This window comes from Humulus lupulus, chromosome 1, assembly GCF_963169125.1.
Source record: "Humulus lupulus chromosome 1, drHumLupu1.1, whole genome shotgun sequence".
In the NCBI taxonomy this organism is placed as follows: Eukaryota; Viridiplantae; Streptophyta; class Magnoliopsida; order Rosales; family Cannabaceae; genus Humulus; species Humulus lupulus.
Genome location: NC_084793.1, coordinates 89,876,684 through 89,948,772, shown reverse-complemented (window position 1 = coordinate 89,948,772; position 72,089 = coordinate 89,876,684). Strand labels below are relative to the sequence as shown.

Genomic DNA, 72,089 nt, shown 5'->3' with positions numbered 1-72,089 from the left:
AAAGAAGGCTCCTAGATAACGAAAGGAAGAAGGCCTTGAAAGAGGAGGTCGAAAGACTAAAAGAAAATTGGTTTATCCGAGATGCTTTCTATTCGAATTGGATAGCCAATCTAGATCTAGTCCCGAAGCCCAATGGCAAGTGGCGAACTTGCATTGACTATTCGGACCTCAACGAGGCGTGTCCAAAGGACTGCTTCCCCTACCTCGAATCGATCAACTCGTGGATGCTACCTCGGGTCACAGCATCATGTCGTTCATGGACGCATATTCTGGATATAACTAGATAGCCATGCATGCACTCGATTAGGAACATACGAGTTTCATGACTCATAAAGGTCTATACTATTATAATGTGATGCCCTTCGGACTCAAGAACGCCGAGGCCACATACCAGAGACTGGTAAATGAAATGTTTGCCGAGAAAATAGGGAACATCATGGAAGTGTATGTGGACGACATTTTGGTTAAGTACAAACACAATTGTAACCATGTTGACGACCTCCCAGAGTGTTTTGCCATACTTCGAAAGTACAACATGAGATTCAACCCGCAAAAATGCTTGTTTGGAGTATCTTCGGGAAAATTTCTCAGATTTATAGTAAATGCTTGGGGCATAGAGGAAAACCCGAATAAGATATATGCTTTGATTGGCATGCTTTTACCTCGAAAGCATAAAGATGTCCAGAGTTTAACTGGACGAATGGCGGCTTTAAGTAGGTTTGTATCGAAATCTATAGATAGATGCCTACCATTCTTTATCCTTTCGAGAGGGGGCAAAAAGTTCAAATGGTCAGACGAATGAGAGCTCGCTTTTCAAGCCCTTAAAAAACATCTCGCTGAACCACCTATCTTATCCAAATTAGTCATAGGGGAAATATTGTACTTGTACCTCGCTACGACTGAACATGAAATTAGTGCGGTACTTGTTTGGGAAGATAAGAAAGGAAAAAAACCTATTTGTTATGTCATTAAAAGGTTACTGGGAGTAGAGTCGAGGTGTTCATTGATGGAAAGCTAGCCCTGTGCTTAATACATGCATCCCGAAAACTCTGACCCTACTTCTAGGCATATCCCGTACATGTGCTGATTGATCAACCATTGGGGCAGTTATTGTCGAAACCCGAAGTGTCCGGGAGACTATTGAAATGGGTAGTCAAACTTGGGCAGTTCGAGATCACGTATCACCTGAGAACGACGATAAAAGGACAAGCCTTGGCCGATTTCATAGTCGAATGCACTTGAATCTCAAACGAGGAAATCGTAACCCCAGCTCGCGAGTTGTGGAGACTTTACATTGATTGTTCTTCGAACGAGAATGGGCCAGGGGCATGAATTATCCTCATTACCCCATTAGGAAGCAGGTTTCACTCAGCCATACGGTTTGGCTTTGAGGCATCAAACAACGAAGCTGAATACGAGGCACTATTAGCAGGACTTCGAATAGCTTCCGAACTAAAAGAAAAAGCCATTCACTGCTATAGTGACTCCCAATTGGTTGTCAATCAGGTCCTAGGAGAATACCAGGCTCGGGGGGTTAAAGTGGCAGCATACTTGGAGAAGGTCAATGCGGCAGTTGGACAATTTTAATTTTACGCGATTGAGCAAGTTCTGCGGGAATAGAATTCGAATTCAGATGCTTTAGCTCAACTTGCCGAAACCAAGGAAGCCAACACACTCAATGTGCTACCAGTCGAATTTCTACCATTGTCAGGCATAGCCGAGCTCGACAAAGACGTCAACATGATAGACTCACAGCCTACTTAGATGACTCCCATAATAGACCACCTTGAGACCGGGAGGCTCCCAGCAGACCGGAACGAGGCCAGAAAGCTAATGTACAAGATACCAAGATATAATATCTTGGAGGGGAGATTGTACAGAAGAGGATATTCTATGCCGTTATTAAGGTGTGTAACTCCACTCGAAGCTAGAAAGATCCTAGAAGAAATCCATGAAGGATTTTGTGTAGATCACACCAGGGGGCATAGTTTGTCAAAGAAGGTAATTAGGCAATGATATTTCTGGCCTACGGTGAAACCAAAATTGTTCAAATATGTCAAACGCTGTGATAAATGTCAATGATTCACATCAATCCCGCAATCTCCACCAACCGAGCTCCCCATGGCCATTTGCGGTATGGGGAATCGACCTCGTAGGATCACTCCCAATAGGAAAAGGGGGAGTTAAGTATGCCATAGTTTCTATTGATTGCTTCACTAAATGGACAGAGGCCAAACCTCTAGCCACAATCACCTCAAAGAAGGTCTTATGCTTCGTGGGAAAAAAAATATAATTTGTAGGTATGGGGTACCAAGGAAAATAGTGTCAGACAATAAAACCCAGTTCGATAGCGAGCTGTTTACACAATTTTGTGAATAGAATAGAATAATCAAGAGTTTTTCCTCAGTAGCCCATCCACAAGAAAATGCCCAGGTCAAAGCCGTAAACAAGACTCTGAAGAGCTCCATTAAGAAGAGGCTCGAAGAAGCTAAAGCAAAATGGCCAGAAGAATTACCACAAGTCCTATGGGTTTACAGAACAATAGCTCAAACCTCAACAGGACATACCCCCTTCTCCCTGGCTTATGATTGCGAAGATATGTTGCCCATTGAGGTCATAATTCCAACGATTAGACGCGAAGCATAAAACCAGACCCAGCTCAAGGATACCCTAGACCTTATTGAAGAAAAACAAGAAGAAGCCTAGCTTAAAAATCTTGTATACCAGCAAAGGGCCACAAGGTACTTCAATAAGAGGGTTCGAGACAAACACTTTGGATTGGGAGATCTGATGCTTAAGTGTGTATTTTTGGCCACAAAATACCCATATGAAGGTGTGCTCGGGCCTAATTGGCAGGGACCTTACCAAATTGAATCCATTATTCGACCCAGTGTTTATAAACTAGAGAGATTGAATGGAGGATTGGTTCCACGAGCTTGGAAAGGTGAACATCTACGACCTTATTACCAATAATACAAGAATGATGTTTATTTATTTTTAACCAAGCTTGTATTTAATTTTTGCTTTCTATTAATAAAGCATTTTTCCTTATTCCGATTGTATTTTTATTGTTATATCTTTTGCAAGCTCCCGAAATTCAATAACCTAAGATTTTACAATCATAGGAGATTACAATCATAGCATAGGCTTGAAAATATAGCATCAATAAAAATAATATTATAGTGGCTGGATTATCAACCAAACACGATTTAAACAAGTATGGAAGAAACCAAAAAACACTAATCGACAATATTAAAAGTTGGAATTCTAGATAAACCAACGAAATTCATAAGTCAAGACAGGGCTGAAATTTTTTGCAAAAAGTTTCGACCTCGTAACCTCGAGACCATACTTGAGGAAGAGGAAAAGTTATTATACTTCAGCAAGAAACAACTAGACTAACAAGACTACACGCCAACAATCATCTTTAAACGCAAAAATACATGGTAAAAGTAGTGTTCGAACTTGATTATAACGAGGTCAAAATTATGCAATCGAATGAACTATGTATGAATATGTAGAAGTTCAAACTTAAGCACATCCGTATTTGTATAAATAAAAAAAAAATACAAGAACAAGTCCTCAATAATATGCTCGAAATACCTAGAGTATGATGCATAAGGATAAGACGCAAGCTATATGTAGATAATATGCATAAAGATTTCGAGAAAGAGATTTAAGCATAAAACTACTAGTAAAATATATGAACCAAATCAGATAATAAAATAGCTCGAGCTTGAGCTATGGTATAAATTTTCTCAACCCAAAGAGCCTTAATTAAAACTATATTACAAAAAAAAGATAAGGAACACAACCCTTGTGAAGCAGATAAATTATTTCTGGCCGGCAGGAGCAGACTCAGCCTCTTCTCATTTCTCCTGCTCGCCACCCGCCTCCAAGGTGATGCCCGTGGTCACCTTTTCCTTAACCAACCGAGCCTTCCATTTGGTAAGAAAATCCTCTTCCTTGTCCATTAGGAATTAGGTGTCAATCTCGGGATTAAGCGACCACATTCTGTACATAGCTCGGTCAGTAGCCCACTCCTTCTTGGATATGAACTCCTCGAGCATACATTTATTCTCGTCCTTGAGGATTTCATAGGCGGTGCTCTTTTCCTCTTTAAGGTGCTCAATCTTAGCCTTGGGAGCGTCAAAATCAGTCGTCTTGGTGTCAAGCTCTACCTTCGAGTGACTGGTTTCAGCCTCAAAGGAGGTGAGCTTATCCTAGGTTGCTTTGAAGGTATCCTCGACCTTGGCCTGGGCCTCCTTCGCATCTTTAAGTGAATTCTCAGCCTTGGACTGGGCTCCCTTGGCCTCTTTTAGGTTGTTCAAGCTTGATGGGCATCGTTGACCCGTTTCTCATCGGTCGCGACCTTCGAGGACAGGAGGGAGTACTGGAGCATAAATTCGAGGAGGGCCTAAAGGGAAAACAATAACAGATAGAGAATATAAAAATATCTGTGAAATTAAAGAGTTGAATAAGTAAGGTAGACTTACAGAAACCCTGAGCTCTAGAGACTTATCAAAGAGAGTCGTGGTGTTGTTTCCCATCAAGAACTTCCACACGTTGTTGTCAAGGTTGCTGAATGATTGGCCAGTTTGCGACAGCAAGTCGGAGCACATGTCGGCTGCTATGGCTCCAACCTCATTCACCAAAGGATACTCTGGCATATGTGACATCGCGCAGGAACAACAGTTGGGGTCGGGGCACCTGCTGGCTTCGATGCCTTCTGCTCCACAATTTTTTTTACCTTTATCCCCAGTGAGGAATTTACCAGGGGGGGGGGGGGAGGAGTCTTGGTCTTTGTCTTGCTGGGGGCAGCCTTTGAGGTCGCCAAAAGAGGATCCTCAGTAACCCTTGCAGCCTTAAAAGGAGCAGCATCCTTCTTCGAAGTTACGCGACCTCGCTTCCTACCTCGGGCCTTGGGGGGAATCCCAAGGATGTTATCGAGATCTGAGTCCATATTGTCTAAAATAGAAAAAAGATTGATTATGCTTGAAAAAAATAAAACTTTATAAGTCCAACATTGAAACTTTTATGTAAAAGGAACCTAACTAGAGGACTCCTTAGAGCTCGAGCTCGAGGACCAGGAAATCCCCCTATCTTCTGACGAGGCTAAGGGGGTCCCTTCCCTAAAAGTAGGGGACATCCTTGAGAGGTCCCTATAATCATTAGTCCTATATTGGACTACTATCTCATCCCAAACTTCATTTAAACTGTACATTGTTTGGTATCTCCCCAACAAACTATCAAACCTATGCACTTTAAAGATCTACCCCTGACCAGACCATGAAATTGCTCCAGGGATCTTTAAACAGGATTACAACATTGGGTTCTTGTCTAAGAAGGGTGGGAGACAACTTGGTAGGTCTAGCATGACTTTACCTCCATCATACGAGCTTATCGAGGTCTTGTGCTTCAGTTCCTGAGCACGAAGGTTTGACTGAGCAGGGAATAGGGCCGCGTGAGTGTTTCCCCCTAGAGGGAAGCTTGGCCGTTGGAAATGGGACGTCTTCTGTAGCGTCCCAAATTTGCTAATAAGGCTCAGGGCCTTGATTAGCATGCTTGGAGGGCAATAATTGAGTTATTTTGTTAATATGTGAATTTGATAAATATGTGATTAGAAATGCATGTTTAGGTGAATTAAATATGCATGTGGGCCCCATTTGGTTGCTAGGGGCATATTTGTAATTTTAGCCTGTTGAGGGCATAAATGTAGTATTTGTATATATTGTGATTGACACCACATGTGAGTGGTGATATATTTGTGGTGCATGATCCAAGACGGTCCTAGGGAGCTGCTTAGCTAGAAAGTCACAACGGGGTCAAATACTCGGCTCGGGAGTAGCTTAGGGGTATTTTGGGAATACTATAATGTATTCGGGAATTATTGAGTGGCGGTTAGTAATTTAGTAATGGTTTAGACATGTCGGGAATAAACGGGGATTTATAGGAATAATTGGGGACTTAACGAGATATGGCAAATGACTAAATTGCCCTTGGAGGCGCTTAAGGATTTAAATAAGCTCAAGGGTATTCTAGACCTTTTGTATAGGAGGGGATTTTGATCAAATAATGTAGCTGATTATAGGGTCATGTAGAAGGAATTAGAAGGAAACAAACAGAATGAAACTCTCAGCTCTCTCTCTTTCTTTCTCTCCCAATCGGTTCTCTCTCCCTCTCTAAGGTGTTGATTTTTTGGAGGATCATAAGGCAAAAACTCAGGAGCTCAAGGGCTTAGCTAGGATAAAGGGTAAGTTTTAACTCAAATCTTGATGAATTTACACTGGAAGTGTTGAATTAGTGAGCTGAATTGTGTTTTATTTTGTGGGTCATTGAAATGAAGACTTGGCAAGGTTCAACTTGGAATTAGTGGATTTAAGTTTTGAATTTGATTGGGAAAGCAACTCAGGGTCAAATTTCTAATTGAGGTAAGAGTTCCATGCATCTCTAAAATGTAATTGCTGGTGTGGTTTAAGTTTTCTGAAGGGTGGTTTAAACTTTGTGAAGTGCGGTTTAAGTTTTGTGAATTTTGAACCACTAGGTGATTCTTGGGTTTGATAGTGTGTTTGGAGTTTGTTGTTGTTGTTTCTGAGTTGCCATACTGTTATTTGGGGTTTTAGGTCAAATTTGGACTTGGGTGTACCTTGATATTGATTTGGAAGAGTTTTGGCTCGAGAAAAATGTTGGGAAAACCCAGTTTTCTGGGTTCGGGTATGAGCGCCGCGACCCTATTCTTCTGTGCCGCGGCGCTAGGTTGAATCAGGATTGGGGAACCATTCTGGGCACCGCAGCCCCTATAGGGCTATGCTGCGGCGCTAGGCCAATTTTAGGAGACAAGATTTTGTGTTTTTAGGGTTTTGGCTTAGGGGGGCTCGGGGGACGCTTTTGCTACCTTGTGTGGGGAAACGGGAGGTCTCGAGAGCACGAGATTGGTTCCGGGGGATGATTATGATTTGGTTAGTAATGAGAATGCTATGTATGTGTTGTGACTAGGTTTTCAGCGAGGCTCGGGTTAGAGGGCTGTGCTCAGGATTTCAGTGCTGAAGAAGCTCGGGACACAGGTAAGAAAACTGCTGTACCCGTAGAGCAAGGCACGACCCTATATGATTGTGTACAGGGAGTAGCCCCATTGATTATGTTAATACACGTTTAAGTATTTGTTTAACTATGCTATGTGTGCATATATGTGAATGAATGGTAAGAGCCAGGAATGGTGAAGGCTGAGAACAACAAAGGCTGGGAACGGCGAAGGCCGAGAACTACGAGGGGCCGGGAGCAGCATTTAGCACGCGGAGTGCGAGTTGCCAGGGTGAGACCCTAAAGGATACCTGGGATATCCTCATGGTGCAGATCGTGCACCCAGGGCCTGGTAAAGCACTTGGGATGACATGGCCGTATGTGTTGAGCCTGTTGGCGGATTTGTTATATCATGAATGTTTGATATGCGTATGTTATTTATTTGTATGGAGTTTTCTTGCTGGGCTTCGACTCACGGGTGCTCTGTGGTGCAGGTAAGGGCAAGGGGGAAGTTGACCAACCACGAGTACGGAGAGCGTGAAGCGATGCGTACATGTTTGGCCTGTCTGGCTGCCACGACCAGGGGTATTTTTTTGGGAGATGTTTTGTACTAAATCTTATTTTATCGTGTAGTCGACTTTAATCATATTTTGAATTGTAAATATTTATAAACAGTATTTTGGGATCCCGAATGTTAAACGCTTTATAATTTTCAATGAATGACTACATTTTCAAATTATGTGATTTTAATACAGTTTAGTTACACTTTTGACCTAAATTCTTGATTAGAAAGTTAAATATACATTTTAAACTCACTTAATAACGACTCCAAGGTAGTAGGGCGTTACAACTTGGTATCAGAGCGAGCCAAGGTTTATGGTTCCTAGAGATTGACCGAACATGTACACACACTGTCAGTGACAAGCTCGACTCAGGGTTGGTTGGTAATGACTGAATTATATGTCTGATTTTGTGCTTAAATGCCCTGTTTGCCTACTTATCTTATATAGAGCATGGTGACCGAGTTAACATATGCATGATGCCAGGGCATGGCCCGTTGAGTGTTATATGCTATTTGTGTTATGTGGATTGTTGTTATGGTTGGTTGATGTGAATTGAGAGGTGGTTTTGGATGTTGTTATCATGCCTGATGAGCGACGTCATTGATTGCAGGCATATTGTTGAGATGCCTCGACAATCATCTAGACTCCGCAGCAGTAGGGCTGAGGATGACAACCAGGGTCAGGACCCTCCACCTACACCACAGAATTGGCAACAGATGTTAGTTGAAATGGAAGCGAGACTGCAACAAACAGAGGAAGAACTTCGACAGTTGAGGCAGCAGGCCCCTCCTCAGGCCACTGGGTTGCCAGTTCAGCAGGCTATGGCGCCAGTGCCGGTTCAGCCTATTATGGAGAACTGGTGGGAACCTTTGTATGAGAGGTTCAGGAAGCAGCATCCTCCCACCTTCGAGGGTGGACCAGACCCACTGCGGGCAGAGCAGTGGATGAATATGATTTCCTCCAGCCTGGATTTTATGAGGGTGGAAGGAAACGAGAGGGTAGCTTGTGCCAGCTACATGTTCAGAGAGGATGCCCGCATCTGGTGGGATGTAGTGACTCAGAGGAGGAATGTGGCAGTTATGACTTGGGAAGAGTTCAGAAATATCTTCAATGAGAAATATTATAGTGTTGCAGTCCGAGCTGCGAAAGTTGACGAGTTCATCAACCTAACCCAGAATCGGTTGACCGTTACTGAGTATGCTTTGAGATTTGACCGGTTGGCAAAGTTCGCACTAGATTTGGTGCCGACTGATGCGGCAAGAAGGGATAGGTTTGTGCGGGGATTGAATGTTATGATCGCCCATGATGTTAAGATTACCTTGGACCCAGAGACTACTACTTATGCTCAGGTAGTGGACAAGGCCCTTACTGCTGAGGGGGCCAAGGATCAGATTTGGAGAGAGGGCGCTGCTAGGGGCGATGCCAGGAGGACAGTGCCTCCTTTTACTAGATCTAGTCGGGGTAGTGGGCCCAGTGAGCAGAAGAGAAAGGCCCCAGATTCCTTCATTCCTCCTAGCTCAGGTAGGAGGGCCTGGGGTGCATTTAGTGGCTGTCAGGGCGGGGGTGACAACTGGAGAAGTTTTCCAGTGTGTCCTCGGTGCAGACGACAACATCAGGGGGAGTGCAGGATCAGGGCCTGCTTTACTTGTGGGAGTGTCAGCCATCTGAAGAAGGATTGTCCACAAGCTAGAAAAAAGGAGTCGAAGCAGGGAGATAGCCTTACTCTTGCCAGAGTATTCACCTTGACTTAGACTGAGGCGGAGACTAGCCCCTCGGTCATGACATGTTAGATTTCTAGTGCTGGTTCTTCTTTTAGTGCGTTGATTGATTCGGGAGCCACTCGTTCATTTGTGTCTGCTAGAGTGATAGATCAGCTGTGTAGACCTAGTGATTTGTATGCTAAGGGTTTTCAGACTTTGTTGACAACTAGGGAATTGGTAGTCTTTAGGAGATGGATTAGAGCATTGCCAGTAGAGATAGATGGTAGGGAATTTTCGGTGGATCTGATTGAGTTAGTGATGGATGACTTCAATATGATTCTAGGGATGGATTGGTTATCGAAGTATGGGGCGACGATTGAATGCAAGCACAGAATGGTGACTTTTGAACCAGAAGGGGAGGTACCCTTTGTATTTGTGGGGACAGTCAGTGGACCGCGGGTACCTATGATTTCAGCAGTGAAGGCTAGAGACCTAATGCAAGAAGGTTGCATAGGATTCCTAGCGAACATTATGGATACCTCTAAGGTTGTGTTGGTTGGACCGGGTGAGACCAGATTGGTATGTGAGTTTCCAAATTTATTTCCAGTAGACCTGCCAAGGTTGCCGCCGCAGTGGGAGATTGAGTTTGTTATAGAATTGGCTCTAGGGGCAGAGCTAGTATCTAGGACACCTTACAAAATGGCTCCAGCGAAGTTGAAGATTCAGTTGCAGGAGTTACTGGATTTGGGGTTCATCAGACCGAGTTTTTCGCCATGGGGTGCTCCAGTGTGGTTTGTCAAGAAGAAGGATGGATCTCTTAGGATGTGTATTGACTACAGGGAGCTGAACAAGTTGACCATTAAGAACAAGTACCCATTACCTAGGATAGACGACTTGTTTGACCAGTTAAAGGGGAAGACAGTGTTCTCTAAGATCGATCTCCGGTTAGGTTACCATCAGTTAAGGATTAAAGAGGAGGACATACCAAAGACCGCTTTGTGCATGAGGTATGGACATTATGAATTCCTGGTTATGTCCTTTGGATTAACCAATGCCCTAGCAGCTTTTATGGACATGGTGAATAGGGTTTTCAAGGACTACTTGGACAAGTTCGTGATTGTGTTTGTTGACGACATTCTGGTTTACTCTCATTCAGAGACAGAGCATGAGCAACATCTACGTTTGGTATTGCAGCGATTGAGAGAGCATAAGCTATATGCTAAGTTCAGCAAGTGCGAGTTTTGGCTACCGCAAGTCACGTTTTTAGGCCATATTGTCAGTAAGGAGGGGATTCTAGTTGACCCAAGTAAGATTGAGGCAGTGAGAGATTGGCCTAGGCTGAGCAGTGTTCCAGAAGTGAGGAGTTTTCTGGGATTGGCAGGGTATTATCGACGATTTGTTGAGGGGTTCTCCAGGATAGCTATACCGTTGACTGAATTGACGAGGAAGAAGACTAAGTATGTTTGGACAGAAAAATGTGTGAACAGTTTTACGGAATTGAAGCAGCGACTGATCACCGAGCCAGTGTTGAGTCTGCCGACAGACAATGAAAAGTTTGTGGTTTATTGTGATGCTTCCAGACAGGGTTTAGGGTGTGTGTTGATGCCAGCTAGAAAGGTGACAGCCTATGCATCGAGAAAGTTAAAGGAGTATGAGCAGAGATATCCCACGCATGATCTGGAGTTGGTAGTGGTGGTATTTGCACTTAAGGTTTATAGACATTATCTGTATGGTGAGAAGTGCGAAATATACACCGACCATAAGAGTTTAAAGTACTTTTTTACTCAGAAGGATTTGAATATGCACCAGAGATGGTGGCTAGAGTTGGTAAAGGATTATGATTGTGATATCCTATACCATCCTGGGAAGGCTAATGTAGTGGCTGATGCATTGAGTTGGAAGGGCCCAAGACAGTTGTTCAGTTCGCGGCAGATATCTGATAAATTAGCTGAGGAGATGACTAAAGCAGGTATAGAGTTGATGGCTGGTCAGTTAGCCAACATCACTCTTCAGTCTTCACTCTTTGAGAGGATCAAGGAGGCGCAACGGAATGATTCCCAGTTGAGAGGGCACAGAGAGAGTGTTTTAGTCAGAGCGGCTAAGGACTTCTCTATCTCGAAGATGGGGTTACTGAAGTACAAGGGTCAGATCTATGTTTCGATGGATTCTGATATCCGGCAGGAGATCTTGGATGAATCGCATACCAGTCCCTACTCTTTGCATCCGGGTTCGACGGAGATGTACCAAGATTTGAGAACCTTGTATTGGTGGTCGGGAATGAAGAGGGACATGGTGGATTATGTGGCTAAGTGCTTAACTTGTCAGCAAGTAAAGGTTGGACATCAGAGGCTAGCAGGGTTATTGCAACCTCTAGGGATTCCAGAGTGGAAGTGGGAAGATATCACCATGGACTTCGTGGTTGGTTTGCCGAAGACTGTGGGACAGCATGATTCAGTGTGGGTGATCGTGGATAGGTATACCAATTCCGCCCACTTTTTACCTGTTAGGACGACTTATAATGTGGAGCAATATGCCGAGTTATATGTGAAGGAAATCGTTCAAATTTATGGGGCTTCGAGGTTGATAGTATCCGACAGAGACCCCACCTTCACCTCCAAGTTTTAGGAGAGTCTGCAGAAGGCTATGGGCACGCGGTTGCAGTTTAGTACCGCTTATCATCCTCAGACATATGGACAGTCTGAGAGGACGATTCAGATACTAGAAGATATGCTACGAGCTTGTGTGCTAGATTTTGGGGGATCTTGGAGTAAGTATCTCCCTTTGATTGAGTTCTCGTACAATAAAAATTATCAGGCGACTATCGGGGTTGCTCCGTACAAGATGCTATATGGAAGAAAGTGTAGATCACCTATCCATTGGGATGAGACGAGTGAGAGAAGGTACTTAGGTCCTAAGATGGTCCAGAGGACCAATGAGGCGATTGAAAAGATTAGAGCTCGAATGCTCGCCTCCCAGAGTCGCCAGAAGAGTTACTCGAACTTGAAATGCAGGAGCGTAGAATTTCAGGTCGGTGACCATGTGTTCCTTAGGGTTTCACCTTTGAGAGGAGTGAAATGGTTTGGTGTTCGGGGCAAGCTGAGCACTAGGTTTGTTGGTCCCTTTGAGATTCTGGAATGGGTTGGAGAGGTAGCTTACAGGTTGGCAATGCCTCCAGCTTTATTGGGGGTTCATGATGTGTTTCATGTGTCCATGCTCCGGAAGTATGTATCAGATTCTACACTCGTGTTGAGTTATGAGAACTTGGAGATAGATCAGGATTTGTAATATGAGGAGAAGCCGATTCAGATTCTTGACCGAAAGGATAAAATCTTGCGGAGCAAGATCATCGCCTTGGTGAAAGTGCTGTGGAGGAACAACAAGGTAGAGGAAGCGACGTGGGAACTTGAATCAGATATGCGGTAGCGGTATCCCGAGTTGTTCAGGTAATTTTGAGGATGAAGTTTCTATAAGGAGGCGATAGTTGTAGCGTCCCAAATTTGCTAATAAGGCTTAGGGCCTTGATTAGCATGCCTGAAGGACAATAATTGAGTTATTTTGTTAATATGTGAATTTGATAAATATGTGATTAGAAATGCATGTTTAGGTGAATTAAATATGCATGTGGGCTCCATTTGGTTGCTAGAGGCGTATTTGTAATTTTAGCCCGTTGAGGGCATAAATGTAATATTTGTATATATTGTGATTGAAACCACATGTGAGTGGTGATATATTTGTGGGGCATGATTCAAGATGGTCCTAGGGAGCTGTTTAGCTAGAAAGTCACAACGGGGTCAAATACTCAGCTCGGGAGGAGCTTAGGGGTATTTTGGGAATATTATAATGTATTCGGGAATTATTGAGTAGCGGGTAGTAATGGTTTAGACATGTCGGGATTAAACGGGGATTTATAGGAATAATTGGGGACTTAACGGGATATGGCAAATGACTAAATTGCCCTTGGAGGCACTTAAGGATTTAAATAAGCTTAAGGGTATTTTGGACCTTTTGTATAGGAAAGGATTTTGATCAAATAATGCAGCTGATTATAGGGTCATGTAGAAGGAATTAGAAGGAAATAAACAGAATGAAACTCTCAGCTCTTTCTTTCTCTCCCAACCGGTTCTCTCTCCCTCTCTAAGGTGTTGATTTTTTGGAGGATCATAAGGCAGAAACTCAGGAGCTCAAGGGCTTAGCTAGGATCAAGGGTAAGTTTTAACTCAAATCTTGATGAATTTCTGCTGGAAGTGTTGAATTAGTGAGCTGAATTGTGTTTTATTTTGTGGGTCATTGGAATGAAGACTTGGCAAGGTTCAGCTTTGGATTAGTGGATTTAAGTTTGGAATTTGATTGGGAAAGCAGCTCAGGGTCGAATTTCTACTTGAGGTAAGAGTTCCATGAATCTCTAAAATTTAATTGTTGGTGTGGTTTAAGTTTTCTGAAGGGTGGTTTAATGTAGAGTCCCAGAACTTTACTTAGCTAGTTAGATAGTAGTAGTAGTAGTAGCTAGTAGTAGTTATAGTATGATAGTTACTGTGGTTTTTGGTTCAAGCCAGAACTTAGTTGAACACTCGTATCAACACTTATAGATTTTATAAGTTTAACTTATAGTTTAAGAATATTAATTATAACATAAGATTTGATTGATATAGCTGATTATAAAGATGCCATTTATTATACTATAAGGTTTAGATATAATTAATAAGATCATGACACTTGTCGTGTGCATGTTTATTCAAGGATTTAATTATAGTTTAAATAAAAGAAAGTTCTAGAAACTCTAGAGTCTTCCAAGACCATTAAGAGCATGACATTTGTCACAATCTTGTTTATTTGAGAATTTTAGCATTTTAATAGAAGTTTCTAGAACCTCTAGACCCTTCCAGAACTTGCTGGAATCACGTATTACTCAGTCAAACCTGATTAATCAATTCAAATTATGGTGAAAAAGTGAAATTATGTGTTTAATATATTTACGTATGCTGATATATCACAGCCTAAGGGCTGATATATCGCCAACAGAAGATACGAAAAATACGTTGACTTTGCACGAACGAACCAGCCTTGGGAATACTGGGTGAGGCGATATATCGCCTATAGGGGGCGATATATCAGCCCAACCTATGTATTTTTGAAAGTTCGGTTTTTCAATTTTAAAAAAATAGCCTTAACCTCTTGACTAGCCTCTGAACGTTTTTGACTGAGTCTTAAGCACCTGTTGAACGAATATTCAAATATTTTTCAATTAATATTCATTATTTTATTCAAGCTAAAAGAAGATATTTCCACACCTTGAACTCTATAAATAGGACCTAGTACCCATCCATTTTCTCATTCTTCAAGCTGTGTTTAGAGCCTTCAAGCTGCTAGGGTTACTATAGAGTGATAAACACTTGGGTTGGGATAAAAGCTTTATCATCTTAAGCTTTATAAACACTTGGGAAGTGAGATATAGAGTGTGTTTTCAATATCAAGGTGTAGATCGGTTTTAGTACATCCAAAGGTATTCCTATGGCTCTTTAGTTTTCCTTAGTTTTCTTTACTCAAATCCTAACTCGTTGTTTTTGATTCTTGGTTAGGTATTTAAGTTCTTTGAACTTATGGTTTCTTTTCGATAAGTTTCTTCCTGGTGGTTTAGTTCTCTTCTTTTCATCTCTTTTCTTTAGAAATACTCACCATTCTTATTGTTGGTTTTAGGAGTGTTCCAAATCCCGTCCTTATTCTCAAAGATCCCAGTATTGGTAAGGAAAATAGGATAGATTTTGTATTCTTTTATGTGTTTATGCTATGATATATGTATGATATGTTTTTAGTTTTTTAAGCATATAATTTGTTTAGATAACAAACATATAAATTGTTTAGATAACAAGTCCCAATAATATATTCCTTGGGCATATGATTGTTTAGATAACGAGCCCCATAAATTTATATGACTTGATTAGATAACTAAGCCCCATAAATTTATGGGCATATGATTGTCTAGCTAGAAAGCCCCAATAATTATGGGCATATTACTTGCTTGGCTAGCAAGCCCCACAAATCTATATGGGCATATGACTTGCTTAGTTAATAAGCCCCAAGTAGTATGATGGCCATTGTAGTCTTATATGATATATGTTTTTATAGTATATATTTATGATATAGTCTTATGTATATGATTTATGTTATATGTTGTTAGTAGATTTTCCTTGCTGGGCATTAGGCTCACTCCTTTATTTTTTTAGTGTGATGCAGGAAACTAGATACAGAGGTGGAAGGATTCTTGGTGGCTTGACTTGTGTATTGAGGATGAATGGAAGGAATGGATTGTGAGTCGATCGAGGATGAAATTTATTTTAGTTTTTATGTATTTTCTGCAATTAGCTTTGTAAACAACTTCATTTAATTTAAAGTTATGTTTTATTTTAAAACAATGGGATCCCATATCGCTCATTGATGTATTTCAACATTTACGTTGGATTTTTTAATAAAGTTATGAATATTCCTTATGTATGTTTTCTAAAAAATAATGGCTATGTCTAGTAGTTTTAATGGTCCAAGGTCTTAGAAATAGTTGGGTCATTACAGTTGGTATCAGAGCAACGGTTCATTCGCATGAAATTCTCCTTGATACACACGCTCAAGCTCCAAATCTAACCGCCAATGTAAGTGTTTATGTTTTAGTTATTATGTTTATGTGTTTAGTTAATTTTTTAAGCCTTATGTTTTCAGTTAAGAATGGATGGAGCCTTAACCTATGACGATATCCGAGCCATTAAGGCCTTAAAAAGGATTAGAGAGCCAAGGAATACAGTAGGAGTATTAGAAAGAATCACTCAGAGATTACTTTTATTCCACAACGAGATAGGTCACCTCCATGCAACTAAACAAATCATGATGAGAGCAACAGATCAATATGTTTTAGTGATTAGACTTTTTAAAGATTTTCCTATTGTAATTGTAACTTAAGAAGAAATATGGGAGACAATAGATGATGAAGATGAATTACCAGTAGCTATGAGATATTATTTTCTCATACTTAGGTTTACCTCTAAGATCGAATTCCAATTCACAAAAGAACAAAAAAAATTGAATTTTTACAAATCTTCCTAGAGGAAATTTTGAGGCTCACGAAAATGATGATTATGAAGAGATAGATGATGATATGTTAGATGAAGGATCAGATGTAGAAGATCCCGATTTTTAGAATAGATTAGTTTATTTATTTATTATTTTTGCTTTTATGATTGTACTTAATGAAAACTGTTTTTCCAAATAAATATCATTGTTATTTTGATGACATGTATGATTTTGATTTTTTTTACAATCATAATAAATAATGACCAAGTTCGGTGAGGGTGGATACAAATCAATGGACCGGGTTCTATATTGAGATTTAGGGGGCCACAGTAGTGGGAATGATTTTACTGATCCTAGCCCTCCCTCAATATGGTTAACTTTGGAACAACGAAGAGTTTCGAGCCTGAGAATTAAGTCATATAGGATAATTAGAAACACACTTAGAAAATAATAAAGATGGCTTATTTTTCTAAGTTTAGAAACACACCCTAATTATAAAGAAGGATTACATAATTTTTTAATAAGAAGTCATAATTAATAGGTCTGAGTTATGTTTGCTTAGATTAAGTTTTTGCCTTAGAGCCTATTAGGGTAAGTTCTAACATGTTTGTCTCGACTGTTAGAACTCTGCTGAAGATGTCGCTCAGAAGGTTTGCTCGCACCAATGCCAATGCCTCCAATGTCACTCCTGAGAGTAATGAAGCCCCTGCAGTTCGCAGAAGAGGAGCGCGTGCTACCACTACTGCTACTAACCGAAGTGCACCGCCGCCGCCGGTTGACAACACTGCAGAAATTGCCAGGCTAAGACAGCAAATGGAGGAATTACTGCAGCAACAACGACTACATGCTCAGACTCAGCCTCTGCCGCAACCGCAGCCTCAGTAAATGGCTCCAACACCCCTATCAAGTTGGTCCTTATGAAGGATGGCCAATGACGAACTATGCGCCATACCCATCTCAACATATGGATCCAATCTACGAATGGTTTCATAAGCAACACACTCTGAACTTTGAAGGGACATCAGACCCCTTCGAGGCAGAAGAATGGCTCAGAAATGTAGAGCCAATCTTAGCGCACATGAATCTCGGCAACGCGGACCGCATATCCTGCATTTCGTCTATGCTCAAGAAGGATGCTAGAATATGGTGGGACTTAGTTCAGCAGACTCACGATGTCACCACCATGACTTGGACCAGGTTTGTGGAGCTGTTCCCCAAAAAGTACTACAACTCAGCTGTCATCGCTACAAAAGTCGAGGAGTTTGCTGGTATGAAGCAAGGGAACTTATCAGTAGCAGAGTATTCTCGACAGTTCGACCGACTAGCCAAATTTGCACCAGAGATGGTTCCAACTGACTTTCTGAGGGTTACCAAGTTTTTTAGATGACTTAGACCAAAAATTGAGTTAGGGGTTAAGCTAGCAAACTCGGGAAATACTACTTATCCCGATGTTCTAGAAATGGCTATAGAAGTAGAAAAGCTTCAGGTGAATGTTAGTAAAGAGGAGGCCTGTAAGCCTGAGCCTAAACAACAAGGTCAACCTCAGAATGGTCGAAACAACAACCACAACAACCATCAGTACAGCAACAATAGTAATGGTCAGAAAAGAAGGCATCCTGACAACAAGCAGTCCGACAGTGATAAAATGGCACAGACGAACAATGGAGGTAATAGGCCGGGTTATATAAAATACCCGCAATGTGCTAAGTGCCAAAAGAAACATCCTGGTGAGTGTCGTGCAAATACCAAGGGATGCTACAATTGTGGTCAAGAAGGACACCGGAAGAGAGAATGTCCCCAGCTCAAGACAGAGGAGAAAATGGACAACAAGATGGTTCCTGCCAGGGTCTTTGCCTTAATGATGGACCCAAAACGGATATGTTTTAAATATTTATAACTTGCAAGCGCACAAATCATATATGAAGTATATTGTTCGTGTAAGCACGAGATCGAACCCAAAGAAGTTGTCTAAAATCAAAAAGGAAACTATTTTAAATCAAAATTAATAAATTCTAACCTAGCTCCAAATATTAATAAGATTTAATATCATGAACATAAAATAAAAGATTTAAAATAAAGCTATTTAAGAGAATAAAAATAAATCAAGAATGATTTGAAAATAAATGTTAAAAGGAAAGATTATTAAGATACTAGAATCCACAAAATATAAGTTCAATAATATTTATAAGTACATTGATTCCCAAGTTTTAATGATAGTTAAAATAAATCAAACTATCATTTTCCAAATAGATTTATAATTTTAAGTACAAATTACTTCTAAAAAGATAGGATTTTTCTTCACTTTTCAAAAAGTATAATTTCAAAGTATTTAATGTGAATCAACTAATGAAACAACAAAAAATCAAATAACATTATTTATAAGGCAAAACATAATATTTTTGTTCTAAGCATTGGATGTGTACAATTTAATGACACATCTTACACAAAGAATATTATGTTTTTGCACTAATGAAGAACAAAGTGCAAATATGTGTGCTAACAATGAAAAATACATGATATTTAAGATGAAAGAAGATATTTGAAAAAGAAAAATCCATAAGCTTTGTTGCACAAATGGGAAATCAACATACAACATAAATATTATCTAGTTACAAGTTGCTTCATCATGATCTTAATAATCATATGAAAAAGATTATAAACACATAACTAGAATAGAAATTACAAACCAAAAAATTACAAACATAAATATGAAAATTTGGAGGAAAAACCCCCAAATTTTTCCGCTAAAAACTCATAGAAAAAATGACCAAAAAGAAGAAAAAGATGAAGAGAATATAAAGGTTTTGAAAGTGTAGAACTTGTGTAGTGTAACCTCCCCCAAATAAGCACACCTAAATGGTCTTGAAAATTCCTTATTTGTAGCCAAAATGAGAGTATTAAAATAATCAATTTAAATTAATTAAATTAATAATAATATGGCAAATAGGGGTAAATTATATAGTGTAATGATGATTTTGGGGTAAAATTTGTGGAAAAGTTTGGGTAAAAAATTGGTATTTTAGGGACAAAGGGACAAGGGGAAAAAATGCATTTGTTGGGCTCAAGAGGGGGCTGTGGTAGGTGTGGCATGGGCTAGACGCAGGGGCAAGGCGAGCTGGGCCGAGAGGAGGGCAGGCAGCCCATGCGTGGGAAGCAGCAATGGCGTGGTGGGCTTGTTTGAGCAGGAAATGGCTGGGTCCACTTGGGCTGAAATAGAGTAGTTGGATGCTGGAGAGGTCTTCGGGTGGTGCAGGGAGCTAGGCGTGAAGGAGCTTTGCTGAGGAGGAATTCGGGCCTGGGGGAAATGGGCTGGGGGCTTGGAGGCAGCATTGGGCCTGGAGGAAACGCCTGGGCCGAGTAGGCTGTTGGATGGCTTCGGCTGGGCAGCTGATAGGCCTAGGGAAGCACAGGGAAGAGGCGGGCCCATGAGGATGGCAGCTGGAGCACGGGCTGGGCATTGGGCCCGAAGCTTGCTGGGCCTGGTGGAGGTGGCTGACGCAAGATCACCATTTTGTCTTTCTTTTTTTTTTTTCAAAACTACCACTTTTCTTTGCAAAGTGCATCCCACAAAATAAGTAAACATTAAATTAGAATCAAATGTTTTCAATTATAAAATAACTCATATTAAGTCCATGAAAATATTAATTAAAATTTAATTTACTTTTGCAATTAAGTTCAATAAAATCATATTTTTAACTTTTAATCTAACAACACAAATTTCAAATAATTAAACTACAGCATATTATAATAAAAAATCTATAAAAACACACCAAAAATATATATAAAATCATGATAAGACTAATAAATTCAAAATTACTTAAAAACTTAATAAATTAATTAAAAACTCAAGAACTATGCAACAATTAGCATATAAATGTGGTAAAGTAACTCTATGTTGTTGAGTTATCAGTTAACCCAAGGAGAAGTTGACGCTAGCAATAAAGTGGTCATAGGTCAGATTCCTATCCTCAATAATGTATGTTCTATATTATTTGATTCGGGAGCCACTCACTCGTATATCTTGTTAGGAATGATAGAAAAATTAGACAAACCTTGTGAAAGATTTAGAACTAGGTTTGTAACAGAATTGCCTTCGGGTGAAATAGTCCTATCATCACGGATAGTACGACGAGGTATACCAATTAAAATTGAGGACGTAGAATTAGAAGGAGACCTGATAGAATTGGAGATCAAAGACTTCGACGTGATACTGGGAATGGCCTGGCTAGCAAGGCATGACGCAACCATCGACTGTAGACGTAAGCAAGTAATGTTCGAGACTCCTGACGGTCAGAGACTATGCTTTATGGGAAAGGTTTCAGGGCTACGCACACTGCTTATTTCATCTCTCAAAGCGCAGAGGATGATAGAAAAAGGATGTCACACATTTTTAGCCAGCATCACGGATGTGGTAAAGGAAACACCACTAAAGGTTGGAGACGTCCGCATTGTAAAGGAATTTCCAGAAGTATTTTCTGACGACTTACCAGGATTTCCGCCGACTCTGGAAATTGACTTCACAATCAAACTAGTCCCAGGCACCGAGCCTATCTCCAAGGCACCAAACTGGATGGCACCTACTGAAATCAAGGAGTTAAAGACATAGCTACAAGAACTCTTAGACTTGGGATTCATTAGACCGAGCCATTCGCCATGGGGAGCACCGATTCTATTTGGGAAGAAGAAGGATGGAAGTATGCAGATGTGCATAGATTACTGCGAGCTAAATAAAGTGACGATTAAGAATAAGTACCCCCTACCCCGGATTGACGACTTATTTGATCAACTTCGAGGAGCAACCGTGTTTTCAAAGATCGATCTACGGACTGGGAATCATCAACTCAAGGTACGGGAAGAGGATGTTCCTAAGACAACTTTTAGAACTCGTTATGGGCATTACGAGTTTCTAGTTATGTCTTTCGGTCTTACCAACGCTCCAGCTGCATTCATGGAGTTAATGAACATGGTCTTCAAGGATTACTTGGACAAATTCATCGTAGTGTTCATCGACAATATTTTGGTGTACTCAAAGAACAAAGACGAGCACGAGGAACATTTAAGACTGATCTTGTTACGACTAAAGGAGCATCAACTATACACAAAATTCAAGAAGTGCGAATTTTGGCTTTCACAAGTAGCATTCCTTGGCCACATAGTATCCAAGGAAGGAGTTGCTGTAGACCCAACTAAAGTAGAGGCTGTGAAGGATTGGCCAAGACCAAAGAACGCGTCAGAGGTAAGAAGCTTTCTAGGATTACCAGGTTATTATCAGAGGTTTGTTGAGGGCTTTTCTAAGATAGCCACTCCACTCACTAGCCTGACCCAGAAACAACAAAGTTTCAACTGGATTGATAAGTGTGAAGAGAGCTTCCAGTTGCTTAAAGATAAGTTGTGCTCAGCACCAGTAATTTGTGTACCGACAACCAACGACAAGTTTGTAGTCTACTGCGATGCTTCGAAGCAAGGGTTGGGTTGTGTGTTGATGCAGATTGATAAAGTGATAGCCTACGCCTCAAGGATGCTAAAGGAGTACGAGTAGCGCTATCCAACACACGATATGGAATTGGCAGCGATGGTCTTTGCATTGAAAATCTGGCGCCATTATCTTTATGGAGAACGATGTGAGATTTATACGGACCACAAAAGCTTAAAGTATTTCTTCACCCAGAAGGAGCTCAACATGAAGCAGCGCAGGTGGTTAGAGTTAGTAAAGGATTATGACTGCGAAATCCTATACCACCCAGGAAAAGCAAACGTAGTTGCTGATGCGCTAAGTAGGAAGAGTTATGGAAGTCTAGCAGCACTAGTTGGAATAGAAAAGCCACAACAGCAGGAGCTGATCAGTGCCAGAATAGAAGTAGTCATCGGTAAGCTGGCTAACTTGTCTATCCAGTCAAGTCTGTTAGAAGAAATACAGATTGGGCAAGGGCATGATGACACATTAGTAGCACATATGGATGCAGTTAAAGAAGGTAAGGCCACATATTTCTCAATATCAGGACAAGGGTTATTGAGATATAAGGATCGGGTATGCGTGCCAGATTATCAAAGGATTAAGATGAAGATTTTAGAAGAAGTGCACAATACCCCATACTCAGTTCACCTAGGGTCGACCAAGATGACTCACGACATTAAGGCAATATATTGGTGGCCAGGAATGAAGAAAGATATAGCGGAATTTGTGTCAAAATTTTTAGTATGCCAGCAAGTGAAAGCAGAGCATCAGCGGCCTGCAGGCTTATTGCAACCACTTAGCATTCCAGAATGGAAATGGGACGATATAGCCATGGATTTCGTGACAGGTTTGCCACGAACGAATAAGCAGCATGGATCATCTTGAGTAGTAATAGATATATTAACCAAGTCAACTCATTTCCTACCTGTCAAGACTTCATATACAGCAGATCAATACACAGACATCTATGTTCAAGAAATAGTAAGACTGCATGGAATTCCTAAGACAATAGTATCTGATAGAGGATCGGTGTTTACATCGAGATTTTGGGGAAGCTTGCAGTAAGCCATGGGTACCAAGTTAAGTCTTAGTACGTCATTTTATCCTCAGACGGATGGTCAGTCCGAGCGTACCATACCGATTTTAGAAGATATGTTGCGCGCTTGTGTACTTGATTTAGGAGGATCATGGAGTAAGTATTTGCCATTGATAGAATTCTCCTACAACAATAGCTACCAATCAATGATCGGGATGGCACCCTACGAGCTACTTTATGGAAGAAGGTGTCGATCGTCGTTACATTGGGACGAGGTAGGAGAAAGGCAACTTCTTGGTCCCGAAGCTGTTAGAAATGCTCAGGAAGCAGTAGCGCTGATTAGAAAATGTATGCTCGCTGCTCAAAGCCGTCAGAAAAGTTATGCGGATGCTAAGTGACGTGATGTGGAATTCAAGGTCGCAGATCAAGTCCTCCTAAGGATATCTCCTATGAAAGGTGTGAAGCGGTTTGGGAAGAAAGGCAAGCTTAGTCCCCGGTTTATAGGTCCTTTTGAGATATTGGACAAAGTGGGAGCAGTTGCATATAGATTAGCCTTACCGCCAGCTCTAGCAGATAGCCACAATGTGTTCCACATCTCGATGTTATGAAAGTATGTGTCAGACCCATCTCACGTCCTCAAGTATGATACGAAAGCACTCCAGAAAGACTTGAGTTACGAGGAACGACCGGTTAGCATCCTAGATAGAGGGATGAAGGATTTACGGTCTACGAGTTTTCCGATAGTCAAAGTCCCATGAAGTAATAGTTCTGAATGGGAGGCAACGTGGGAGTTGAAGGAAGACATGTTAGCAAAGTATCCATAATTTTTTGGTAACTAAATTTCGAGGAAGAAATTCTTTTTAGTAGGGGAGAATTGTAGAGTCCCAGAACTGTACTTAGCTAGTTAGATAGTAGTAGTAGTAGCTAGTAGTAGTTATAGTATGATAATTACTGTGGTTTTTGGTTCAAGCCAGGACTTAGTTGAACACTCGTATCAACACTTATAGATTTTATAAGTTTAACTTATAGTTTAAGAATATTAATTATAACATAAGATTTGGTTAATATAGCTGATTATAAAGATGTCATTTATTATACTATAAGGTTTAGATAGAATGAATAAGATCATGACACTTGTTGTGTGCATGTTTATTTAAGGATTTAATTATAGTTTAAATAAAAGAAAGTTCTAGAAACTCTAGAATCTTCCAAGACCATTAAGAGCATGACACTTGTCACAATCTTGTTTATTTGAGGATTTTAGCATTTTAAGTGGATAATTCAAAAAGAGAAGTTTCTAGAAGCTCTAGACCCTTCCAAAACTTGCTGAAATCACGTATTACTCAGTCAAACTTGATTAATCAATTCAAATTATGGTGAAAAGTGCAATTACGTGTTTAATATATTTACGTATGCCGATATATCACAGCATATGGACCGATGTATCGCCTACGGAAGATACAAAAAATACGTCGACTTTGCACGAACGATCGAACCAGCCTAGGGAATACTAGGTGAGGTGATATATCGCCTATAGGGATGATATATCGGCCCCACCTATGTATTTTTGAAAGTTTGGTTTTTCAATTTAAAAAAAATAGCCTTAACCTCTTGACTCGCCTCTGAACGTTTTTGACCGAGTCTTAAGCACCCGTTGAACGAATATTCAAATATTTTTCAATTAATATTCATTATTTTATTCAAGATAAAAGAAGATATTTCCACACCTTGAACTCTATAAATAGGACCTAGTACCCAGCCATTTTCTCATTATTCAAGTTGTGTTCAGAGCCTTCAAGCTGTTAGTGTTACTATAGAGTGATAAACACTTGGGTTGGAAAAAAAGCTTTATCATCTTAAGCTTTATAAACACTTGGGAAGTGAGATATAGAGTGTGTTTTCAATATCGAGGTGTAGATCGGTTCTATTACATCCAAAGGTATTCCAATTCTTAAGTTAATTTCTGTATGGTCCTTTAGTTTTCTTTACTCAAATCCTAACTCATTGTTTTCGATTCTTTGTAAGGTATTTAAGTTCTTTGAACTTATGGTTTCTTTTCGGTAAGTTTCTTCTTGGTGGTTTAGTTCTCTTCTTTTCATCTCTTTTCTTTAGAAATACTCACCATTCTTATTGTTGGTTTTAGGAGTGTTCCAAATCACGTCCTTATTCTCAAATATCCCGGTATTGGTAAGGAAAATAGGATAGATTTTGTATGCTTTTATGTGTTTATGCTATGATATATGTATGATATGTTTTTAGTTTTTAAGTATATGATTTGTTTAGATAACAAGCATATAATTTGTTTAGATAACAAACATATAACTTATTTAGATATAAAGTCCCAATAATATATTCCTTGGGCATATGATTGTTTAGATAACGAGCCCCATAAATTTATATGACTTGTTTAGATAACTAAGCCCCATAAATTTATGGGCATAGGATTCTTGATGGCTTGGCTTGTGTATTGAGGATCAATGGAAGGAATGGACTGCGAGTCGATCGAGGATGACATTTATTTTAGCTTTTATGTATTTTCCGCAATTAGCTTTGTAAACAACTTCATTTAATTTAAAGTTATGTTTTTATTTTACAAAAATGGGATCCCATATCGCTCATTGATGTATTTCAATATTTATGTTGGAGTTTTTAATAAAGTTATGAATATTCCTTATGTATGTTTTCTAAAAAATAATGGCTATGTCTAGTAGTTTTAATGGTCAAAGTTCTTAGAAATAGTTGGGTCATTACATTTAAACTTTGTGAAGTGTGGTTCAAGTTTTGTGAATTTTGAACCACTAGGTGATTCTTGGGTTTGATTGTGTGTTTGGGGTTTGTTGCTGTTGTTTCTGAGTTGCCATACTGTTATTTGGGGTTTTAGGTCGAATTGGGACTTGGGTGTACCTTGGTATTGATTTGGAAGAGTTTTGGCTCGGGAAAAATGTTGGGAAAAACCCAATTTTCTGGGTTCGTGTATGAGCGCCACGACCCTGTTCTTCTGTGCCGTGGCACTAGGTTGAATCAGGATTGGGGAACCATTCTGGGCGCCGCGGCCCCTATAGGGCTGTGCTGCGACGCTAGGCCAATTTTAGGAGACAAGATTTTGTGTTTTTAGGGTTTTGGCTCAGGTGGCTCGGGGGACGCTTTCGCTACCTTGTGTTGGGAATCAAGAGGTACCGAGAGCACGGGATTGGTTCCGGGGGATGATTATGAATTAGTTAGTAATGAGAGTGCTATGTATGTGTTGTGACTAGGTTTTCAGCGAGGCTCGGGTTAGAAGGCTGTGCTCGAGATTTTGGTGCTTAAGAAGCTCTTGACACAGGTAAGAAAACTGCTGTACCCGTAGAGCAGGGCGAGGCCCCATAGTTGTGTTGCAGGGCATGACCCTATATGATTGTGTGCAGGGTATAGCCCCATTGATTATGTTAATACATGTTTAAGTATTTGCTTAATTATGCTATGTGTGCATATATGTGAATGAACGACAAGAGCTGGGAAGTGAAGGCCGAGTACGGCAAGGACCGAGAACGACAAGAGTCCGGGAGCAGAGTTTAGCACGTGGAGTGCGAGTTTCCAGGGCGAGACCCTAAAGGATACCTGGGATATCCTCACGGTGCAGACTTTGAACCCAGGGCCTGGTAAAGCACTTGGGACGGCATGGCCGTATGTGTTTAGCCTGTTGGCGGATTTGTTATATGCTGAATGTTTGATATGCGTATGTTATTTATTTGTGTGGAGTTTCTTGCTGGGCTTCGTCTCACGGGTGCTCTGTGGTGCAGGTAAGGGCAAGGGGAAAGTCGACCAACCATGAGTACGGAGAGCGTGAAGTGACGCGTACATGTTTGGCCTGCCTGGCTGCCATGGCCAGGGGTATTTTTTGGGAGATGTTTTGTACTAAATCTTATTTTGTCGTGTAGTCGACTTTAATCATATTTTGAATTGTAAATATTTATAAACAATATTTTGGGATCCCGAATGTTAAACGCTTTATATTTTCAATGAATGACTACATTTTCAAATTATGTGATTTTAATACAGTTTAGTTATACTTTTGACCTAAATTCTTGATTAGCAAGTTAAATGCACATTTTAAACTCACTTAGTAATGACTCTAAGGTAGTAGGGCATTACATCTTCCCACCTCTTGAATTTGCAAATCCCGACGTCATCTATAGACTCGCCTTCGCCAAGGAGACCGCATTGTCAGACTATGTCCTCGTGAAGGAGATAGTTGAGGGACCGCCGACCATACGAGAGCTTGAAAATATCTTCCCGGTGGTATTTCATGTCCTCAGTAGGTTGCGGGTGGTGATAGTTGGCTGAACAATTGATTGGAAGGAGCATTGCGAGCTTGAAGTATAAAAAAAAAGAGATCAAAGTGAACTATGAAAAAATACTTACGGATCCGTTGAAATGAGTAATATCTGGATGGATATAGGCCATTAGTCCAGAAGAATATGGTCTTCAAGTTGGAAGAATGGTTGGGGATGTCCTCGAACAACCTTCTCTCTTTTGGGTAGCTCGAAAGATAATAAAACCCATCACCACCATGAGTTCGAGGATGGTTACTTTTGAGGCAGAAGAGATACATGATCTCGTGTGCTGAGGATCCATCCCATTTAATCTCATGGTAGAGCGACCTTAGGGCTGCCAGGACCCTATATGAGTTGGACTGAAGTTAGAACGAGGCAATACCGACGTAGTCGGTGAAATTTCGGAAATAGTCCCTCAGAGGTAGCAATGGCCTAGCTCACATGTGTTCACGACACCAGGACGAGAGCTGGATCTTCTTCTTGGGGTTGTTTTCGCCCATAGAAAAACAACTCCTTTTGTCAGAGTTGGCGAGCTGAAACACCAACTTCCCCGTTAGTTTTAGCCTAAGGTAAATTAGGAGTTCCGAAATCTGTCTGGTAGATGTGACGAAACTCTAGTAATGTTTAGCCTCAAAGAAAGAGCTCTCCGTGACTAGGGCAGAAGGGATTTTGGACGCGATGTATGTGGTTAGGTTATTTGATGTGCTCTCCATAAAGTTGAAAGTGAGTTTTCCTGAAGAAAAAACTATTGTAACCCTACACTTGGGATCTAGCAGAACTGGTCGGATCTCGGGGTCTGGATCCAGATGCACGAAAAATCGTAATCTCCTTCTTTTTTCCTTCTTCGACTTCATCAATCTAATGACAGAAATGGGTGTGAATGTCTTCCTGCTCGAGGCAGTTTTTGTGTTCCCAAATCAGCCGCTGGTTTTGGGAAAATGGAGACTCCATTCGAGGAGAAGGTGGGTGGTAAGGAATCGTGAGCTCGGGCCCCCACCAATTCTCTGAAGACTGCGACATCTAAAAAGAAAGAAAAATGTGAGGGCCCATTATTTAAAAAAGGTTAGGAAAAATTAAAGCTTGATAACTCAAGTTTGCAAGCTCGAGATAACAAGATTGCATTATCGAGGCTGAAGGCTCAAAATGGCGAGACTGACTCAAGTGCCAAAATCGAGTTATTAAAATTTTGGAGTATCGTGAGTGGACCCATGCGAGAGTGGGGCAGTGTTAGGAGTATGTCCTAAAAGCATGTAAAGACATTCGTTTTTTCTGTGAATAAATAAATACAATGGTTTATTATTATTGTCATATTTAGATTGTTAAATTATTGTTTGAATAATTTTGTAAATATAAGAAAAATTCCATATTCATTATTGAGGATGTGATCTTGTATTAGTACGAGAGAATTAAGATCACATGAATGAATAAAAATAGTCAACAACAACAAATTAAAGTTATGGAATTCTTTAATTGGAGTTGTAAGTACGGTTTACTGAGTATCATAATGATACAAATAATCTAGATTCAGATTATTGATGTGGAAAGACATCTCGGTAAAGGTGATTTATATAATATGATTATATATGACATGGACCGATATGAATTAGAGTCTTTATCCAAAAACCATTTAACAATAAAGACTTGTAATTCATATCATAACTGATGATCATTTATAGATCAACCTAAATCCTGAGTGTTCATGAACTCCTGTTCATGTTTATTAAATCTTTTGATTCATTCGTTAATGTCTCTTCAAAGAATGAGGCTAATGACTTTTGTTTTGGAGATTTAATATCATGGATGGCTGGGAACATGTATTAACAATACGGAATCTAATCTTTCCTAACGGATCGTATATTAGTTCCCTTAAGGGTTAATTCTGGAACTGAATGATTTTGTGCTCAAATCTATAATTAGATTATAGATTAATTATTCACTAGTGAATTAATGGTACTTAAGGAATAAGAAGTAAATTAGAAAGGTTAAATGATAATTCTCCCATTCTAATTTATGAACTAATTAATTAGAGGGTTGAACTATTGTAAGATGGTTATATCAATGGACGACTTAAGAAAAAGATTTCTGTAAAAGTATATCTATAACATAAAGAGTGGAGTAATATTAGAATTAATAAATTAACTATTATAATTAAAGAGTTTAATTATTTAGTTTCAATTTATTGGAGCTTAATGTTATAGGTCCATGGTCCCCAAAATGGCTCAAACAATCACTGCCAAAGGCAAATACAAAAAATGGAAAAAAAAGGACTTATGTGATAACTAAAATATTTTTCTATGTATCAAACATAATTATTGTTTAATTATGTGTAATTAATTAATTATTCGATTTAACAAAAATATAATTAATTTTGAATTAAATTATTTTTGGGATTTTTGGTATTTAAATAATAATAAAAATTGGGAAAAATCACATGCCATCACAGGCATGTGGTACACGTGTGGCACAGTGCACAGGCACTGTGCTACACGCATAAGAGATGTACTGAGTCTCTTGATTCCACAATTTTAGTTATTTAAATATTAAATAAATAATGAGATATTTTAATATGATTAAAATATTATTATTTAAACAAAAATCTGATAACTGATCAGTTATTTTGAATTTGTTTAAAATAACAAATATTTTAATATATTGGATATATTAAATATAGGATATCAGTTTTCACAAAACGTAACTTTCAGGGATAGAAAAATATCTAGGAATCTCTCTCAGAGAAAGAGAACAGTGACAAAATCTAAAGTCATTGTTCTTCACAAAACCTAGGTCCAAACTTTATAAGATCTCATGTGTTGAGAACATCTGATAAATAGTTTATTGCCTATTATTTGTATAGCGAGCCCACACTCGTTCTTTGTGTGCCTGAGAACATTTTGGAAGATCTTGGTGTGAGATCTCAAGGATTCAGCCATACGAAAAGATAGCAGCTAGGAAGGACCTGAGGTAATTTTTCTATTCTTGTCCTTGATTCAATATGTATATGCATGTGAAGAAGTAGATCTAGAAATATTATGGGATTAATCTAACAATTTGATTGTTGTTCCGCTGCGCATAATCTCTGATTTGATCAATAAAAACCAACAGGCAGTTACTTCCAGTTTGGGGTATCCCGAATTTCTAGGAAGAAATGGGCAGTTACCCAAAAGGGAGATATCATCGGGATACGTGTGGTAAAACCCTCATTCAAAACCCTATTTCTTACACTACACCAAACCTACAACCTATTACCCCATATCCTAAAAAGGTGCCATTTTTTACCAATTTTGTTTTTTTTTGCCTAAATAGATCTTTATTCACTACAAATACTCTTCCATACAAATCTAAAACTCCCTTTTTATAGAGAAGACATGAAGAATACAACAAGAACCAAGAAAAATTTCTCATGCATGAAAACTAAAAGAACGGTACGAAAAAAAACTTACACAAAGTCGATCGTGGAAATGAGTAGATTGTTGATTGGAAGATCGGAAGCAGGAGTAATCCTGTGGAACCAAACGATTGAAGAGTGATTTGTTTTTTTGGCTTGGAGAACATGCAAAAATTTGGGGCTCTGGTTTGCGTTTCTTTTCTGAAAGTTGAAATTGTAGAAGTGAGGATGGAAGAGATGAATGGGAGTTTAAATAGGCCAAAAGGTGGCATTAGAGGATTAATTTAAGCCTTTGAAACAGATTAAAGCGAGATCCAATGGACCATGTTTGATTTCAAGAATTGCTGGCAAAAAGGGGAATAGGAAAGGACGTGTGCAGAGAAAAGAGTACATGAGTACTCTCAGTATGCAATCTTCTAAGGACACGTGTCAACACTCGAGTGTGGTAGGTGGGCATGTTTTTCAAAAGTGGAGTTCAAAAGTTTCCTTCTCAAAGGATTCGAACCAACACTTTTTAGGGGGAAAAATGTTACACCCAAATTTCAAGATTAAATAGATAGCCTCAAAATGTAGGCTCGTAAAGAGTAAGCTCGGGATTAACAAGTGTTAGCAATACAGTTGTGCAAATTTTCAAACGGTTCCAAATCTGCTATCATCATTCGAGTATGAGTTACAAGCTTGAAGATATCAACCTTCTCCGAGGGATGAGTTAGACTGACTTAGTGAGGAGGAGGCGACAACTAGAATGATGAGCTTGAAGTTTGACTGGTCTCAAAAGCGCATTAAAGTAATGTTCAAGCCTGATTATGCGTTTACCACACGAAAAAGCTGTTAGGAAATCCTTATTTCTTTGGGATTCGTTAAAACCGTGTGTTGAATCCCTAGTTTTATGAGATCTTCATTTAAATAATGCATTTAAGTTGTATTATTATGATTATTCAGATATTTGTTTGAATTTAAATATTTGATTGTAACTTCCCTGAAGAGGGATGAAGATATTCTTACAACCAGATCTATAAATAGCATGGATCTGGTTATTTGCAGACACAGACAATTTGGTATTGAAAAGAGACTCTGCCAAATTGCTTTCACTTGAAACTTTTGCACAGAGTTCATAATAACAATGTCTCGTGGACGTAGGCAGATTATAATTGCTGAACTACGTTAAAAATCTTTGGTTTCTTCTATTCTTTCTAAATTGATTGTTTATTGCTCTACATAGTTAAGTTGACAAAAAACGACGTCAATAATAACTATTTTAAATTAAACATTAATAAATATTTTATTAAAATTAATAGAGATGATTTAAAATAATTAAAAACTTATATAATTTCATCAATTTAAAATATAATTTTCTTTTTAAAAAAAAGTAAGAAAAAATATAAGTTTAATTATTTTGATTAATTTTAGGAATCTTTATTTTTTTTTATTTTGAAAGTGAAAATAATTTAAAATTTTAATATAACTAAAATCCTATATTTCTCCTTCACTTTCTTATTATTTCTCAAAATAATTTTAAAAAATAGGTATAAAAGTGCAACATTTTAAAAATATTAGGTATATTTACCGCCAAATTTTTTTTGGGGGTATAAAAGTGTAACATTTTGAAGACATTGAATATATTTACCGCAAAAAAAAGATTTGGTATAAAAGTGCAACATTTTAAAAATATTGGGTATTTTAGCCGCTATTTACTCTATTATTTTCTTCTCCAGAAGACACACTACAATAATTTTGATATTTAATAAAAGTCATTACTAACATGTTTCAAACATATAACTTAACTCCAAAAAATTAACTAAAAAATTTTGTGGCAAAAATCATTAATTGTCCAAATTCATATCTTGTTTTTTTCTTAAAAAAATAATGGTAATTGATTTCTATTAATATATATATATATATATAATCGAGAGGTGATCGGGGCAAAGTACTCAATACCAATCTTATCCCACCCTCTTTAAATATTAGGAGATTTTACAATTATATACCTAAAATCTAAAGTATTTATTATTGTCCGTGTTTTCACCAGAGGACACGTGACATTCGTTAGAGGAGTAATTAAGCTCCTCGAGCGCTAATGAGGTTTCATACTTTGACCACACGGATGTCTCGAAGTGAGGCCACACTCTGAGGTATGTCCTCGAGGCATGGATGTCTCAAGGCGAGGCCATGTCCGGTGATCCATCGACAAGGAATGGGTGCTTCAAAGTAATGCCACGACCCGTGGTCTGTCCTCGAGGCACGGATGTCTCAAGGTGAGGCCACATCTGGTGACCCATCTCCATGGTATGGATGTCTCCAAGTGAGGCCATGCCCCAAGGACCATTCAGATGGTCATCGTTCTCTTCATTTGACAATCCCCCAGGGCTAGGACTCTTGTCCTAAGACCTAGACTTGTTGCCAGGTGTCAATCGCCACAGCTACGGCCCACCGAATCACTTGACAACTTTTGGCGAGCCTCGATTAGTGGTGTCGAGTTTGTACCCTTGATAATTGGCATTTCCCACAATTCCGCCTGACATGGGTGAATGTGCATCGTATCCTGACATGGTCAGATACCTGTTCCCCATGAAGTTAGTGGGCACCTTTCTGCAAATGGGTCCCGTGCAATCCACCTGGGACCGTGGTCTTTGTTAATGCATCCATGTGTAATTATTTAGCAATTTACTCCCAAAATAATGGGGGAATGTGTATTAAATGTTCATTAAGGGCATTAATAACACATGCCTCTATACATAGGGTTAGGGGATCTCCTTGGAAAGGGTTCAAATTTTTGGCTAGTTAAGTAATTTTAAACTCAAAGCAATATATACGCTGCCTGAGACTTCATTGAAGTTTGTTAAACAAGCTTCAAACTCACTAATAACAAAGACTCGTGGACTAAAGCTCTTTTATAGCTTGAACCACGTAAATCTCTCTATTATTTTCTTCTAATTTCTGGCAAGTTCTTAGATTAGGTTGATAGCGAAAAAGGCAGTCAACATTTAGGTGCTTTCATTGAGAGCTTGAAGAAAGCATGAAGGAAAACGACCATGGTGACCACTAGACGTAATGCACCAGACGATGCAACTCCTCTCACCGGAGCCGAGGGTGGAGAAACCAACATTCACCTCCACAAGACTTCCCAGAGATGGGCCAGGTGGATTATAACGAAAATGCCGATTATGATGACATAGCAGAGGAAGATGATGGCGAATAATATGAGGAGGATTATCCTCAACTGATGAATGCAGAGGATCCACCAAAGGTGGTGGTGTTCGCGACTAGGTGGCTACCCAGCAACAAAAACTCGATGCCCAGGAGGGGAATATTGCTGTCTGTAGGAGATTTTTAACACCATGAGAGCTGCTCTGGCGGCTCAAGGGCTGCGAGTGGACCCATATGGTGAAGTACCATTTAGGCAGCCAGCAGTGTGACACCTATTAATGCAGCAGGTGTGCCTCCCGAGCACCTTGCTATTGTGGCGCAAGATCCGTTAGCTGGTGTGCCACCCACGAACCCAGCTGGAGCTAGAGCCCCACCAACACCAAAAAAGCATTGCAAGGGAAGAGTTGATGACAATCCTACTCCAAAGCAGAAGAAGGTTTGTCGAGCCCCCGAACACAACAAGTCCCCGAGGCCAGCAGGCAAGAAAAAGGGGGAGGGAGCCCAAGGACATCACTAGGCTGCCAATGCTCGGGGTGCCACATGCATTCTACCCAGACGCGTCGAGACAGGCCACGCCAAGCCTAGAGGAGGTGTCCCTCAGCACCTCACCATCCTTGCAGGACCCGTGGCCCGAGGACCAGTTGGAGGAACGTCTCCATTCACCGAGAGCAAGGTTTCAACATCTCAATTAATAACAAAAACTTTGAGTCCGATGGGGAACCGAAGTAGGGTATCCTGAGGACAGTGGCTGCCACCAAGGTTGACCAGATATGCGAGATGGCTTAAATGCTTGTAGGGATATAGCAGCCTTCGAGAAAACCCCCAGAAAGAAAGCTCAACCAAACTTCTAAGATAATCTCAACGCTCAGAAGAGAGAACACCTGACATAGAGTGCCAATCAAGACTGCGACCCTCTTCGTGCGGAGTTCAAGAGAATGAAAAGGATTATGTTCTAGATGGCCCGAAGACAAGGCTAGGACTATGACTCAGAACACGAGGATGGGGAGCCATGTGTTCCCAACATAGTGGAAGCCCCGTTGCCACCACTACAAGAAATTTGATCTTTACCTACCAATATTTTACCAACCAATATATATTGGTAGGGAAAGTAGGGTTTTGCCTACCAATATTTATTGGTAGATAATATTAGTAGGTAAATGCTAGTCCATTATATTATATTTCGGAACATAGCTTTACCTACCAATAATATCAGTAGGTAATGATCTTTACCTACGTATATTATGGAGGGAAATTTTTTAACCATTCCCGCTCAATTTTCCCCCCATTTTTTATTTTCATTATATTATTTTATTATTATAAATGCTTATTTGGAAGCTTATGTGGAGTAAATAATATGATGTGTACACAATGTATAACATGTGGCATGCCACGTGTGTACATAGTTGGAAAAAATATAAATAACATATATTTATAATACATTTTAATTATATTATATTTAAAAAAACATTTTTATTAAAAAATTTATTTATTTATTCACTACTACAAAATATCTTTTACGGGTCTCCTTTTTAGGACACGCACATAAATGTAAGTTCTAAAAAATGTTTCTGTACTTTTTAGGACTCTCATTGAAAGTCCTTAAAAAACACATTTTAGGACTCGCGATGAGTGTCCTAAATAGTCCAAAGAGTCCTAAAAAGTCTGAATAGAAAATTTGAGTGTATAATATGAGTGGTGACTTTTAAGGACTCACCACTACTACAAAATACCCTTTACGAGACACTTTTTTAGGACACGCACATAAATGCAAGTCCTTAAAAATATTTATGGATTTTTTAGGACACTCATTGAGAGTCCTGAAAAAACACAATTTAGGACTCGCAATGAGTGTCTTAAAAAAATATGCGAGTCCTAAAAAAATCTGGGCTAAAAATGAGTGTTTTACTTAACAATTTTAAGGACTTGCTTTGGGAGTCCTTAATACTCTTTAAGGACTCACTTTGTAAGTCCTAAAAACACCTGAGCTGAAAAATTTGGAATGGTGACTTTTAAAGACTCGCTTTGCGAGTCCTAAAAAAGTATTAAGGACTCTCAAAGTAAGTCCTTAAAATTATTAAGTAAAAGAGCATAAAACCATTTATTGTTTTAAAAATATAGGGTCAAAATATACATTTGAGTATTTATTTCAGCCACACACAAGATGATTTTAATTTAAATAAAAAAGAAATTGTGTATTAGGTATCAGATTTTTTGTAATTAAATAAATAAGAAAATTTGTAAATAAAAAAAATCTGAAACATAAAGCTTCTCTTTTCCTCTATCTTCCCCGAAGCCCTCTTTCTCTCTCTCTGACTACTGTGTTGCCTCTGCCAGGCCCGAACGGCCATCGTCCCATCGCCGGAGCCGTACACGCGCCAGCCCAATCGAACCGTCGGCCCTCGAAACGTCGTCCCCCACGAGCTCACCACCATACGCGCTGCCCAGGGCTGTCAACCAATGGTTCGAAGCCGTCCGCCTCTTGCACTTTCTGGCGAGATTCCGACTAGCCCGAGCCTCTAGTTTGAAGAAGGGCACGGGGAAGAGGTGTGGGTCTGGGCTCGTGGTCTTCCTCGTCTCAGATGCGAGCTCAATGGCGGGGATGGGGATCTACGTACGTTGTGGGGGCTTTGGGGAACAGCTGGGTTTGATCTCTCTCTCCCACTTACACTCACGATAACTCACCTCTCTCCCATGGTATCTCTCTGTGTTGTTATATGTAAATATGATATATATATGTATATATTGCTGCTGAAAGTAATATAGTTGATAGCATAAAAATTAGAGTTGTTGGTATTTTTTTTATTATGCATTCAAGTTGTTTGATAAAATGCCAAAATAATATGCTTTTGTTGAATGTCAACACTATATATTATTTGGTGAACAACTTAGAGAATCCTTCTGCCTCCATAGTCATTTTCCTCCATAATCATAAGCATAAAAATTAGAGTTGTTGCTATATGGTTTGTGTGGGAAGATGGGTCTAGTTTCTTAGATATAATTCAAGGTATTATTATGGCTTCTTTTACCCTGTATTGAATCTTATATTTAATTCTTAAAATTGATCATTTTATTTCTAGAAGTAAGAAAGGAGATTGTTTTGTTTATTTACTTTAGTAGTAGCACTTGCATGACTTAATTTACTTTGGTATATATTTATAATAGTGGAAAAGATCTTGATGTTGGCTTGATTTAGTAGTATAAACCATGCATATGTGTATATATATATGTGTGTTTATTCATTTTGTTATATTTATTCGTTGTCACCAGAAAGTACCAATTATGAGAAATCAAAATAGTTGGCTGTGTTTTCTCTATACTCTTTTCTCCATATAAATTAAATAATTCATGGTTAGATTGTATAAATAAATAAATCAGTTTGAGCATGATAATAACTATCTGGCATACCACATGTCCGATAAAAATCCCAAGTAAAACACATATGTTAATCCCTGAAACTCATGAATACTTCGTTGGAATTTATTAGAGAAAGAGAGAAGAAAAGAAAGGATAGTATGACTTCGATCGATGTGGTGGTGATAACTTTTATTCTATGACTATGTTCATGTATTTTTTATTTTGATCTTATAAGCATGTTGTTATTTCAATATGAGATAACTTCTAGTTATTTTAACTTTTGTACAATAGTTCAGTAATGAAGAGAAAGAAAAAAGAAATGAGGAAGTTAGTAATATTATTTTTATAACCTAGTAACCTTCTTTGTAATGCCCCAAATTTCCTAATAAGGTTTAAGACCTTGATTAGGAGGCCGGGAGGGCCATAATTGATTTATTATAGTATTTAATGATTATATGCATGTTTATGTGAATTATATTATTATATGATGGTGAATGCATGCATATGGGCTCATATGTTTATTATGAGGGTAATTTAGTAATTTGGCCACTGTGGGCGTAATTGTATATCTTGGGTGCGTGATTGTGATTAATTAATATAGCCACATTATAAGGTGGATTGGTTCGAGCTAATCGACATGAGACGATCATGAGATGTAAGTGTTCGGTCTAGTCATAACGGGTTTAAGTTCGGGGCTCGGGGTGAGTCTCGGTGTGAATTTAATGATTAGAGCGTTACCAGGGATTTTAGGGTAACGGGATATGAATTATTGGAATTTGAGGATATTGAGAATAGCGGGAATTGGAAAGCGTTAATTACAATTAACGAGATAGGCGAGAAAGGACGGTTTTACCCTCGGAAGACTTTAGAGGGGTTTATTTGGCTTAGGGGTATTTTAGTCTTTTGTCCCTAAGGATATATATGGCATAAGGGCTGTAGAAAACAGAGTAAAACACAGAGCCTATCCTCTCATTTTCTCTTCCATCCCGTACAAGATTTCCCCTTCTCTTTTCTTTGAATTTTGAGAGCCCAAATCAAGAAGTTAAGCTTGGAAATCAAAGGTGGCAGCTAGGGAACTTGTAACAACCATCAAAGGGGATTCAAAGCTGTGTTTGAGGTGAGTTTTAGCCTTTGAACTCAGGTGATACTCTATTTTCTTCATTGGTTTTGCAGCTTTGATTTCTTGTTGGAAGTTTGGATTCAAAGGGGTTTTGATGGGTGATTAGATTGGGTTTTGATGAGGGGAGGTTATGGGTGGTGTCTAGAGGTTTGAATGAGTGTTTGGAAGGGGTTTTGGACTAATTTGAGGGGCTGGTTCTAAGGGAAAACGCAGGGGAAAAAACTGAGTCGCGTGCTGGTTTTTGCCTGGACTGGGCTGGGTGCCGCGGCACAGCTTTTGCGTGCCGCGGCCCAAGCGTGTCTGGCAGATGGGGTTTGGAGGCGTGCCGTGGCACAGCTTTTGGGGGCCGCGGCCCATAAGGCCAAATTTTCTATAAAGTGGTTTTTAGCTTAGGGATTCTTACCATAGGCCTCGGGGTTGGACCTAGTACCCGGTTGGGTAGTATTTGAGGTCTCGGGGGCTGGGATTTGGTTTGGGAACCCTCAGTTATCATTTTTATTAATGATATCCTATATTTTCGTTATGACTAGGTGACCGCTAAAGGACTAAAAGTTGATCGTTCTCAAGGGTCGTTCTTTTAATCGTTCTAGCTCGGCTTTGAGGTAAGAAAACTGCACCCTGTGTATATGAGACATACATGGTTATTATTGATGCATGTCGGTTGATTATTATGTATGAAATGCATGGCTATACTTGATGCATGTTGGTTGACTATGAAACGTGACGTGCATAGCTGTTATTGGTGCACGTTGGTTGCTGGATATACTGCATATGATGCATGAGAAACATGTGATTGGGACATGCTTTATATACTGAGTATGATTATGTCCAGAGCTTGAGCCTCTGTGTTTATGCATGGCCCTAATAGCACTAATACCTGTTTAGTAAGCATGCTAAACGCCTCGTTTATGGATATGGAACATGAAATATGTGATTGGTGGCATGTCTTACTTGTGATCGACACTGACTAGTCAGGGACCGACCCTAAGGTCGATGATCATGCATTGAATGGCTCTATGGCATTAATGCCAGACCGACCCTAAGGTCGAGGAACTTATAAGCGCTTGCCTGGCTTACAACCAGATGAATATAGCCAAGGTACATGACCCCGGTGACTGTTTGTCACATGGCTAAGGGACGTTGTCCATAGTTTCGACTCTAGAGTCGTGAGGAAGGTTATGTTGGTGACTAATCACCTTGCACCTGTCCTAATCAAGCTTAAGTCGAGAATCATGCATTGAATGGCTCTATGGCATTAATGCCAGACTGACCCTAAGGTCGAAGAACTTATAAGCGCTTGCCTGGTCTACGACCAGATGTTTATGGCCAAGGTATATGACCCCGGTGACTGTTAGTCACACGGCCAAGGGACGTTGTCCATGGCACGACTCTAGGGTCGGGAGGAAGGTTATGCTGGTGACCATTCACCATGTACCTGTCCTAATCAACTTATGAAAGGATCACGTATCAGTTAAGCCCTGGTGACCCTATCGTCACATGGCTAGAAGGAGCGATGCTCATTATTGTGACTTTTGGCTATTGTCACCTATTTGCCTGGACTGATAGTCCTGAATGATTATTATGATCGTTGTTGATATTATAGCATGCTTTATTGGGTTTTCTTGCTGGGCTTCGGCTCATGGGTGCTACGTGGTGCTGGTAAAGGCAAGAGGAAGCTGGACCATCCTTGAGTTGGAGAGCTTAGGTGATGATGTGTACATATGCAGCTGCTCGTCCGCCGCGGCTGAGGTTTAAAGTGGAACTAGGGTTGAACCCTGTTTTGCCGCTTAGAACGGCCTGTTGTATATATTTTCTGTAATAAACTCTGAAACTTTATTTTCGGGATCCCAATGTATATATTAAACGTTCTAGTGAAACGTTACATCTTAACCAAAATGTTTAAATCCTAAACCGCTAATCATACTTAGTTCACGATTTTGGCCAAATGACTCGATTAGCGAGTTTAGCACTGTTTACAAGGCACACCGTAACGGTCCCTGGAGTTGGGGCGTTACATTCTTTGACATTCTATTTCCAATTAATTAGTTTATATATGCTCATTACATTTCAGATGCCTCTTTATATATATATAATTAACCATGGTTAATATATTATAAACTTCTTAGTCATCTACTAAAACTTTCTTTCCTTTTGCATTTTGTAATTCTAGCTACAAACCTTTTCTCATCCTTTTGTTGGCTGTTGGCACTTGAGCTAATGTAATTCATCAGGCAATTGTAGAGTGCTTTTTGATGAGTTCTTGTTTGTTGGGAACGAAATAGGAAAAATATATTTGCTGGTTGTTGGCACTTGACTTGTTGTGTGTCATTGTTGAGAAGGAACAATCATTTTTACATACATGTACACATGCATATACAATTTTACAAAGAAAAATTGAGGCTGATGTTGAGAAATATTAGATTAATCAAAATCACTAATCAGATTTTTCTTTTTTGCTTATCTTGAACTCAAAAAGTATTACAGTTAATTTTTCATTATTGCTTTTTCATTTTAAGTGTATTATGACAGACGTATCTTTTGGAAACAATGACTAATGTGCTCACTTTATATTATTTCATTTTAGAAACATGGAGTTAGTGTTTCTTTCTTGGAAACAGTAGGGTCTGCTGGTTTTTTAGATATAGGTGCAATAAATTCTAGATTTGTTTGAAGATATGGTTTTTCCGAATGCATTTTCCCTATGTATATTGAAAATCTTTATCTCCATATACTTAATAATTGTCACAAGAGTTTTTGATTTATTGGATTCTCTACACAAAACCTGTTTTTTAAATTTCTTTAGGACTCTTGCAGAAATTCAGGAAAAAAGACAAGCAGCTTTAGGAAACTGAGGCATTTATGCGGAGATCAACTTTCTTAAAAAGGGTATGTACTATATTTCTCAACTTGTAGAATAAACTTTCATATGACTTGACAGTGACGTCAAAACTTAAGAAATGATATACAATTTTCTATTGCTTTGTCAATAGTGGGGCATGCATTTTGGGATTGACTTATTTTCTATCCTGTGTCACATTTCTTGTTTGTTAGCTTAGAAGGTAGACTCTTGCAAAATAGAAGTTGAACATACATCTAACTTTTTTTATTTTTTATAATGTTAATAATAATGTTTTAACTTTATATTTTCTCTGAGTTTGAACATACATCTAACTCTTGCCAAGCATCCAAGAAAGGAGTCCTCATTCTGAGTGAGGTAATTTAACTTTATATTTTCTCTGAGTTTGCATGGTAGGTTTTTTCCATTGTTAAATTCATCAGAAAAGCTTAAATTATCAATAAAAAAAGAAAAAGGAAAAAAATAATACTTTGTTGTGAATTCTGTTCAACGCATTGTCATCATAGTTCTTCGGGCTTGCATCTTCTTGTTTATTCCATTTAAATTTAGTTTGCAGGTGCAGCACAATCGCTCGGTGCTGGTGCCATTTTAGTAAATCCATGGAATATCACAGAAGTTGCTTCTTCCTTTGCTTATGCTTTGAATATGCCAGCTGATGAAAGAGAAAAGAGACACCAGCATAATTTCATGCATGTAACAACTCATACATCTCAAGAATGGGCTGCAACCTTTGTTAGGTATGCTCATATATAGCATTAGCATTAGCATGTATGATTTATAGATAATGAAACCTTCTCAATGTGGAGATTGACATGTATTCTAGGATTTCAAATTTCACTTCTGTTCTAAGAAGCAAAAATGTTTATCTGTTCATACCAGCTAGTGTTTCTTTTTCAGGCTTTATTCTAATCTAGTGTCATTTTTTGTTTCTCCATTTCAGTGAACTTAATGATACTATTGTGGAAGCTCAACTGAGGACTAGGAAAGTTCCAACTCTACTTCCTATGAAAGAAGCCGTTGATCACTATTTGGAATCCAATAATAGATTGCTTATACTGGTAGACATCTTTCTCTTGCTACACTTTAGATGCTGAAATTTTATATGATATCTGTTTTTCATTTCTCTATTTTCATTTTTCATGTTCAATTATGTACAGATTGGGTAAGTGAAGTAAAACTTATAAAGTGACAGTGTGTTAATTTGTGTAATTTGCTTTTCTTTTTTTCAGATGGAATAACAAATATACTGGTAGAAATGAATGTTATAGCACCACATGCTTTTGTTTCATAAGTTTGGTTTACCCACATTGTGAAAATATTGTGGGTAATCAACCAACTTATGAAGAGTTAGTTGAACGACTTAATGATACAACTTCCCGCCTTAATGCTACTAACGAACAACTTAGTGTAGTTGTGGATATACTTCGTCATAACAATTTGATGGCACCGCCTCCACCACCTCCAACAGACCAAGCTTCAGATGCAAATTTAAGAGTCGCCATCTATTTCAGTTTGGGAGTCACAAGATGATTCTTAGTTTATTTACATTAATTTACTAAGGAATGAACTTTATGAAGTTTTTTTTTTATTTTGGTAGGGGTAACCTTAAAATGATAACTTTATGACTTATTTTAGTATTGAACATTATAAAGAATTTTAGCATTAAACATTTTATTATTGAATGGTTTTTTTCTAGTTTATTTCTAATATATAACATTTATAAATAACCTTTATTATCTTTTACCTACACATAACCATTAAATTTGAACAAAATATAAATTGTGTAACAAACCAATAAAATAATGCTACGTGGGCTAATAAAATGACACCACGTAGGATGCCACGCAGAATGCCACGTAGGATGCCACATATGATGCCATGTAGGATGCCACATATGATGCCACATCATCAGACACGTAAAACTAAAAAAACCATGTCAGCATACATGTAGGATGCCATGTCATCAAACACGTCATCTGACGACTCATCAATTGATTTATAACTTAGTGGGGTCCACTGATTCTTTTACCTACCAGTGTTAATAAGTGTAGGTAAAGACTCTTTCCCCACTAACTTTTACCTACCAATCTCTACCAATTCAATATTGGTAGGTAAACCATATTACCTACCATTAGGCTAGTTTTACCTACACTTACAATTGGTAGGAAAAGACCCCATTTTCTTGTAGTGCACGAGGCTGCAAGATGCCTACCATCACATCTTATGATGGCAACGCGGATCCCACCGACCATCTATCAAAGTTCAACCGGTTGATGTCGGTGCATCATGTCTTCGAGGATGCAAAATGCCACGTATTCCCATTAATCTTTACAGGTACGGTGAACAAATGGTTCGAGAAACACAAACCAGGGTCTATTCACTCATGGTACCAACTCTCCTCTTCATTTCAAAGACAGTTCATAGTGGCTATAAAGGTGAGCTTTGAGGTCAATGCCTTGGTCAACATAAAGAAAGGAACCCTCGAGACCCTCAAGGACTAGATCAAGCACTTCAAGGAGGAAGCTGCTAGGGCCAAGAGGGTGGACGACGACTAGCAATTGATGGCCTTGCAGGCAGGCATCCGGGCAGGGTCTCCTTTGTAGGATGACCTTCAGTGGAGAGGATGCTGAAGTCGTCGAGCACAAGAGTACATAAACTAGGAAGATGCTCAGATTGGGGCATTTGGCAGACCAGTCGCTTTCCCTATTTCATTGGCTCTGTGCCTAGTGGCTTCAGGGACCCAGTATCGCCCTTACACTCCTATCCAATAGAGTGTGGTGGGTACCCTGCAGTTCAACCCATCTGTCCAATCAGTCAGCTTTAGTGCCGGCTTCAGTGCCACTTCGACAGGATATGGAGCCGCACCCACTGGATACAATGCTTTCTAGCCTACGGTCAGTGTTGGAACTATTGCTCTAACCTAGTCGGTTGCACCAAGCAGGACCCCTAACGAGAGTAAGTACGGGGGCAAGGGCAAGAGCAAGGGCAGAAGGCCCAAAGGAACTGGGGTAGCGTCGACAAAATAAGGAGCGATCCCCGAGGATAAATATGTCTCGCAATACTCCGAGTACACGGACCTAGTGGTATTTAGGGAGAACATCTTCTTGGCTGTGGAATAACGCGTCCACTACCGAAAGCCACGACTCATCCGAAGGGACATGGAGAGGAGATATCCCAACAAATTTTTTCAGTTCAATAATGATGTTGGGCACCACACCAATGAGTACCGAAAACTCAAGGATGAGATTGAGAACCTCATAAAGTTAGGTCGTCTGCATCAGTATGCTCCAGGAGGAGTACCAATTCAGGCCCCGGCCGCGGGAGCACCTCTGCAGCAGGCAACTCCCCAAGCTCTGGGAACAATACCTGCAGCCCTACAACAACATATAGTCCATGGGCCTCCCCTAGTGACTGGGAGAGTGGGAACTATTTCTAGAGGACCTCACTTGGGGGGCACCTCCCAGGGTTCGCAGAATAGATATGCGTGGGCCTTGAATCATGATAATGCAGTGCTAGCATTAGCTCAGTTGCCGGTACATATGCCTAGGATGATTAACCAAGTCATCACATTCTCTGAAGATGATGTTCGGAGGGTCCATTTTCCCAACCACGACCCTTTGGTGGTTGAGAGCCATATTTCCAATATGATGGTGGCTCGGATCTTGGTGGACATACCGTTTAAGTCAGCCTATGAGAAGATTGGGCTAACCATGAGCGACCTGTCCCCGTGCACATCGACTCCATATGGGTTCTCGAGAGAAGGGCTCATTCTGATGGGGAAAATCAAGCTGCCTGTTACACTCGGGGAAGTGCCTTGCATGGCCTTCAAATATTGCACCTTTGTCGTCGTGGACTGCTCCTCGGCATATAACGCCATCTTGGGGCGTACAACCTTGGTAGAATTTGGAGCATCCACTTCAATTTGCCACCTGTGCATGAAGTTCCCCATGGAAGCAGGGATCAGCGCAGTCCATGGAGACCAGAAAGAGGCAAGGAAGTGCTACAACATATCCCTCAGGAAACTAGTAATTGTGATCAAGGTGGCAGCCCCGAGGCATGGACCTCCCAAGGAGATGGAGGTACAGGGTGTTCAAGCCAAGGAGTCCAATGAATTGGATCCTCGGGTTCAAGAAGAAAGGGTTGACGAGCCCATGGAAGAGGCTGATGAGGTAACTCTTGATGCATCCCTCCCCGACAGAAAAACCAAGGTTGGGAAGAACCTCAAGGCGAAGGTTCGAGAAGCGCTGGTGAGATTTCTCCGAGGCAACCAAGATGTTTTTGCTGGGTTTCACTCTGACATGACACACATTGACCTGAATATCATATGCCACGCCTTGAACATCGATCCCAATGTTACTCCAATCCAGCAAAAGCATAGGACTATCGACCCAACCCGGGCACTGGATTTGTAGGCCGAGGTGGACAAGCTTCTTGCGAATGGGTTCATCTGAGAGGCTCAGTATCCAAAATGGGTATCTAATCCAGTCCTCGTGCCCAAGCCAAATGGCAACTGGAGAACCTATATAGATTTCTTCAACTTCAATAAGGCATGCCCAAAGGTTTGTTTTCCTTTACCAAAGATAGATAAGATGGTTGAAGCCACCTATGGATATGAACTCTTGTCCTTCATGATCGCGTACTCGGGGTACAACTAGATTTCCATGCATGTTGCGGACCAAGAGCACACCAGCTTCCAAACTGACAACTGAGTGTACTACTATAAAGTGATGCCCTTTGAGCTCAAGAATGTTGGTTCCATCTATCAGAGGCTGGTGAATCGTATGTTCGAAAAACATTTAGGTTGGAACATGGAGCTTTATGTGGATGAAATGCTGGTCAAAGACAGAACGGCCCCCGATCACGTGAAAGACCTGACAAAAGTGTTCTCGGTACTCTACAGCTTCAGAATGAAGTTGAACCCCCAAAAGTGCACCTTTGTATTCGCCTTTGGGAAGTTCTCGGGTTTCATTGTCAGAGCCCGATGAATAGAGGCAAACCCTAAGAAGATTAAGGCTTTGGTCGATATGCCATCCCCCTGTAAGCATAAATATGTGCAGAGTCTCATCAGGAGGATAACAGCCCTAAGCCGCTTTGTCTCCCAGGCAACTGACAAGTGCATAACGTTCTTCAACATACTCCGAGGGGGTCAGAGGTTCGAATGGAAGGAGTGCGAACATGCATCCAACAGTTAAAGGTGCACATGGCCAACCCATTGATCCTCTCGAAGCCCATAAATGGAGAACCCCTCCTCCCCTATATATGTTGTGTTGGATAGCACCATCAGTGCCGCCTTCCTGTGCAAATAAGGTCGGGTCCAGCACCACGTGTGCTAACCAAGCTTCATCTTCGAAAGCTGGAAACAAGAGGAAAGGTGGACAAAACAACAACCCCAAGCCTGCAAAGGATGCAAAGACGAGTGCACAACCATATGAACAGACGCCTAAGGGGAAGAACAAGAAAAATAAGAAAGGTAAAGATAAGTGTTTTCACTGCAAAGAGAAGGGGCACTAGAAACGAGATTGCCCGAAGTTTCTAGCAGCGAAAAACAAAGGCAATTATTATAGTTCATTTATCATAAAAACATGTGCTTTAGAGAATGATAAATCCGTTTGGATTACTGATTCTGGATCTACCAACCATGTTTGTAACTCTTTACAGCTTCTTAAATCGTGGGAGGAAGTGGACAAAGGCAACTTAAAGCATAGAGTTGGGAACAAAGCGTTTGTTAAGGTCCAAGATAGAGGAATAGCTCGTCTGAAGTTCGGAAATAAATACTTAATTTTAAAAGATGTATTTTTATTCCGGATTTTAGTAGAAATTTAATTTCAGTTTCCATGTTGCAATTAGAATAATTTGTTATGACTTTCACAAGCTCTAATATATCTATTTCCTTTAATGGATCACAATTGTGTATTGCATGTTTGGAAAACGAGCTTTATATTTTGCGACCTAACGAACCACTCGCTCTTAACAATGATTTATTCAAAGTAGCTAAACCTTGGACCAATAAACGTCAAAAGACCGATAACGATATTATGACGTATTTATGGCACTTGAGACTAGGTCACATTGGCTATGATAGGATTCAAAGACTTACAAAGGATGAGCCTTTGAGGGAACTCACCTTAGGTGAATTACCTGTCTGTGAATCTTGTCTAGAAGGCAAACTGACTAAGCGTCCATTCTCTGCAAAGGGTAATTGGGCCAAAGAACCACTTCCACTTGTGCATTCAGGTGTTTGTGGACCTTTGAATGTACAAGCCAGGGGTGGTTTTGAGTATTTCGTCACTTTTATTGACGATTACTCTAGATACTCATGTCTATACCAAATGCATAGGAAATCAGAAACATTTTCAAAGTTTTAGGAATTCCTAGCAATGGCTCAGAACCAATTAGGTAAAATGTTAAAGATCTTGCAATCTGATAGGGGTGGAGAATTTTTGGATATACAGCTCCAAGATCATTTAACTGAACTTGGGATTTTATCACAACTTACTACCCCAGGTACTCCGCAACAAAATGGTGTAGTGGAATGCCGGAATAGAACTTTATTGGAAATGGTTAGATGCATGCTTATTTACACAACTCTACCAACTTCGTTCTGGGGACATGCAATTGAAACTGCGAACGACATTCTCAATGTCGTGCCATCTAAATCAATCCCCAAAACACCTTTAGAATGCTGGAACGGTCGTGAACCTAGTTTACGCCATTATAGAATATGGGGGTGTCCCGCTCACGTCCAGAGGAAAAAGGAGGGAAAGCTAGAACTGCGAACTGAAGTTTGCATATTTGTTGGCTATCCTAAAGGTACTCGGGGTGGACTTTTCTATAGTCATTCAAAAAAGAACGTGTTTACTTCTACGAATGCTACTTTTATGGAAAATGACTATGTTCAAAACTTCAAACCTCGTAGCAAAGTAGTTTTAGAGGAGATGGTTAAAGGATTGAATCCAACCAATGTTCCATAGTCATCAACGTGAGTTGATGATGAAATTCCCACTCTTCATGTCCAATTGACGCAAGTCGATTTAAATGAAGAAAGTATCACTATTCATGAGCAAACAGTCATGGAGCCTCGTCGTAGTGGGAGAATTTCTAGGAACCTAGTTCGCTATGGTTTGGATGGTGAAACCAATATGGTTGTTGGTGATACTAGTGATGATGATACGTTGTTTTTCAAACAGGAAATGGCTAACCCTGAAAAGGAACTATGGCTCGAAGCCATGAAACAAGAAATTGAGTCCATGTACTCAAATTCCGTCTGGGATCTTGTGGAAGCATCTAGTGACTTTAGGGCCATTGGGTACAAGTGGATCTAAAAGAAGAAACAAGGTGTTGATGGAAATATTAAGACTTATAAAGCTCAATTAGTGGCAAAGGGTTATACCCAAAGAGAAGGCGTGGACTATGAGGAAACTTTTACTCTTGTAGCCATGCTCAAGTCCATTCACATCCTCTGATCCATAGCGGCCGCTCTCGACTATGAGATCTGGAAAATGGACGTCAAGACAACTTTTCTTAATGGAAAGCTTGACAGAGTCATTTATATGGATCAGCCAGAAGGATTTAAAGTAGCTGGACAAGAAGGAAAAGTTGGCAAGCTGAATAGGTCCATTTATGGACTTAAGCAAGCTTCTCGTTCTTAGAATCTTAGGTTTGATGAAATAATCAAAAACTATGGCTTTGAACAAAATATTGATGAGCCCTATGTTTACCAACTGAAGGCAAATCAAATAGTGGTATTCCTGGTTCTTTATGTAGATGATATCTTACTCATTGGAAACAATGTTAAGAAATTATTTGAAGTGAAGAATTGGCTGAGCACTCAATTCCAGATGAAGGATTTGGGTGAAGCAAGTTATGTTCTAGGTATCCAGATCATCAGGGATAGAAAGAACAAACTTTTAGCTCTATCTCAAGCAACTTACATTGATAAAGTGCTTGAACGTTTCTCAATGACAAATTCCAAGAAAGGACATTTACCGTCCCACCATGGAATTCATCTTTCAAAGAAGTAGCCTCCCTAGACTCCTAAAGAGGAAGATGCAATGTAAAAAGTTCCTTATGTATCTGCAGTTGGAAGTCTGATGTATGCCATGTTGTGTACTAGACCAGATATTTGCTATGCAGTGAGAGTAGTGAGCAGGTATCAGTCAAACCCAGGACCGGAACATTGGATAGCAGTTAAGCATATCCTGAAGTATTTAAGGCGGACTAGGGATTATATGTTAGTATACAAGGGTGGTGTTCTGAACCCTATAGGCTACACCGATTTAGATTTTCAGACTGATGTCGATGACATGAAGTCTACTTCTGGAATGGTGTTTACTCTTGGGGGTGGAGCTGTGATATGGAGAAGAGTAAAGCAGTCTGCAATCTCAGATTCCACCATGGAGGCTGAGTACATAGCCGCGCCAGAAGTAGCTAAGGAAATAGTCTGGCTAAAGAAGTTCTATTCGGATCTTGGTGTTATTCCAAAAAGGGATAAACCGCTTGTGCTGGTTTGTGACAATACATGAGCGATAGCCAACTCAAAAGAACCTCATAGTCATTAGAGGAGTAAGCATATAGGAAGGAACTATCACATTATTCAAAAATATGTGGTCAGGGGAGATGTGAAGGTTATGAAGATTGCAACTGAAGACAATGTTGCACATCCGTTTACAAAGACACTACTAGAAGCTACATTTGATAAGTATATCAAGGAAATTGGATTAGTAGAATTAAGGCATTATTTTCAATTAGTGCAAGTGGGAGTTTGTTGGGGTTTTATGCCCTAATTAAAACCCAATTTCTTTGTAATCTCATCTTATTATCAATAAAAGAATAGAAGTCATTTTTTTGACTTGGTTAATCACTTTGGTCACATGTTTTATTTTCACGATTATTTGTTTAATATAAACTTCTATTAAATCCCGAGCATATAGCTAATCGTATTTATAGTGACGTGATCACAGTGGAATATAAATATGATTATATGTTCAAAATAATTTAGTCCTAAGATTAGTCAGTGCACATGATTTACACTGACTTGCCAATCTACGATATGATCTACTTACAGATTGTGGTGTTATGTTTTTTCCAGAACATTAGCAAAGTAGATAAGATTAGATGTATTTGTTACATCAGACATGACCGATATTGACAGTTGATAAGATAAGTAAACATACTGTTATTATCTATTCTAGTCATATCATATAGTTGACCATAGGTCAATTCAATCTCAATTCTGAGTGGTTAGTATTCGAACTGATTGTATTATTTGAGTTCTTTGACTTGTTCATTACCAGCTTACCCTACGGACTAGCCCATACTTACATCTTGTGAACTCGGTAGTATAATTGAGTGGGAGTGTTAATCATAGATATGAACATCTATAGCTTCTGATGAAGAAGTGAAATGATGTTTTCCTTTTACTTTGGTTCAAGGTGCTAAATGATAGAGATCTTATTTCAGTAATTAAATTAGTTTACTAAAATATCATTTACAAGGAACTAAGTGTTTTAAGGATAAAATACAATGAAGGGTAAAATGGTATTTTAGTCCCATCTCATTGTAGGCCGTCTATAGAAGATTGAGCGACAATTATTGTTGTAACAATGGATAATTAATAGCGTATCTATATTTATTATAAAACGTTCTATGAATTCAAGAGTGCAATTCATAGTCTTTAGTGGAGTTACGAGGAATTAATAAGTTAGTAAATTTATTTGTTAGATTTATGATAACTTATTGGAGTTTGATTTCATAGGCCAATGGTCCCCATTGTAACTTGGATAAAATCATCTAGATAGTCTCAATTAATTGGTTTAATTATCAAAGTTGACCGAGTCAATTTTGGATAGTTTCATAGAGTTATGTAATTTTGAGAAGAAAAGAGAAATTATGGCAGATTTATTAATTAAGATAAATTGGTATCTAAATTAATAAATAATTTTAAATCAAGGTTCAAATTATAAATAATTAATTTGATAAATGATTTAAATAATTAAATCAATAGAAAATAATACAGGCCTTGATTTTAAGTCCATTGGGCTTATAATCAAATGAGAAATATCACGGGCCTAAAGCCCATGATAATTTCGACCTAGGGCTGTTAATTTGCTATTATTTTATTGATTTTTTAATTAAATTAAATGGCCTAATTGAGTCTATAAAAATGAGTGCTAAGTGAGAGAAGTAAAAAAACCAGAAGTCACAAGTCATTCCAGTCTAGGTTATTTTCTCTTATCACAAGTCCTTTTCTAAGCCTCTTTGTTATTTTCTCTTCTTCTCTGTATCTATCTCATGTGTTGAGAATTGCCCACTCTAGTCTAGGTGATTCTAAGGATACTTTGGAAGACTGTGAAGATTATAGAAGATCGGTTCAGTTTCATGGTAATACTCTACGACAGAAAGGATACAAGGGTTAGAGAAACTGAAGGAAGGACTCATTCATTCCACTGTGTATACTGTAAGTATTCTTATCATTGTTTCTCTTTGAATTTAATTTTAGAAACATGTTCTAGGTTATCTCATATTAATTTGTTTAATATTAGATCTACATGAAAATAAATAAAGATCCTGTATGAGTTATCCAACACTAAGCATATCCAAATACTAAGAGAAGTTGATAAAGACTCGGGATACTAAGATCCGAGCACAAAATGTGGACAGGTTGAGGTTTTAGACTCTTGTGGTGTTACGTTACATTGGGTGGCATGAAAACCCAGCTAAACTAATGAGGGGGTCGTCAGTGAATGACAGGTCCATGTCCCTATTGCTTTGCCACGCACAAACAGGTTTTCATTGTTGGAAATAGTGCCCTTAAAGCAATTGTAGTTGAAAAATGTTTTGAATGAAATAAATAAATGAATTGAATTATTATTATATATATAGACTATGTTTGATATTATGTTGATAATATTAAGTAAGTATTAGAAAATTGCAAAGTTCATCTATGTGGTCTTAATCTCATATTGGTATGAGAGGATTGAGATTGAGATAATGAACTTAAAATAGTTCGCAGTAAATAAAGTTATGGAATCTTTAGATTAATTACTGCTTGTACAGTATACTAGTATTATGAATGCAAGTGACCTAGATCCGGGTCACTAGTGCAGTAGGACACTTTAGTGAATGTACTTTATATATAGTGATATATAGAAATGGACCAGATGTGATTTATTAATACTTGTTTAAACACCGTTTTGTGGTATTAATCAAATCCTATACACGATGATCTTAATCCTGAGGTTACTATGAACTCCTATATATGTCATATGATCCTTTGATTCATGTGTTAAGGTTTATCAGAATGATTAGGCTAAGAACAATTGTTTTGGGGACTCAATGATATATATGGTTGGGGACATAGTTTAACATATATGTAATCTATACCTTCTTATAGATTGAATAATGGTTCCTGATTGGGTTGACTTTTGGAACTGAAAAGGTTATGAGCGCTCACGTCGCAAACTTGTTGTGACACAACCTTCACTAGTAAAGTCAATGGTACACTAGGAACTAGATATAGTTAAAAGGGTAAAATGCCAATTTTATTCCCTTTTAAATATGAACCATTAATAGCGGATTAACGTTGTATTTAATGATTATATCAATGAACACTTTATTCTTTAATAAAATACTCTGTAAATATATGTCTATAATTATCAAGAGTTCAATCTCATAGTTATAGTGGAGCAATCATGAGATTAATAAATATGATTATTTAATCAAAGAGCTTTGATTAATAATCTAATATTTATTGGATCTTGATATTATAGGTCCATTGGATCCGAGAGTGGCTCTAACAACACCATATCAATGTAATAGTTGATACAAGGGTAAAACTGTAATTTGGAAATTTGAGAAGAATTTTATTCTTTGGGTCAAATATACAATTATATGATAATTGAGGTTGAATAATTAATTTAGAATTAATTATTGAATTTTGAAAATATATTTATTTATTTAAATATAGAATTTTCAAAAAATATATAAAATAAATAAAGTAATTTTTGAAATTAATTATTTCATTTAAGTGGGAGAAAATAAAAATAGTAAGTCAAAATAGTTTTGATTTATTGATTTTTAAAAGATGATGATAATGATGATCATTAATTTGAATTTTGAATTATGGTTGTGATATTTTCCTTAAAAAGATAATACTATATTTTGTGGGAATGAATTATTTAAATAAATACATAAATAAATAAAAACAAATAGGAAAAATGCAATATTCCTTGAAAGGAAATAGTGCTACACGCATGACATAGTCCAAGGACTGTGCCATGTGTGTATATGATGCTGATAAAGTATCAATATTGTTTTTATTTTATTTATTTATTTAATTAATAATTTGAAAATAGAATTTTTCAAATTTGGTGAGTTAGATATTACCTAAATCAATTCCTATCATCATTATGATTGTATTATTATTATTTTTATGAATAATAATGTAATATATAATCTATATATATTATATGATAATAAGAGATAAATAGTTGTGATTCAGAAGAGTTTAAGAAAGTTGCCATACAAGAAATTCTCATATTCTTCTCTTATTATTCCAACCTTTCTCAAGCCATAATCCAAGTGCTCATGTGTTGAGATAAACTTGTGATTTCTAAATTACAAACCCTTGTTCTCTATGTGCCCACGTCTTGAGGTGTAGAGAACACTCCGGAAGATCGTGGTCTAAGTACTTAAAGTGTTGGATAGGAAGATTGTTATTTATACAAAGAGACTCAATGACACTTGATAGACTTCAAGAGATAAATATTTTTGTCCTTGAATATTTGTATACATGTGTATATGATATATAAGTATGCGTATATATATATATTGCATGATTAATGATATTGCATATTAATGGTTCCTGCATGTGTCTTGAACATATAAACTGTTTATATGAGAGGTGAAATTTTTGTTGTTGTTTATAAACTGGGCCCACCATGCCATTTTGCTGCACACTCTGATTGTTTTTCCAACAATTTGTATCATAGAGCAGGTCATTAATCCTTGCATATTATTAATTGCTATGTGGGATTATGTGCATTTTTATATTATATGTGATATATATTTGAATGGATGGATGTTTATATTGATGATGATAGATTCGTAAGGGTTGTTTATAATGATGCTTTGAGTTTAGGAAATGTTCTTAAAATTTCTAGATGAAAAATGTAAGCCATTTTTGGGGCATAGGAATTTTATAATTTTTTATTTTTCGAAATGTAAATTATAAAATTGTTGTAATTGGATTCAACGAAGTTTGACACGAAAATTGAGACAATGACACTACCATCGCTGATCGCCGTGGCACACACCCCGATGTTCTTCTCCCTTTCCCGTCCGTACACCATACGGACCCGTACGACATGACCGTACGGCATTGTCGCATCGCTGGCCATGCCGTCGGACCCCTTGCTACCATCTCTCTTGATGATATACCTAGGGTTTGTGTCATGAAAACCCTAATGTGTTGTTACCAAGATAAAGATGTTTTAATTATATAATTAATTAAAAAATTGAAATTGAATTAAAATGTTTTTAATTTGGAAATTTCTATAATTAAAATAGTTTTGATTATTTTCCTTAATTAAAAATGTTTTAATTATTCTCTTCCATAATTAAAATTATTCTTAATTTTAATTTATTAAAATAAAATTGGTTAGTTTTATTTTTGAATTAAATAACTCAAATTCAAATTGGGCCTTAGAAACTATTTTGGTGTTAAAACCCAAAGTTTAATTATCTGAAAATGTTGTTTAAAATAATTAAAAGTTGTATAATTCAAAACGGATATGGAAAATGGTGGCATTGGCTCAACAAGACTACATCTCAAGGCTCGAGATCAAGGCTTTCTTCATCAGACCTTAGCTAGTCCAGGTTACATTTTCATGTATATTTGCAAGTATTGTAATTTTTCTAGAAATACCAAAATGTTACCAACCCACTCTTATTTACTTATTATAAAAGTTTGAATATGATTAAAGTTTTTAATATTTTTCATGCATTATAACATGCCATTCATATGCCCACATAGTATGCAATTAGCATGCATTACATTCGTGTAGAAACATGCTATTAGGAACATCCTATATTTTATTATATGTTTATATATGATAATTCATATAATAATAAATTTAGTCTTAATTAGTTAAGATGGTAAATGAAAATTAAAGTTGTTTAATTTATTATTTTAATGAAAAATATTTTATTAAAATAAAAATGATATTCTTTAATTAAAGCAAAATTAAAATTAGAATTAAGGGCACAAGTTATTCATTTTTATTTTGCTTAATTGGATTAATAATTATTAGAATATCATTTAATAAAAATAACTAAATTTATTTTTACAACTAAATTAAAAAATATTGATTTTGTGAAAAACACACTTTTCCAAATTAGTGAGTGGGAGAGGGAGTTATGACAATAAGTCTCATGGTCTGCATTATTGGTTGAACACCGAGAGGCATAGGAGTCGCCTCCGTTTGCGGCCTTCCTAAGGAAAGGCTTTCGAATATTTTTATTTTATCTCAAGGTTGACTTCTCTTATGAGAATATAATTAATGATGTATTTCAAGTTTGACTTACCCTAAGACACACTCTTGAGTTAAGTCATTAATTGAAAATAATGGGCTACACTCCGAAGGTGTATCTAGGCTTTCGAGCACGACTAGTGCATCTTAACCAAACTAGCGGTAGTTCATAAGTCAAAAGAGAAATTTTTTTTTTTAAGTTTTCACTTATGAAATTGAGATTTGTCTCAAAATTAATTTGGAATTAGTCTAGCCTACCCCAAGGCTGGTCCATTAATTTATCGTGGATTAGTATATAATTTTTATCTGTTTTTATATGTTGCATTTATGCATCATGTTTACTTTTCCAAATAATATATGGTATTTATTATATGTTTTAATTCATTATATTTTATTTATTTCCAGCAACAATGGTTAATTCTCTTAATCATAATCCAGAACCTCAAAATGTGAAAGAACCAGTGAATCCTTATGACGGCTACCTAAGTACTTTTCATTTAGACTTCAACAATCTTGATGATTGGTACAGAAGCATACATATAGTTCCGAGTAAACTAAAAGTGTATGATGCAATCATTGATGTGCCTCCAAACGAGCCATCAACTTTATCTGATTATGATGATCATAAAAAATATCCGGATTGGATGAGATATGATTATTTGGCTCTTCATTGCATAGAGAAGACTACGACTGAAAATATTAAATCGAGATATGTACGCCTTAATTCTACATACGAGATATGGGAAAAGATCAAAAGAGACTCTATTGATCACTTGAGAAGTTTGCAAGAAGAAATGGTAAATATGATTTACTCATCTCCTTTTAATATATTTGAATAGTTGATTCAAATTTGTATGCCACAAACCATATTTTTTTTTTCTTGTTTTCAGGAACGTATTATTCAAGAAAAGAAAGAAATGCGGAAAAGAAACAAGAAAAATATTGTAGATTGATTTTTATTTTCAATTTTCTATTAAGTCTGTTTCTTTAAATTGGTTCTAGAATTCTTTCTAGAAACTATATTTTAGATTCCTTTATTCGATGAGTGAACCAGTTTAATATTTCTTTTAAATAATAAATTCAGTTGTTATTTTTGAAATATATTTGTTCTACCTATTTCATCAATGAGTATGAATGATAATTATGAATTATTCTTTATTGTGCAAATCATAGATTTAATAAATAAGACATATTATTCCAACAACAATTAAGTGAAACATATATGTGAATTATTTTTTAGATTGATTTATAATTAATTAAACAAAGAAAACAAATAAAAGACAATATTTTATTAGAACCATTCATTGGTTCTCTCCCTGTTTATATAGTCTATTACTTAAAGTTAACCAAAAGACCTTTCTTCAATAAAGGCTCGAAAATCACATAATCATTTCGCTAATACACAGAGATGTATGTCGAACCTTTTAATGTTCAAAGCTAAAAGAGATAATAACTAGTAAGTCAATATTGATTGACATTTAACTAAGATATGTTTACTTTTGTTGAAAGCAAAGAAAATTTCTAGAAATTTTCATGCAACATTCAAAGTAAAGTCACTTAAAGACTTGTTTGATCTGATAAAAAAGAAGTCAAAAACTCGAATTTGGAATTCAAGTAATTTGCATGTGAACTTGGAATTCAAACCCAATTCACATACAACTAGAATGCTAAGCAACATTAGTATTTTTGAAATGAAATATAATCAAATTAGATAAGATTAAATAGATAATGAGTGATCATCATCATCTTTATTATTTATATAAATTTGACACTTGTTATACTCTATACATGTATGATTGTACATCATCAAAGACTTAAAATTTGGGATTCACAAGTGGTTATGTGAATAAATTGAAAATTTTCCATGAAGTCATTTAGTTAAACAATTTAATAATCATAAAAGATTACAAAAGTATTTGTATCTCTTAAATGCTACTTTAATGAAGCATGATTGTTATAATCACTATATTTCTAGTTAACATGTACTAGAAATAATGACTATAAGTCAAGTAAGCAAGTTACTGATAATTAACAATGATAAAACCAAAGTATATCAAAAATTCTGTAAAGCTTTATTGTAGTGGGAGCGTTAATTAGTAACTACTCCGTTACAAATATAAGTTTAGTTGGATGTGTGTAACACAATCTAACTATATTTCATTTCACATACTAGTATGTAATGAAAAGTTTTAACAAAAAACAATGATTGAAACACCATGAATCTAGAAATAGAATTTGGAATTCCTATGACATCTGGATTCTTGAACATCCAACTAAAGTTTATTAAACTTCAATTTGCAACAGGATATTCAAGATGAAGAGAAGAACAGAGGAAACTATAGACTTTTCAAAGTAAGGTTAATAGACGAAGGCTATACATAGAAAGAAGAAATTTATTACTCAAATAAAAACCTTCTACTATAACCAAGCTTAAATCTGTTTACATACTATTATCCATTGCTTTATGCATGAATTATGAGATTATTATTAAAATGGATGTCTAAGTAGTCTTTTCTAAAAGGTTGACATGACAAAACCATTTGAAGATCTTGGCCAGAAAGATTCTTTTGTGATTCTTATTTTTCATGTTGATAACATTCTGATCATTACTATCCAAAGAAGGCGGAGGTTTGGTTTTTTCTCTCCCATGGCGAAGAGGAAAAAGACGAGTCTTAAGCCAGTCATTCATGATGGAGATCCAGTCGAGATATTACCTCAGGTGGCCAACGAGGTGGAGGTCGATGTGCCAGAGGTTTGTGCGGTTTCTGAGATAGCGCAAGATAGGTTGAAGGTATCTGAAGCTCCTGGGTTTGGGCATTCGCAAGGCGACGATTTAGGTCAGAAGGGTCAGAGAGATCAGGAAATCGGAGTGGAGGATGTTGATTCTGAACCAGATGTTAGATCTACATCTTATGTGAATGGGACAGATGATAATGAAAAAGGTGGAGACGATGATTTTCAATCCGAATCTCAACATCATTGGCAACAATTTAGGTCTAGTAAGCTCTCCTTCTCTGAACCGAAATTGGAATTCACTGAACCAATTTTTAGGAATGGTCAAAAGTTGGCACAAGTTGACATAGAAGAGGTTAAGATTCAGTCTGCTAACTGGTCTGCTGCTGTCATTTGCATGGTGATGGGAGCGAATCCTCCAATGACAATTTTTGAGGGCTTCATAAAGAGAGTTTGGGGCCATCTAGGGATTGCCCAAATTTCTAGAATGATTATGGGGTTAACTTTGGTGAAATTTAATGATGAAGCGACTAGAGATCATGTCTTAGAGAATGGAATCTTGCAATTCGATAGGAAACCTGTCATTGTTAGACCTTGGACAACGGATTTGAGTGCTATTAGACTGATTCGGTCGGTGCCCCTTTGGGTCCGTCTTCATGACCTGAGATTACAATATTGGGGAAGCAAGTGTCTAAGTGCGTTGGTGAGCACGGTTGGCAAACCATTGCTAGTTGATAAATTCACTAGGGAACGATCTCGGGTTCAGTTTGCGAGGGTCCTAGTGGAGATGGAAATAACAGATGACCCTCCCCGAAGTTTACAGTTTGTCAATGAATATGGTCAGATTATTGAGCAGGGGATAGAGTATGAATGGTTGCCTACTAAGTGCAAGACTTGTTCTGGTTTTGGACATTCCATGGCAGATTGTCGCAAGAGTGTTAAGCCTATGTGGGTGGAAAAAGGAGGGAGGTCTAAGGCAGATTCTACTAAAGAACAGGGAACTACTTCAGAGATTAAGAATACAGAGGAACCAACTCAGGAAGTGGGTAATAAGGAAGGAGTGGATATCTCAGTCATTGGTCTTACTGAGGTTTCTCGTCAAGAGGAGGCTAATGTGGATCAATCTAAGGAAAGGGTTATGGATGATATATGGCACACCCCTAAGCGTACTGCATCCCTAAGCAAGCAAGGATTGGGTACTACTGAGTTTTCTAAACTGGCCACGGATCAACATCACAGGACTAATAAATATGATGTGCTTCAAGAGCAGGTGCACGGTAGGAGGGTTGAATCTTCTGGAGGTTTTTTAGCTAATGGATAAGTGTTCGTGTCTGAGTTGGAATATTAGGGGTCTGAATAATGTAAATAAACAGAAGAAAGTTCAAGAAATAGTTAGAAGTAGTAAGATTGGAATTGGTGGGTTATTGGAAACAAAATTACGAGGGAATAAAGTTAGGGAGTTTATGGATACTAGATTTCCTAATTGGGAGTTCTACTCCAGTCCGATTATAGAAGGGCGATTATTAATTCTGTGGAGAAAGGGGATAGCTAGATTGACTGTGTTGGAAGACTCTCCTCAGCTTGTTCATTGTCAAGTTCAGTTGGTAGGTGACATGAGATGTTTCTGGGTTACTTTTGTTTACGGTTTCAACACTGTAGAGAAGAGAAGAAGCCTTTGGACGGATCTAACTCGTATCTCTCTTTCAGCTAAGGCTTGGATTGTGTTAGGAGACTTTAATGCTACCTTTTCTGGTGGTGATAGATCGGGGGGTAATGCAATTACTGGTAATGAGCTGGCTGATGCTATTGATTGGAAAGTTATAGCTAATGTTCAAAGTCTCAAAGCTACAGGGTCTTTTTTCACCTGGACTAATAACCAAGAAGGAACAGCCCGGATTTTTTCGAAAATTGATCATGTTTTCATTACTGAGGAGTGGTTAGACTTTTTCCCTCAGACTTTGGCTAAGTTTAGTTGGGAGGTTGTTTCAGACCACTGCTCTTGTATTGTGTCAAATATTCCAGTGGTGACTATGGGAACTAAGCTGTTTAAGTACTATAATTTCTGGGCCAACCATACTGATTTCAAGCAAGCAGTTTTAAGTAGCTGGGAGGTTCCTGTTCAAGCTACTGGTCTTAGAGCTGTTTTTGTTCAACTTGTTAGATTGAAGCACAGGCTTAAGAGGTTCAACAGGGAGTGTATTGGTGATGTGGGGTATTGCTACCAGCTAGCTTCGAAGGAATTCCAAGATGCCCAATTTCAGGCCCAAGCTAATCCTCTTGATATCAGCTTACATGAGGTGGTTAAGAGGAAGGCCTCTGAGTTCCATGTCCACGAAAAAATGTATCATAGCTTTCTTACTCAACGGAGTAAGATTAGCTAGATAAGGCAGGGAGATATGAACTCTGCGTTTTTTCATGCTTTCCTGAAGAAGCGTAAGACTGAAAATACTGTTGTTTCTTAGATAAATGATAATGGTGTTCTCATTGATGATTTTCAGTTGGTAGTTGACCATTTTGTAGAGCACTTCAAGAATCATCTAGGCTCCTCCAGATCGGCCTCTGGTGTAGTGGATCGGTGCTGTGTTGATTTGGGTCCTAAATTGTCCATTGATCAACAGCTGTCTCTTATGTCTCCTTTTTCTAACAAGGAAATAAAAAAGGCTTTTTTCAGTATTCCTAGCACCAAAACTCCTGGACCTGATGGTTTTGGATCAAGTTTTTTCAAGCTGTTTTGGAAGGAAATTGGTCATGATATATGCTCAGCTGTCAATCATGGTTTTACTTCAGGAAAATTACCTAAGGAACTTCATGAAACGACTATCTCTCTGATTCCTAAGGTGTCTAATCCGGCTAAGGCATCTGATTTCAGGCCCATTGCTTGTTGTTCAACTATCTATAAGGTCATGGCCAAATTGCTTAGTTCTCGGTTGGCCTTGGTGCTCCCTTCTCTTATTCAGTCTAACCAAGGAGCTTTTGTTCGTGGTAGGACCATTGCTCATAATATCATGATTCTTCAAGATCTTATTAAGAATTATGGTAGAGCGAATACTTCTCCCCGTTGTGCTATAAAGATAGACATAAGCAAGGCTTACGACACCGTTGATTGGTTATTTTTGGAAAACCTATTGAAGGAAGTTTGTTTTCCTATGAAGTTTATAGGTTGGGTGATGAAGTGTGTCCAAAATACTAACTACTTCTTACTGTTAAATGGCCGGGTTCAGGGAAATTTCAAGGGAAAAAGAGGATTACGGAAAGGGGATCCTATGCCTCCGCTCTTATTTGTGATCATTATGGAATACTTGACTAGAAGCATTCAGTGGGCTTCCAGATCCCCTCTTTTCCGATTTCATCCGTTGTGTAAGAGCATTAATTTAATTAATTTGTGTTTTGCCGATGACATTATTCTGTTTTGCAAAGGCAATATTGGGGCTGTTAATGTTCTTAAGTGTGCTCTTGGGGTTTTTGGTGAGGCTTCAGGGCTTCAATTAAACCTTATGAAGTCTATGATATACTTTGGAGGAGTTCCTTTAGAGGATAAAAAAGGGATTTGTCAGCTGTTGAATCTCACTGAAGGATCCTTTCCACTGCATTATCTAGGGGTCCCTCTTAGACCTACGAAGTGGAAACATTCAGACTGTGAGATCATTATTCAAAAAGTAAGAACTAAACTCTTCTCCTGGTCTAGTAAGCACCTTTCTTATGCAGGTAGACTGCTTCTTATCCAATCTGTTCAATTCGGTTTATGTAATTTTTGGATGAATGTGTTCATTCTCCCTCAGAGCATTATTAAGGAGGTCGATAAACTGTGTAGACAGTTCCTTTGGGGGGCTTCGGGGACTCGCAGTAAGCTTCATTTTGCTTCATGGCAGCAGGTGTGTCGTCCCAAGGCTTTTGGAGGCCTCGGTCTTAGAGAAGGGTCCAGCTGGAATAGAGCTTTGTTGGCTAAGTATATCTGGGCAGTCACGAATAAACATGATACTTTATGGGTCAAATGGGTGCAACACGTCTACTTGAAGGGGGCTGATTTTTGGAATTATGGGTTGAAGTTGGACACTAGTTCGTACTGGCGGAAAATTTGCCATCTCAGAAATAAGTTTAGTAAATCTGAGGTGTTGGCAGCTGGTTGTTCTGGGAAGTTTAAACCAGCCTTGCTCTATATCAGTGGTTTAAACCAGAAACTAGCAGAGTATAAAAAAACTATTTGGCATCGATCTATTCTGCCTAAGCATCGATTTATGCTTTGGATGGTGCTTAATTCTTATCTGTTAACTAGAGATAATCTCGCCAAAGTTCATATGCAATTATCTAGCTTACTGTGTCCGGTTTGTGATATTCATTTGGAGAGCCACCAGCATCTTTTTTTCGACTGCTGCCTCTCCTTAAAGGTGCTGGAGGTCATATTCACCTGGATTGGTTTCCCTGCTTGGTCCCCTTTGTACTCGGCTTGGACAGTCAACTTACATGCTGGGTTTAGTAATAGTTTTAGTCTCACTTTGAACATGATTCTAGCTGCTGTGGTTTATAGTATTTGGAGAAATAGGAATAGATGCTTACATGATGGTTATTCATTGACTGCTTATTATATAGCTAAATAAATTATTACACTAGTGAAGTATAGATTGTATTTGGTTCAAACTAGGACTGATACCCCTCTGTTTAAGCTCTTCTTGCAGATCAATTGTATGTAATATGAGGGTAGATCTGGTCTGTTAGTTGGTCTGGTTGTTAGGCTTTGGCCTGGGCTGTATTTGTCAGTTTTGTTTCAATGAAATTTTTTCCTTCTTGATCAAAAAAAAAAAAAAAAACATTCTGATCATTGGGAATGATGTAGAGAAATTATCAATAGAAAGGAAATGGTTAGCTGGACATTTATAAATATTATATTTGGAAAAGCCAAACATGTTTTATACATTCAAATCTATAGAGATTGAAAGAACAATCTTTTGGAACTGTATCAAGCGACTTATATAGATAAGAAGCTTAAATACTTTAGTTTACATAAGTCCAAGAAAGAGTATTTGCCTTCCCGGTCAGGAGGATGTATTATCTAGATAATCATGTCCATTTATTCTTTTACAAGAAAAGAAGGACATGAGACAGTATTCCTACAACTCAGTGATGGACTGTTTAATGTATCGAATGTTATGTCTTCAAATTTCCATTTGTTGAACGATGGGAATAGTCAGCAGTTGTCAATCCAATGACTGATTGAGTCATTGAATAATTACAAGGACTTAATTTTTTGAGTATCTTGATTATAATGGAGATTATATGTTTGTGTATTTAGGCAGTGACCTAAAATCCCAAAGGATGAACTGATTTTAAACCAGATAGAAATCTTCAAAGATTGATATCAGAATCAGTTTCTATAACTACGGAAGAAACACATTAATCTGGAAATGTGTTGGACATTTTAGAATTGTATGTTTCACCATAGAAGCCGAAATGTAACAGCTACTGAGCAGTTAAATAGGCGATTTGATTTAGTTGAGTTCTTTGTCATTCTGGAAAGGGTTTCAGACATGAATAAACCACTAGTATCTCATTGCGAAAGCAATGGAGATATAACTATTCTAGATTAACTGAAAAATTATGAGAGGGAAAAGCACATGAAATGAAGTATTATTTAATTCAAGACAATTTTACATACTTGATGTAACGATCTTGAAGATAGCTTCAAAACAATTTCTTAAAAAATTGTTTACGGAGATTTTGTTAGACAAATTCGTTCAGGATAATGTGAGTGACACATTGAGAGAGATGCCTCAATTTTCTTTAGGGAAAGTGAGAGATTGTTGGGAATAGTGCCCTTAAAGCAATTGTAGTTGACAAATGTTTTAAATGAAATAAATAATTGAATTGAATTATTATATATATAGACTATGTCCGATATTATGTTGATAATATTAAGTAAATATCATAAAATTTCAAAGTTCATCTATGTGTTCTTAATCTCATATTGGTATGAAAGGATCGAGATTGAGATAATGAACTTAAAATAGTTTGTAGTAAAATAAAGTTATGGAATCTTTAGATTAATTACTACTAGTACTATTCACTAGTATTATGAATGCAAGTGACCTAGATCCGGGTCACTAGTGTAGTAGGACACTTTAGTGAAGGTACATTAAATATAGTGATATATAGAACTGGACCATATGTGATTTTTTAATACTTGTTTAAACATCGTTTCGTAGTGTTAATCAAACACATCAAATGATTATCATATACACGATGATCTTAATCCCGAGGTTATTATGAGCTCCTATATATGTCATCTGATCCTTTGATTCACGCGTTAAGGTTTGTCAGAATGATTAGGCTAAGAACAATTGTTTTGGGGACACAATGATATATATGGCAAGGGGACATAGTTTAACAGATATGGAATCTATAACTTCTTATAGATTGAATAATGGTTCCCTATTGGGTTGACTTTTGGAACTGAAAATGTTATAAGCGCTCACGTTGCAAACTTGTTGTGACACAACCTTCACTAGTAAAGTCAAGGGTACATTAGGAACTAGATATAGTTAAAAGTGTAAAATGGTATTTTATTCCCATTTAATTATGACCCATTAATAGAGGATTGACGTTGTATGTAATGATTATATCAATGGACACTTTATTCTTTAATAAAGTACTCTGTAAATATATGTCTATAATTATCAAGAGTTCAATCTTATATTTATAGTGGAGTAATAACGAGATTAATAAATATAATTATTTAATCAAAGAGCTTTGATTAATAATCCAATATTTATTAGAGCTTGATATTATAGGTTCCCAGGGTGGCTCTAACAACACCATATGAAGGTAAGAGATGATACAAGGGAAAACTGTAATTTAGAAATTTGAGAAGAATTTTATTCTTTGGGTCAAATATACAATTATATGATAATTGAGGTTGAATAATTAATTTGGAATTAATTATCGAATTTTGAAAATATATTTATTTATTTAAATATAGAAAATTTGAAATATATATATAAAATAAAGAAATTAATTATTGAAATTAATTATTTTATTTGAGTGGGAGAAAATAAAAATGGTAAGTCAAAATAGTTTTGATTTATTGATTTTTAAAAGATGATGATAATGATGATCATTAATTTGAATTTTGAATTTAAAATTTAAAATTTGAATTATGGTTGTGATCTTTTCCTTAAAAGATAATACCGTAGTTTGTTGGAATGATTTATTTAAATAAATAAAAGCAAATAGGAAAAATGCAATATTCCTTGAAAGGTAATAGTACTATATGCATGATTCAGTCCAAGGACTATGCCATGCATGTATATGATGCTGATAAAGTATCAGTATTATTTTTATTTTATTTATTTAATTAACTAATAATTTGAAAATAGATTTTTTTTCAAATTTGATAAGTTAGATATTACCTAAATCAATTTCTATCATCATTTTGATTATATTATTATTATTATTATTATTATTATTATTATTATTATTATGAATAATAATGTAATATATAATCTATATATATTATGTGATAAAAAGAGATAGTGGTGATTCAGAAGAGTTGAAGAAAATTCTCAGACAATAAATTCTCATCTTCTTCTCTTGTTATTCCAATCTTTCTCAAGCCATAATCCAATAACTCATGTGTTGAGATAAACTTGTGATTTCTAAATTACAAACCCTTGTTCTCTATGTTCCCACACACATCTAGAGGTGTAGAGAACACTCTGAAAGATCGTGGTCTTAGTACTCAAAGCGTTGGATAGGAAGATCATTATTCACAAAAAGACTCAAGGACACTTGATATACTTCAATGGGTAAATATTTCCGTCCTTGAATATTTGTATGCATGTGTATATATATATGTTGCATGATTAATGATATTTCATATTTATGGTTCCTGCATGTATTCTTGAACATATAAACTATTTATATGAGAGGTGGAATTTTTTTTTGTTTATAAAATGGGCCCATCATGCCATTTCGCTGAACACTCTGATTGTTTTTCCAATAGTCATCTGCCATCATGTCGAGGTCCCTCTCTAACTCCTCTGCTTAGAGCCTAAATTTCTCGACACGAGATGCCGTGTGCACAAATTATTCTTTAGCCTTAACGACCTCCTCCTGGACTCTGACCAGCTCAGGTGGAGTTCCTCTCGAACATCTGTGAGCTCCACCGACAACTTGTCTTTGGCCTCCTCCAAGGAACAGGTTTGACTCGCAACATCTTCCAGTAGCTTTGCAGAAGTGTCCTCAAGATATGAAAGCTTCAACTGCTCCGTGGCCAGCAGAGTCTCCAACTCTAAGGAACGAGCCTTGGGATCCTCAAAGTCCTTCTAGAACAGTGAGTGCTCCGCCAGTGGGACTACAGTCTCCTTGAGCTTAGCCATCTCCTCCCAAAGTTCCTTCAGTTCGAAGGACCTCATGGTCATGATGTAATGTCCTAAATCTGCTAATAAGGCTTAGTTCCTTTATTAGTATGTCGGGAGGGCATAATTGGATTTATATGTGAAATTAATTGAATGCATGTGTGATTATGTAGCATACATGATTTATATGGTGAAATGAATATATATATATTCATGTTTATGTGTATTAAATATTCATATGGGCCCGTTCTTTTTAATAAGGGCATATTTATAATTTTGGCCCGTTGAGGGTCTAAATGTAATTATGTGTCATGTGATTGAGACCACATTATTATGTGGATATATTTGTGATGTGTGGAATGGGGCGATCCTAGTGAACAATTTAGCGGAAAAGTGACATCAGGGGTTAATACCCGGTTCAGGAGAGCCTAGGGGTATTTTAGTGATTTGGTGTGTTACGAGGGATATTAGAATTTAGAAGATTAGTGGGATTAGTCAAGAATTAGGAGGTGTTAATTGAGAGTAACGGGAAATGTGGCAAGAGACGTGGCCTTTTAGGGAGTTATAGAACAAGACTTTCCTCCCTAAGCTAAGTTGGGGTTTAGAAATTTTGGGAGCAAAATTCTTGAGGTTAAGGCTTGGAGGCTTGGAGTTGGTGCTAGGAATTCATTAACAAGCAGCCTAGGGTCGTTCTTATGAGTTGAGGTAACGCTTTCCACCCCTTTAATTATGAGTTTTTGAAGTTTTAGAGTGTGCTTGTGTTCTATAACTCAAGAGCTGAATTATGGGTTTTTGTTTGAGTTTTGATGTGTTTTAAGGGTTATAACTGTTTGTCTGAGCTGTAGAGTCCATTTCTGGGGTTGGATTGGGTTAATTATGTGTTTAGGGTTGGATTTGGGGGACTTGTGATTTCTGAAAATTGTTGTTTTTCTGAGTTCACAGGGTCGCGCGGCAACCCTGTTCTTGGGGTGCCTCTACCCTTACGAACTCAGAAGCCAGGGTAGTTCTTTGAAACTGCCATGGCACCGCGGCGGTCGGTGAGCCGTGCCACGACCCGTGTCCAGGAAATTGAGGGGATGGACTATTTGACTTGAGGAGGGTCGCGACACTTGTGAGGGGCGCCGCGACTCAAAATAGGGATGTTAGCCAAATAGGGTTTTTGAGTACAGGAACTAAAACCTAAAGGCTCGAGAATGATTCTACTATCCGGCTTAGTAGAATTTGAGGTCCTGAAGGCTAGGAATCAATTTTGAAACTTTTAATTAGTTTAGTCCTTGATGGATATCCATTATTAATGTTGTGCCTAGGGGTGCCACAAGGATCGGAAAAGCAATGATCATGCTCGTTGTCACTCGACCCTATCACAGAGGACTTGAGGTAAGAAAGTCGTTTCTTACACCCAATGTAGTGCGTGGGCCCCAATTGTAGGTCACAGAAGGAAGTGTGCCATGATACCATTGTAGTTGAATGTGTGTTGTGACTGAGTTTATGCTATTATAGTTGTTTGTATTGAATATCTGGTCGAGAGACCATTAACAAAATCACATGTGTAATGTGTTCCGTAGTGGCGAGGCCATAACAGGAACCTGGGATCCGCCACAGTGGCGGGGCCATTATGAAGATGGAATGTCCATCCACTCGACACGAGTCATATAATGTCTGGAAAATATATTGTTGGAAAATCTATATGAGTATGATGTGGTTATAGAGTATGCAATATATGATAATGTTATCTGCTTATATGTATGATTGCTGGGCCTCGGCTCACGGTGCTTCATTGTGCAGGTAAGGGAAAAGAAAAGCTGGACCAGCCATGAGTTAGAGAGTTATGGGGGTAGCATGTACATACTCAGCCTGCTCGGCCGCCATGGATGAGGTATTTTGGGGAATAGGAGTTTAGTTGAAATTTTGCCGCCTAGGTCGGCTAAGTCTGTATTTATCTTTCGATGAACTTGTATTTATTTGAAACCTTTGGGATCCATTGTAATTAATTAAATTTTTAAATGAAAAGTCTAACTTTTTGGCCAAAGCTTTTGATACTTAAACCGTAATTTAAACCTAATTATACTTTTAAGTCCAAATGACTCACTTAACGAGTTAAGCACTATTTTTAACACACGGTGTAACGGGCCTGACTATTCAGGGCGTTACAACTTGGTATCAGAGCTTCCAAGGTTTATTAGTTCTTGAAGATTGATTAGGCATGTACACTCACTACTAAAGATAAGCTCGACTCAGGGATTGGTAATTATTGATATGATTATGTGCTTAATTGTTTAAATATAATATATGATCCTTATCTGCGTGCCTGATTAGGGAGCATGAGTTATATTGATATTATAATGCCCCACGTCACTATGGTTGCTTTTCAGAATGATGACTGGCCCTACAAACCAACAGGAGTCTTTCCTGCATGCTTTGTCCTCACTCGCGCGCTTCCTAGGAAAGCTTCTTAGGAAGTCACCCATCTTGAGATTACTCTAGGTCAAGCACGCTTAACTTTGGAGTTCTCAAGTGATGGGCTACCGAAAAGAAGATGCATCTTGTTGGCATAGGTAGTACCCATCAATCCATTTAAGCCCTCTTCAACTATGTAGTCCCATACCTACACAGTCTTCGAGTCATCATACTTGACCTTCCCCAGGCAGTGTGGGATTGTACAGCTTTTACCTGGTCTTTCCCCTTACAGATCACGAGATTCTGACTGTCACAATCACCCCCACTTACGGGCCTGACGTCCTCGTCGGCCACACTTCCGGCTAGTCAAGGCTCTGATACCATTTGTAACACCCCACGTCACTATGGCTGCTTTATCGAATGACGACTGGCCCTACAAACAGACACGAGTCTTTCCAGCGTGCTTTGTCCTCACTCGCACGCTTCCTGGGAAGACTTCCCAAGAGTTCACCCATCTTGAGATTACTCCAGGTCAAGCACGCTTAACTTTGAAGTTCTCAAGTGATGGTCTACCGAAAAGAAGATGCATCTTGTTGGCATAGGTACTACCCATCAATCCATTTAAGCCCTCTTCAACTGTGTAGTCCCATACCTACACAGTCTTAGAATTATCACACTTGACCTTCCCCAGGCAGTGTGGGATTGCACAGCTTTTACCCGGTCTTTCCCCTTACGGATCACGAGATTCTGACTATCACACTATCTTGAAGAGTAGGTCGTGATGATACCACTCTTGAGCCCAACCGACTAGCAGTGAAGCTGTGAAATATTTTTGAAGTTAAAGAGAAGAGAGAGAGAATTAAAGAAACTTAAAAAAAATGGGCACGTTATATGAAGAGAGAGAAACAATATACACACTTGCAATTAATGATTGTCCACGTTATATGGACAAATACGGTATTAAAAAAATGGTACAATTGTAAATATAATTGTCCACGTTATTATTGTAAATATTTTAATATAAATGTTACAGGGTGTAAAAATTCCTAAATATTAAGAGAGGAATCCCTATCTTATACCCTGCACTACTTAAAGCGGTGAAAAATCGTTTATTTAGGGTCAGATCACTGCGGTGCACCGCTACACATGGTGAAATTGACATCCCTAGTTTGATCTATGTTTTAAGGCTTCAAGATCCAATAATATGATGATGAGTTCTTACAAGACCTATTAGAATAATGTGTGTGAATACTTGGCTAATTTTGTCCAAGAATTTCACTAGCCTGCTAAGTTTTTCAAGCTTGTTAATTAAAATTTCTTTATTCTAGTGCCTAAGAAGTCCTTGCCTCAAAGTTTCGATGACATCCGCCTAATTAGCCTGTGCAGAATGGCTTACAAGATAGTGGCCAATATTTTAAGCAATAGGCTTCGACTTCTCTTGGTGGATATTATCTACCCATTTTAGGGTACGTTTGGTGTGTCCTGTTATGTCGCATTATATTGTATTGTATTATAACGAATTGTATTTTATAGCATACATTTCTATATATTTATATGTAAATACTAGTCAATACCAAACATAGTACTATATAAAAATATGCTACAAAACACAATTCATTATAATACAATACAATGCATTATGCCATAATACGACGCATCAAACGTAGTATGCTTTTGTCCCAGGTTAATGGATCTTAGAAAGTATAGTGCTTGCTCTGGAAATTATGCACCATTTTAAACAAAAGAAAAGTCATGTTGGGTATTCAAGTATCAAACTTGATATAAATAAAGCATAGGATAGAATGAGTTAACACTTTCTTATCCATGTTATGGAAGCTTATGGGTTCTATGAGAAATCTAGGAATATAATATTTTTAAAATTTTGATTTTTGTTTATTTTAAATTTTAAGTTTGGTTAATCAATTTATAAATTATGGTTGTGTTTGGTAAAATTTTTGTTTTTGAATTTTTTAAACACAAAAATAGAAACACCTTTTTTATTTTTGTTTTTTGATTTAAAAAAAAAATAAAAAATGTGTTTGGTAACTTTTTTGTTTGTTTAAAAGTATAAATAATTAAAATATGTTTGGTAATTCATGTTTTCATTTTTATTTTTTAAACTTAAAAATAAAAACATTTCTGTGATCATTATTTATTATTTAAAAATAAATATAAGAAAATTATGATAAAAAGATCTAATTAATAATATCCAAGTAATCTCAAACCTCGAAACTCATTATCTATTCATGAGATAACATAAAATCAATAAAGTGTTGGGAATTTATGACTTTACACTTTCTAAATCAACAGTGAATAATAGAAATAATTCAATATTACAAACTCTAGATGCTAATCAAGATTCTAATTCAAAGTATGAATACAAATCTTGATAATCAGAGAACCATATTCAATGTATGAATTAAAATCTTGATATTTAAAGATTATATGATTAAAAAATTATAACATATATCTAGAATCATTAATCATCAAAACTAACAATGATGAACACAATTAAAAAAGTAAAACACAATAGAATAACACAATTACAAAGTTAAGGGTTAGAGAGATACAACCATTTCTTTGAGCACTTGAATCTTCAAACTTGGGGAACAACTACGACTTATACACAAATTAGCATCACTGTCCAAAATCTCTATTCCATGTCTTCCCTTTGTTGCTTGAAGCTTCACCAAGCCTTTGAAACTCACAAATTCAAGCAATACTTGGTGAGTTTCGTGGAGAAAACTTATGATCTTTGAGAGCAAGAGAGAGAAAAAGAGAGGATAGAGAGAGTTGAAAAGTGTGATAAAAAAATTTCGACTCTAATAAACCTTATTTGTAGTGTAGGCACCATCATTAAGTTCAACCAATAGGATTAAAGCTTTTAAACACATCATTTGGAGCTAAGTCACGTAACTATACGGTCCCATACAGATTGCCTAGGTTATGTGTTGTTGAGATTGGTTAAATATAATGTTTAAGTTGTTTACACAATGAGGTGAAAGACACTTAATGATTTTTCACATAAGTTGAAGTGAAAAAAATGAGATTGTGTAGTAGGCATCTAAAAGTGACTT

The 72,089-nt window shown here is 37.8% G+C and overlaps 1 protein-coding gene and 1 long non-coding RNA gene across 3 annotated transcripts; both read left to right on the top strand.

Moving 5' to 3' along the window:
- Nucleotides 1-41,255: 41,255 nt before the first annotated feature.
- Nucleotides 41,256-42,709, top strand: LOC133814323 (uncharacterized). Of its 2 annotated transcripts, XR_009884782.1 has the most exons (4): nucleotides 41,256-41,363; nucleotides 41,556-41,743; nucleotides 41,947-42,064; nucleotides 42,236-42,709. It is a non-coding gene; the product is annotated as an uncharacterized LOC133814323 (long non-coding RNA). The 2 variants fall into 2 exon arrangements; XR_009884781.1 differs by having other exon boundaries at nucleotides 41,265-41,743; nucleotides 42,236-42,683.
- A 15,352-nt stretch (nucleotides 42,710-58,061) lies between these two features.
- On the top strand, nucleotides 58,062-62,862 carry LOC133818056 (uncharacterized). Its single transcript, XM_062250743.1, has 3 exons — nucleotides 58,062-59,537; nucleotides 59,641-60,564; nucleotides 60,766-62,862. The coding sequence occupies exons 1-3, from the start codon at nucleotides 58,062-58,064 to the stop codon at nucleotides 62,860-62,862; spliced, it is 4,497 nt and encodes a 1,498-aa protein (XP_062106727.1).
- Nucleotides 62,863-72,089: the final 9,227 nt, after the last annotated feature.

What these genes read in the sequence shown, in the direction of transcription:
- LOC133818056 (XM_062250743.1), top strand. Translation starts at nt 58,062, where the DNA reads ATGACAAAACCATTTGAAGATCTTGGCCAGAAAGATTCTTTTGTGATT. An exon ending in ATGATGTGCTTCAAGAGCAG is followed by an intron (nt 59,538 to 59,640) that starts GTGCACGGTAGG and finishes GTAAATAAACAG; the next exon opens with AAGAAAGTTCAAGAAATAGT. An exon ending in TTGATATCAGCTTACATGAG is followed by an intron (nt 60,565 to 60,765) that starts GTGGTTAAGAGG and finishes GATGATTTTCAG; the next exon opens with TTGGTAGTTGACCATTTTGT.